This window comes from Phoenix dactylifera, chromosome 3, assembly GCF_051530095.1.
Source record: "Phoenix dactylifera cultivar Ajwa chromosome 3, Ajwa_hap1_PhDact_Kaust_v1.1, whole genome shotgun sequence".
Taxonomy (NCBI): domain Eukaryota; kingdom Viridiplantae; phylum Streptophyta; class Magnoliopsida; order Arecales; family Arecaceae; genus Phoenix; species Phoenix dactylifera.
In genome coordinates, this window is record NC_143192.1 from 410,395 (window position 1) to 466,336 (window position 55,942).

The 55,942-nt window shown below is 38.8% G+C and overlaps 3 protein-coding genes across 8 annotated transcripts; all 3 read left to right on the forward strand.

Annotated features, from left to right (window-relative positions):
• The first annotated feature begins 17,827 nt into the window (after positions 1-17,827).
• LOC103718762 (pentatricopeptide repeat-containing protein At5g15010, mitochondrial-like) lies at positions 17,828-33,505 on the forward strand. 3 transcript variants are annotated; one of them, XM_008807714.6, is made up of 2 exons: positions 17,828-19,529; positions 29,310-29,593. In XM_008807714.6, the coding sequence occupies exon 1, from the start codon at positions 18,047-18,049 to the stop codon at positions 19,490-19,492; it is 1,446 nt and encodes a 481-aa protein (XP_008805936.3). In that variant the 5' UTR covers positions 17,828-18,046; the 3' UTR covers positions 19,493-19,529; positions 29,310-29,593. The 3 variants fall into 3 exon arrangements, with proteins under 3 accessions (XP_008805936.3, XP_089785505.1, XP_088573442.2); XM_089929379.1 differs by lacking the exon at positions 29,310-29,593 and adding an exon at positions 32,970-33,376 and having other exon boundaries at positions 17,899-19,529; XM_088717316.2 differs by lacking the exon at positions 29,310-29,593 and adding an exon at positions 33,367-33,505 and having other exon boundaries at positions 17,915-19,529.
• A 1,006-nt stretch (positions 33,506-34,511) lies between these two features.
• LOC103718761 (syntaxin-22-like) lies at positions 34,512-43,419 on the forward strand. The gene is made up of 7 exons (XM_039123893.3): positions 34,512-35,148; positions 39,601-39,694; positions 41,646-41,785; positions 42,068-42,142; positions 42,624-42,781; positions 42,859-42,959; positions 43,040-43,419. Exons 1-7 carry the CDS (start codon positions 34,961-34,963, stop codon positions 43,103-43,105), a joined length of 822 nt encoding a protein of 273 aa, XP_038979821.2. The 5' UTR covers positions 34,512-34,960; the 3' UTR covers positions 43,106-43,419.
• Positions 43,420-43,744: 325 nt separating this feature from the next.
• LOC103718760 (coiled-coil protein) lies at positions 43,745-51,985 on the forward strand. 4 transcript variants are annotated; one of them, XM_008807710.5, is made up of 6 exons: positions 44,160-44,546; positions 44,992-45,068; positions 45,217-45,285; positions 45,462-45,741; positions 47,817-47,996; positions 51,102-51,985. In XM_008807710.5, the coding sequence occupies exons 2-6, from the start codon at positions 45,058-45,060 to the stop codon at positions 51,687-51,689; spliced, it is 1,128 nt and encodes a 375-aa protein (XP_008805932.3). In that variant the 5' UTR covers positions 44,160-44,546; positions 44,992-45,057; the 3' UTR covers positions 51,690-51,985. The 4 variants fall into 4 exon arrangements, with proteins under 4 accessions (XP_008805934.3, XP_008805932.3, XP_008805933.3 ...); XM_008807711.5 differs by having other exon boundaries at positions 44,353-44,546; positions 51,108-51,985; XM_088717317.2 differs by lacking the exon at positions 44,160-44,546 and adding an exon at positions 44,758-44,873 and having other exon boundaries at positions 51,102-51,930.
• Positions 51,986-55,942: the final 3,957 nt, after the last annotated feature.

Here is a 55,942-nt window from a genome sequence, read left to right on the forward strand (position 1 = left end):
GCTACTAAAATGTTGCCTTCTTGCAAAAAGGGTAGCTGGGGCTATAAGACTAAGGTACGAGCTGAAGGTAAACTAGAATAAACTAAAGCAACTGAAGCTAAAGATAAAATAAAAGAAACTAATAAGTGTTTAATTGGCAAATGGCCTATTTATAGAGTTATATTCTAATATTTACACGGTTCATTCTAATAATCAAGTAATTGCTTACTTTTCTCACTAACATCTATCTTTGTCTGATCCCCACTTTCCTCTACCAATTTCAGCAGTTAGTTTCAGCCATTTTCCACTTTTCATGTTCTAGTAATTGCCCACATTTTATACCACATCATGAGCTAGGTTGATAGTTTGATCTCCATAGAACACCATATTTGGTCGGCCTCAAGCTCGATACTTAGGCCCTATTTGGGGGAGCTGTTGGCAGTAGAGCTGTTGGAAATAGAGCTGTTGGAAGTAGAGCTGTCTGAAGTAGAGCTGTTATAAAAAGCTATTTGCTATTTGGTAACTACATTTATAAAGTGCTGTGGCACTTTAACATATGTTTGGTAAACAAACTGAAAAAGTACTTTTGTGTGACAAAATGACCATAAAGGACATTACTAGTATTATAAAACAGAGCATAATAAAATATAATATGTATTAGTACATAAAAAAATGATATAGTATAATATTAATATAATATAATATAATATTATTATAATATAGTACTATAACACTGTGTACTATAGAATAATAATTTAATATAATATTAAATTATTTAACATAACATATCAATATATTATGGTATAATATAATATAATATTATATTTATAGTATAATCAATAATAAATGTATAAAATATTATAATTATTAGTGTAAATTCATTTTTCTTCCTTCTGATGATCATTTGCAGTTAGCCAGCGACAGTCTCGACGGAAAGAAGCCAAGGCGGACGCACGTTGCCGTGGGCGGACGCCGCCACCCAAAAGGGCACCCCACGATTTCCAATATCATCAAAAATATAAGCATAAATTAATTTTTCATAATATAACATAATATTAAATTATTGAAGATAATATATTAACATATTATGATATAATGTAATATAATATTATATTTATAGTATAATACATAATAAAGGTATAAAATATTATAATTATTAGCATAAATTAATTTCTCATAATATAATATAATATTAAATTATTTAACATAACATATTAATGTATTATGATACAATATTATATTATATTTATAGTATAATACAATAATAAAAATATAAAAAAATTTAATTATTAGCGTAAATTAATTTTTACTCTTTTGATGACCATTTATCTTTCTAACAAATTTTCTAGCTAGATGATAAAATTGGTTAAACAATTACTAATATTTTTATTTATTTATTTATTTATTTTATTTTCTCTATTTTTTCATTTTCTTTTCTTCTTTTCTTTTTCTTTTCTTTTATTTTTCTTTTCTTCTTTTTCTTTTCTTTTCTTTTCCTTCTCTTCTTTCTTCTTCCTCCTTCCCGAAGCTTCTCCCCTTCCTTCTTCCTCCTTTGCCTCACTTCTCCCGCGTGGTCATGGAAGGGGCGATCAAGCTCCCGGCGGCGCGACGACGGGAGGATGGGCGACGAAGCCGAAGAGAGAAGCTTTGAGGAAGAGGGAGAGCGGTCAGGGAAGAGGGAGAGGTGGTCGGGTGAGGGAGAAGAGGCGGAGGGCGTCAGGGGCGGCGAGGAGGGAGAGGGAGCAGCAGAGGAGGATGGAGAAGAGGAAGACAATGTCGGAGGCGGCGGCGGGGGAGAGAGAGCGGCAGAGGAGGAGGGCGTTGGCGACAGCAGTAGGGGAGGGGGAACGGCAGAGGAGGAGGGAGAAAAGGCGGAGGGCGTCGAGGGAGAGGGGGCGGCGGTGAGGGAGACAGAACGGCGGCGGAGGAGGGAGAAGAGGGGGAGGGCGTCGTGGGCGGCGGCGGGGGAGATGGAGAGGAGGGGGATGGGAGGAAGAGGAAGAGGAAGAGGAGGGTGATGGGCGGAAGAGGAAGAGGCGGTGGATGGGCCACTTTGGGAGGAAAAAAGGATTTTTAAATGGGGGTACTTTTGGTAAAATAACAGCTTTCCGACAAAGCTGAAAACAGCTTTTCAGAAATTTTACCAAACACCCTTTTTTGTCTAAAAGTACTTTTGGAGGGCCAGAAAGTACTTTTTGGCCCTCCAAAAGCTCCCCCAAACAGGGCCTTAGCATTTGGACAAGTCCTCTTGACTCAGTTTATGCCCTTGATTCGCACTTCTAATGATTTTTCGGCCTCACTTGGACAATATCCTTTTCACTCATCTTATCAGATGTGATGTGCTAGTTTAATTATTTTGAATCATCTCCTTCAATCCATTTGGACTATCCACATGGCACAATTTGGGTAAATCCATAATCAATGTGCTATCATCTCGAATTTTGAATATCATCACAAAGCTACTATTTGCATGCATACCCTTATCATTTTTTTTTTTTTTGCATATCTACCCATTAAGGGCATCTTAATCATTTCGATTTAAATGTCTAATTCTTAACAACATTAGATGGCATGGGTACAGATAATATATATATATATATATATATATATATATATATATATATATATATATATACTTATAAAAAATATTTTATAAGTATATATATGCAAATATTAATTTTGGAAGGGTATTTATACAAATTTCAATATTTTGAGGTATGCAAAATACCCTTTCTAATATATCCTGTTGGTTCTTTTGTTCCTCCTTGATGTGGTCCAACTTCACCTTTGCTTGAGTCCCCACCTACTGCTCCTACACCTCCTCCTCCATTCCTTGTCTTCTCCCCCCTGTAGCGACCCAACCTCTAGTTGACTCCCTCTTTCTCTCTCTTGTTGCTGCTACTAGAGAGCCCCCACCCTCTTCTCCTCTTCCTCCTTTCCTTCTCTCCTCCCCATCATCTCACCTTCTTATTGACCCCCTCTTCCCCCCTTTTGTTGCTGCTACACGAGACACCCCGGTCCTCCTCTCCCCCACCCTCCCTCCTCTCTCCCCTTAATGCAATGAAGAACCCGTGCTCCTCCTCCTCTCCCTCTCGGCTTAGCTATGGCGGCACTGCCATTGCTTTCCTAAGCTCCTCCCACCCTTGGGTCTAAAGGAATCGACCTGTGCCTTCGGATTGATCAGGTCGGGCCAGATTATGCCCAGGCTTGACCATTACAAAGTTGGGTCGGGCTGAGCTTTGGCCAACCTCAAGGTTCTCGATATCTTATGATCGCATGAGCTTTGCATGGCCCCATGTAGTATATGGGGACTACAGGCCATGCATTTCAAGGAACCTATACGATGCATTGATGGTTGTGATATATGAACTGGACTTTGTCAGTTCAAGCACGAAGTGGAAAGGATCCAAACATAATGAGAATTATATGACACAAGAATTTTGCATGTGTTATTTATATAACCAATCTACTTGGTACTGATAAGAGGAAAAAATAAAATCATCGTATGAGAAAGAAAAGGGGGTACATGGAAATATAGATGCATAGGAAAATTTTCTTATTCTTGGAACTGTTGGATAAACTTCAATAATTAGATAAGGCTAGAGTTCTTGGAGATGTAGGGTAAGTGTTAGAGTTTAAATTTTAAAAAGATTTATTTTTTTCTTATCTTCAAAATTTTAGTTGGTCTAAATGCTTTAAAATATTTTTTTGTCGTACGCCTCTTTCAGAAGAGTTACCACTCTTCCAAACAAATGTTGGTTTTGTTGGAAGTCTCCTTCCTTTAATAATTTGTAATGTTGAGAGGGGTTTTTAGTCCCACATTGCTTGTGTAGAGTTTTTTAGATAGCTTAATAAGCATTCATATCCTACACATGCTAAAGTAACTTTTTGGTGGGAAGTTGTGGAGGGAAAGCCAATATTATATTATCAAAGATTGGCACTTGGCACTTAGCACGTGTAAAATGAAATTTATATTGGCAGTTTGTATCCGTTTTTTTTTTTTTTTGCACAAAATAACTGCACTAGCAGTTATGTTTTGAACAGGCACTATTCCAAAGATTGTGTCACTTCAGAGTTTATTTCAGAGTTATAAATTGCCAATATCCTTCACAGATTGTAATAACTTCTTCTACATAAATTTTTTATTTTCGTTGTTCTGGGGAATCCTAGTTTTGCTGGCTAGAATTCTATTTTGGTTTTGTTGTATCCTGGAGCGAATTTGCTGGATCACCAACAGCAACATAGTGGGGCAAAATTCGCTTAAGGACAGTGTTAATTCACGCTTCAAGACCTGTTTCATATACTAGAGTTCCTTCTGTTTAAACAGGTTTCTGAAAAGATATGATATATTATGTATCTTTAAGAAACCATTGCATCTTCTCGATTGTCGGACGTCTCTTTCAGAAGTGCTGTGACTCTTTAGAAGAAAATATTGATTTCCGAAAATATACAGTGTTTTCGAAATATTACATATCTTTAGAAACAGTCACATTTTATCGATCATCCTGTTAGAGTCTATAAATAGGCTCTGGATCCAACATCCAAAATTAATCCAACATAATCTAATCTCTTGCTCACACTCATTGGTGCTATATTTCTCGAGAGTTTCTTCCACAGACAGAGAATCTTTCCACTCTTCAACTTTCTGTTTTTTATTTTTTATTTTTATTTTTTGTGCATATGAAAGAGTTGTTTGGGTCAAGCCTCCCTAGCAATTGTGCTCATTAGAGAAAGATTGGGTTAAGTAGGGTTGTTGTACCTTAGGGACGAGAACGCTGTAAGCCTATACATAGGGAGCGAATAGCATAAACTTTATCACTATAATATAATATAATATAGCACTTGGATTTAATATAAATATATAGTAACATATATATATATATATATATATATATATATATATATATATATTCATATTCAACATAAATATAAATATATTTACATTCACAAACTTTAGGAAAAATAAAAATATACTATAATAACAAATTAGGATAAACTAATTTAAAAATAGAAATATAGAGTATTGAATACTAATTATGTAAATTTAAGTGCGTGCAATATATGTGGAACATCTTTTCATAGGGATAACTCTGTAAATTTGATTGATTTAGATCCTTGATCTGCTCAGAAACTTGGCTGTCATTAAGTTAGATCTTCGGGTTTTCTAATGAATTGTTTACACGAATGTGAGAGGTCTAATGAGAGACCTAACCATGAACCCTATTGATCGGATGATTCTTGAGTTTGGATTAATGAATTTTAAGTAGTGATCGAATCTCATCGCTTGTCTCATTCTTTATTTCTCCTACTTCGTGCCAATTCTTGAATTTGAATGTGAAAACTATATAACAGATAGGATTTTTTTTATTTTTGGTAGAGAGAATTTTATTTGTGCAAGTACTACTGTTATATCTGGAGTGAACATAATAAGTTGTTTCCATCCCATCAATCCAAATTATATTCTCCTCGCTCTGATACCACTTGTTGCCCAAGGTGACAAGCCAAGAGGGGGGGGGATGAATTGGTTTCTTTTGAATTTTAACTATCTTACTTGTGTTAAATGATGAGTTAGTGAACTTAAACAAATCACAATGCAAACAACAAGAAGTATAGTGGTTCGGTGCTCTCCTTAGCACCTACGTCCACTCCCCAAGCGACCCCTTGGAAATTCACTATAATCCCGCGGATTACAGTTGGATTGTTTTCCGGGCTCACAATCCAAAAACCTTTGTTGGTTTTACGGGCTCACCAACGAACCTATACACTTTGGTTTTCCGGGTTCACCAAAAACCTTTGTTGGTTTTGCGGGCTCACCAACGAACCTTTACACTTTGGTTTTCCGGGTTCACCAAAAACCTTTGTTGGTTTTACGGGTTCACCAACGAACCTTTACAAATTGTTCGACAAACAAAAGGAAAGATTCAAACTCCTAAATGAGCATATGAAACAATATTAACTACAAAGAAGAGTTAGAAAGTATTTATCGCTTTGAAGTGGCTTTGCTCTTCTTTGTCAAGGATGCTTCACTCTTCAAGAGAGGATGGAGCTCTTGATGACTCTTTGAATCTGCTCAATCTCTTTCTTTGATTCTTGAATGAAGCTCTTGATGAAGAAGATTAGGGCACTTTTGTTTTCTTGTGTACTCTTTGATATTCCTTTCAAAAGTTGTTCTATCTGATGAATAGTGCCCCTTTAAATAGCTTCCCACATCCTTTGGTCAAGCCCCAATGGTTAGAATTCAAAAACTAGCCGTTACTGACCTTGGGAAGGACAAAAAGTACATCTGCAGAACTAGCCGTTACTGTTCAGCCCGTGTTTGGGTCGGCTCAACCTGTCCTTGGGTCGACTCAAACATTCCTTGGGTCGACCCTCTCAGAGAACACAGAAACTTGAATTTCAGACTTCCTTCACTTGGGTCGACCCAACCATTCTTTGGGTCGACTCAAAGTTCACTTGGGTCGACTCAACTTCTTCTTGGGTCGACCCTCTCAGTAATTTCAGAGAACCATTTTCTGTCTGTCTTTCTGTCTTGCCTTTGGGTCGACCCTCTCAGGGTTTGGGTCGACTCAAGCTTGGGTCGACTCAACCACTGTTTGGGTCGACCCTCTCAGTAAATCCAGAGAACATATTTCTTTCATGTTTTGAGGTTCTTGAAGTTTGGGTCGACTCATGCTTACCTTGGGTCGACCCAACTCACTGTTCATCTGTGCCAATTTTGCAGAAGTGTGCCAAATGACTTCTTGATGTGCCGGGGTCGACCTAATCATCCTTTGGGTCGACTCAATCCACACTTTGCTGCATCTCAAGGTTAGATTCATTCATATAAACAATGAAATGTATCTATATCAATTTATACAAATATACTGAGAGTAATGAACTTATAAATGAAGTATCGATTTAACTTATAACATACTCTTGTTAAATGCTTGTTAATCATCAAAATAACACTATCATTCTCAATCTCCCCCTTTTTGATGATTACAAAATAAAGAGTATGAGCCTATTGATACTTATCTTAAAATCAGTTTTTGAAAAGGGCTTAACTCGCTGAATTTCAGCTTTTCATATATAAGAGTGAAGTCTCCCCCTATATCATTTAAATGTTGCCAATTTGACTTTTTGAGTTACTCCTCCTTTCATTTATAATTCATTAAAGATGAAACTCTAAAAATTTGAGATAAAACATGAGTTTCAGATTATGTATCGAGGTGTGAAAGGTGCGTGCCAAATTCTGAAATTATGTGTGCCAAATTCTGAAATTTGATATAAATTTTTTGAGTTGATCATTTTCATTGTTGCAAATTGCTCCCCCTTGGATGTATATGCTTTCCTATATGATTTTCTATTTGTTTTACAAATTATTTCTCTTTCTTTCTTTACTTCTCCTCTTATTACTCTTTCTTTACTTCTCCCCCTTTTTGTTACTCTATTTACTCTAAAGATATCTTTACTTCTCCCCTATTACTCTTTCTTTACTTCTCCCCCTTTTTGTTATCATCAAATAGGTACATGGGAAAAGATGCAATAAATACCAAACTTCAAACTTCATTGATCAAAATAGGAACATTTTAGTATATCAAAAGCAAAAGCAAATACAATATTCCTCAATCAAAGTTTAAAGATGCATGATAACTACCAAATACATATGAGAACTCTCCCGGATCGCTTGGCTACGGCTCTCTCGGGTCCCATTTCTCCAAGATCTTGAAGTAATCTACTGTTTGGAGATGATTGGAGAAGATTTGAGAGTGGAAAATAAGGTTTTCGGAAGAGGACAAAGGGTAAACAGTGCCCTAGATAGCTCACGGGTCCCCCTTTTAACAGTGGGATCCCGACGTTGGGTCGACTCAAGAAACTTCTTGGGTCGACTCAACGTTGGGTCGACCCTATTCTGGGTTGGGTTGACCCAAGTGCAGAATTTTTCTTTTCTCTTTCTTTTTGCTTTTAAAAATTTTTCTTGCTTCCAATCCTTATAAATTCTTTCTGGGACAATGATACATGAGTAAGGAATCTATAGATAACAAGTTTGACTCATGTTTCATGGATTTTTAGAAATTGGAGGAATGTATCATAAGACTACTTGCTCCCTTTTATATTTCTTCAATAAAAAGGATCACATATACCTAATTCTCTCCTTAGCGTGCAGAATCTATCTTCACTCAAGGGTTTTGTGAATATGTCGGCTAATTGTTTTTCAGTGCACATATGCTCAATACATATGTTTCCATTTTGCACATGATCCCTAATAAAATCATATCTTATTTCTATGTGTTTGGCTTTAGGAATGAGATATTTAGGATATAAGCCAGAAGTGATCTCTAAATGTAGATTCCAAAGATAGTTTTGAAATCAAGTGTAGATGGAATCTTTTTCAAGTTATTTCAAGGAGTATCAAGAATAATATTTAAAGAAAGCACGAATGAAACTTCAATACCCTTTTTTTTTTAATATATTAAGTATATAGCAACATGAGAGCAATCTAATTAATTTTTAGAGTATAGTATAAGAGCAGATAAAGATCAAAACTTATATACTCGAAAAACATAAGATTATGTTGAATCCTTAATTCTTAATGACTTCAAAGTTCTTTCATGATATAAAAGTATTGGAGCATAGATACCAAAATATGAATTTATGCAATGTAGGATACATAAAATTCAGGGCTTTGAAAGTTCTTTGAAAGCTCTCTTAAAGACTTTCTTTTACTCCTTTAAAGATCATATCATCAAAATCAATTAAAATAAATTGGCTCATGATTGAAACACTAAAGTGCAAGCCAATAAGAGCTCATTAGTAGATTCCAAAGTAAATTTCCAATACTAAGACAAATGGAATCCTTTTCACTTAGTTTTCAAAACAAGTGATTTACCAATTAAGTACAGATGAAAATCCAACTTTCAAAAGATATTCAATGAGGCACAAAGTTTAATACCACTTTACATTTAATATTCTTTCTCTCATCTTTAGTTGTGAATTTACATGATTAAGTTCTATATGATCTCTCCCTCTGAAATTTTCTTTCTCCCCCTTAATTAATCATTCCATTTGAGAGTTTTAGAATTTGTTCAATAAAATTGTCAATCTCGAAAATATATTTTATTTTCATAAGACTCAAGGTTTGAGATAAGACAACCTTTATAGAACTCATATCAAGGTATAAACTTATTATATAATTAAAGCAAGTCTTGCAATATAAGGAGGTTCATCAAAATCAATCCATAAAATTCAAGGTATGCATCAAATTAAAGTAACTTTAGGATAAGATACTGAATATCTAAAGCTCCCCCTTAAAAGATGCATTCTTCTTTAATTATTCTTATCTTTTGTTGAATTTCAGATTTTAATGATAAACGTGAATAAAACTGAAACTTTATGATATCAAGAATGTAGAGTGATCTAGAATTATTCAAAATTTATAGCAATCACTCTTTTTAATCTTTTAAGAACAAGTTATGCTTCCTCTTAATCTTTGAGAAAATGTACTGAAATATTAATCAGAAAATAATTCATTTGAAGCTCAAATTCTTTCAAAAGCATTTACATTTTCTTTCTTTTAAGAATCATTTGAGTGAGCTGAAATATTTCTAAACTTAAGATCATTCACTCTTTTAATAATATATATATATACATATATATTTTGATAGAAGTCTTTAATAATGTAAGAGAGGAAAAAAAAAACATATAGATGATCATTGAAGTATATATATTTATAGAACTCAATTTCTTAATCAAAGTTTTTCAACAATGTATATATGAAGCACAATAAATCTTTTCAATATTAAAATAAAATCACATATTTAAAAATATTTGTTTGCAATCAAGATCATCGAAAGACACATCATTCAGACCAATATTAGTACACTTTGAAGATAAGAAATAATATGTTTCAGATGCGTATCGGGGCAAGCAATCAAGGCATCAGAATTATTCTATTTTTCTTAAGCTGTAGTTTTATCTAGAAATTCATATTGAGTTTAAGCTTTTATACAAAATCAGATTCTGAATTTCATAAAGATTCTCAAGGAGGCTTTCAAAGTTGTAATTTGAGATATGTATCTTCACATTGTAGCTCATCTTAAATCATTACGATTGAAAACACATATTTCAAACATATAAGAGCATATTCAGAATATTTGTATTTATGTTGAGTTTTGGTATGAATTTGAACATTATATACCAAAGTTAAGCAAGTTGAAGGATAAAACAAAATCAATTCATTTTGCCTAAATAGAGATATCCTTCTCTTCTCCTTTTTACAAATTTATTCAACTTTCAGATTTTAAAGATGATTGTGAACGACAATTTTGAAATTTCTTTTCAATAATACCAAATAAAAATTTTATGTAGTATTTCAAACATTCAATCAAATTGTCCAAGCATGGAGCATTACAAAATATTGAGAACCCATAATTCAAGACATCATGCCATATGCAAAAAATATTATGTGTTAAGTCATGTATTAAAATATTAAGAGCAAGCATGTCAATGATCAAAATCAATTCTTTTCAAATAAACTCCTCCTATTTAAATATAATCTTGCACTGATTTCATCCTTAAAGTGTGTTTTCAAGTGATTAAAAATTTGACTTGATTCTTCTTATATACTTTCATTTTTACCTTCTTATGCTCTATACTCTATTTGCTCTCTATCCGGTGGAGTTGGAAGGGGCACGAGGTACTACCACTAGCCTCCCTCTTGTGCCGTCCCTAATATACCCTACACCGAATAGTTGGGTCAAATAGTGCCGGGTACTACCACTAGCCTCCCCATTGGCACCATCCCTATAATGAGCAATGTGGAAATGTTAAACTGTTCTCTTTAGCAACAAGATATTCACTCCAAACTCTCTCTATTTAAATATAATTAATAGGATTTTATCCCTTCCAAAAGAATGTTCACACAAGTCTCACAAATATGCTGAATATATTATGCTTGCGCTGCTTTTACTTAAGATTGGAGTATTTACTTAGCTTTTACTTCTTCTGAGCAATGTTCATTTTCTTTTTCTTTATCTCTCTCTCTTTTTGTCATTTTCAAGTAGTTACATGAAAGAGCAGAATAAAGAATTAATCTAATATGCTGCATATAAATATATATCATGCAAATAGCATTTTCATTATGCCCAATGATTCATAGCTTATCACAAGTTATTTTGAATTAGAAACTTGAGGCATAAACTTGTGTATTTCATGGTTATGCATTATACAGGCAAAAGTGAACTTCAATTTAATCATACCATGAAACAATTATCATTAGCATGAGAATGAAGCATGATATCAAGAAGATTAGCAATTAAATGTTTAATCATGCTACCATATAATTTCAGACTATTAATTTTGCTCAACTAACTCACAAGAGAAGGGTTTAGATTACCAATGCATTTAGCATTCTTCAAGCCAAATATCTTTTAAATTCTTTACATCCTTGGCTGAAGAAAATCTCTCTTTTTTTTTTGTTTGCAAGGGGATGTTTATTGTATCTTTCATCGAGGTGTCCTTCAAGTTGAAATTTCTTGCTCATAAGTCCTGTATCATTAGCTAAATCTTTTTCTTTTCTTGAAGGCAATTCATTAGGTTCTCTAGGATACAAAAACATTCATACAACATATTTCTTAACTAGATGACTCAACATGAGACATGATAATAATTGAATTTGAGTCACTTTACTCAAGAGATTGCCTAAATATAAGCAAGCACAAGTCACTTGAACTAAAGAGATAACTTCATTAAGTAAAATGGTTCAAGGACAAGCATGTGAGGCAATAGAAGAATTCATCAAGGTCAAATCAATTTTTTTTTTTTATTTTCAGAATTAATTTAGCTTAGATTCTATTTGCTTAAGATAATTATCAATAAGATATACAAGTTGAGTTTTAATCAAATTATCTTAAACAGTTGTTTCTATCAAAAATTTTGATTATGATTTAGTTTTCAACACTAATAATCATGTTTCAGGGAGTTGAGCAATCTTCTTTTAGAGCAATTAGGATTTTATTTTGACTTATGAGTGATAGTTTAAAAGAATTAATATTCATGCTTTAAAAGATTTTTACGATCAAGTTAAGCATGACATGTTACAATTAATCAGTAGAATTTGAGATAATTTTAGAGAAAGATATTAATCATGGATACAATGATTATGCTCAATGAAGTTTTAACATGAAGGCATGAAATCAGCATCAATCATTTATACTAGAGAGAAAATTTAGATTTTGAAAACTTGAAGGAGAAAGTTATACATATTCATTCATTGTTTTCTTATCATCATGCAAGCACTAGAAAATTTCATGCTAAGATCGTGTAGATAAGATTTGTCATACATACAAGGCATTTAATAAATATTCAATAGCCTAACTGAATTTATAAAGTTAAGCATATCAAGACATAAAATGACAATTTAAATTACATTCACAAATGATGAAATAAAATTTATTTATAAGTCACGTGCCATGGCACCCAATTAAGAGTTTCACATGAGCTTCAAGGGCTGCTTTGACACATTTGCAAGATAATCTCAGTTTTTCATTTTAGGTACCCAAGCTTGCTTGGGTCTTTGGAAGTTAGTGCATATGGTTCCTTTTGGAATCCAAATCTGTTTAATTGTAATAATTTTATCATTTGATTTGCTTGTATTGAAACAATAGGTAAAGTTTTTATGCCTATTCTTTTCATATTTGAAACAAGTTATCTTATTTGATGGTTTGCTTGGTGAATTAATTACCTTTTTATTTAGGGGTTTATTGTTAAGTAAGGAAGTCCAGTCAAGTTTTGATTTATCAAAATCAGCATGTTGGCTTTCAAACATTGTTTTTAATCTTTCTGAACTTACAGTGAATTTGTTAATAAAAGATTTCAGTTGGTTAACCTTTTTATTTAAGTTTTGATTTTCTTTAATTAAATTCTGATTTTTCTGAATTAATTCTTCTGAATTTAACCTTAAATGTTCATTCTCAAAATTTAATTTGTCTTTCATTTCAACGGTAGAATTTCTGTCTTCTGACATTTTCAGATTTAGCTTTTTATTCTTTAAACTAAGCTTCTTATTTTTTAAATTAGGCTTCTTGTATTCTAAGTATAAATCAGAAAAAGCATCATGAAGTTCATCAAATGTAAAATCAGATTGAGCTTCAGTATGTACTTGATTTTTGAATGAGAAATCACTTTGTGTTCGAGTACATACCTCATCTTCATGTGCTACAAAGCATAGATTTTCAGTTTCAGTTTGATACTCTTCTTCTTCGGAACTAGTTTCAAATCCACTAGAAACGTTAGTGCATTCATATTTAACTTCAAGCATATTCCATATTTCCTTAGCAGTTATGCAAAAAGATATGCTATTAAGTTCACTATCATCCAATGCACAATATAGAATATTCATGGCTTTTGCATTTTGCTGAGCCCTTTCTTTATCATGATTAGTGTTTGTATGTAGCCCATTGACTATGATACTCCATAAATCGTAGTCATGTGCTTGAATGAAAATGCGCATGCGTGCTTTCCAATATGTGTAGTTTATACCATCAAATAGTGGAGGTCTATCAATTAATTGTCCCTCACTCATAGAACATCCCACTTGGGTTGTCATGATCTTTAACTCTTGATTGTGAGATCAATGAGTACTATTAGAGCACCTCGCTCTGATACCACCGTTTTTCCACTTTATCAGCTGCAAGACACCCCTGCAATCAAGATCAAGAAAGAGCTTTAGGTACCCAAGCTATGTTGGGTCCTTTAGGGTTAGTACTTGATGTTCCTTTTGGAACCCACACTTTCTTGAATTTAATCTTTTGATTAATACTTAATTTGTTTTGACTGGACTTTCTATAGTTACATTCATATGCTTTATGTCCTAATTTGTTGCAGCAATGACAAGTAATATTTTCATTTTTAGCTTTTACAAAAATGTTCTTTAAGAATTTTTGTTTCCTATTTATTTTATATCCTAATCCAGCCTTATCATATACAGCTTTTTGACTATCAAGAATCATATTTAATTTGGTAGAGCTAAGTGTAAATTTATCTACCAAGGATTTATATTTTTCAGCATCTTCTTTTAACTTGATGTTTTCAGCAATTAGAGTCTTGGTTTCATTTGTAAGTTTCCTACTTAATGTTTCATAGTTATGAGACAGTTTTAACTTATCTTTGATAAGAGATTGATTTTCTTCTTTTAGAACTTTATTTTTAATGATAAGCTTCTTATGTTCTTCCATGAGTTCTAAGAATGCATTATGTAATTCGTCAACAGTAAAATCACATTCAAGTTCAGAATCTACCTCATCGTCATTGGCCATATGACACATTTGGGCCGTCTCTTGATGATCTTCCTCTTCCGAACTTGACTCCTCACTTTCACTCCATTCAGCCATGAAATTCTTCTTTTTCAGTTTTCTTGCCATCCATTTCAAATCTGGGCAATCTATCTTATAATGCCCGGCGGACCGTGCTCCACCCCGGTGAACTCATGCGGTTCCGACGTGCCCGGGTTTGTTACACTCATAGCAAATAGGAGTTTCTTTTTCTTTTTCTTTGTCCTTACCCTTTTTTTTGCTTGAGCTACCTTTGAGGAAGGGTTTCTTTTTATAAAATCTATTCTTACCTCTCATAAATTTTCTGAATTTTCTTCCAAGCACAGCCATCCCTTCTTCATCAAATTCATCATCATTATCTGAATCTTCTGATTCAGTTTGTTGTTTAGAGGTGGTAGTCTTTAGGGCAATGGGCTTTCTTCTCTTGACCTCTTCTTCCGAATTTTCCCTCATTGTCAACTCATGGGTCATGAGTGATCCTAGAAGTTCCTCTAATTGCAGTGTGTTGAGGTCCTTAGCTTCCTGAATTGCGGTTACCTTGGCCTCCCAAATTCTTGGTAGAGACCTGAGAATTTTTCGCACCAATTCAGAGTTAGTGTAAGACTTTCCTAAACTTTTAAGCCCATTTATAATTTGAGTAAAACGAGTAAACATATTAGTTATGGACTCAGTAGACTCCATTTTAAACAATTCATACTTGTGTACTAATATGTTTATTTTTGACTCCTTGACTTGATTGGTCCCTTCATGAGTGACCTCAAGTTTGTCCCAAATTTCTTTAGCAGAGATGCAAGTAGATATTCTATTAAATTCATTTATATCTAAAGAGCAATAAAGTACATTTATAGCTTTTGCATTTAATTGTGCCAATCTTATATCACTTTCATTCCAATCCATTTCTGGTTTGGGTATGATAGTGCCCTCTATATTAAGTGTGGGTGTGTGAGGCCCTCTAGTAATGATGTACTATAATTCATAATCTAAAGCTTGAATGAATATCTAAGCTTGATGGCTATTAAGCTGGATATGGAGAGAGCTTACGACAGGATCAGATGGAGATTTCTTCAGCAGGTACTCGAGGCGTACGGCTTCCACAGACAGTGGATCGGTTGGATCATGGGGTGTGTCCGGGGGCCAAGGTTTTCTATCTTGGTCAACGGCACCCCTTCCCCTTTCTTCGAGTCCACCATGGGGCTGCGCCAGGGATGCCCTCTATCGCCTTATTTGTTTATTCTCTGTGCTGACATTTTGTCTCGTGATTTGCAGAGGGTGTGTGCCCGTAGAGAGCTCGAGGCCTATGTCCCTGCCCCGGGGGCTAGTCCTCTTTCCCACTTACTTTTCGCTGATGATTGCCTTCTTTTGGCCAGGGCGCGGGTTTCTGATGCACGGGTCCTTCGGAGGGTAGTGGCGGACTATTGCGCGGCGTCAGGTCAGAGAGTTAACTTCCACAAGTCAGCAGTCCACTTCAGCCCGAGCACGGAGAGCAGGGTCAGACAGGAGATCCGAGGGATTCTACAGATACCTCAGCAGGAGGAGACATTGACTTACCTGGGAGTTCCTATCACAAGCCGCAGACTGCGGGTGGCAGAGTGCTCCTACCTAGTGCAGCGGGTGGAGAGCAGGTTGGAGGGATGGAGAGCGGCCTCCCTATCTATGATGGGGAGACTGACCTTGATCAGATCAGTGTTGGGGTCCATGCCAGTATACCTCATGGCCAACACCGTGGTTCCGAAGATGACCTTGCTGAGGGTCGAGCGACTGCTGTGGTGTTTTCTGTGGGGGTCATACGGCGGAGGCCACGGGGTGCACTTGGTGGCCTGGGAGCATGTCTGCCGGCCTACCAGTGAGGGCGGCCTCGGGGTGGAGTCCCTACTGGAGCAGCGCGAGCTTTTCATTGCTCGGCATGCAGCCCGGTTCTTGTTACAGCCACACGGGCTGTGGAGTCAAGTGATGGCGGCCAGATATGGCCGTGGGGGCTCAGAGGTGGCACGGAGAGCGCGACGAGTTTCCTTCATGTGGCGGGAGATTGGGAGGTATCTGCCGACGGTGTTAGCAAATACCAGGTGGCTGATTGGCGATGGGCGGAGTATTGATGTGACTGCGGACCCATGGGTGGATACTGTTCCACTGAGGTGCTGGCCGACCATGATCGATGCTGAGGCAGCGGAGGGGTTGCGGGTCTCCGATCTTCTTGCCCCAGGAGAGTCTGCATGGGATGACGCTAGGCTATGTCAGCTGTTTGGAGGATGTCTAGCCGAGAGGATCCGGTCCCTCCCAGTGCCAGGCTGCGAGGGGCCTGATGTCAGGGTTTGGGGCACCTCTTGCCGGTCCAGTGTCAGTCTGGGAGACCTTGCCGATGTTATCCTGCAGGAGCATGAGCCGGGGCAGGACTATGCTTGGATCTGGAGGTCTGGGCTTCACCCGAGGGCGGCACTATTCTTATGGAAGGTGGCATGGGACCGCCTTCCGACGAGAGCAGTGCTGAGCAGGCGAGGTTGGGGGATCCCTGCGGAGTGCGGGACATGTAGTGTTGAGGAGTCGACCGACCACGTGCTCTTCCAGTGTACGTGGGCGAGGTCGGCATGGCTGTGGGCAGGGTTCCCGCAGGAGGTTTGGTGTGGGAGGCCTCAGTTTGTACAGATGATGCAGCAGTGGCTGGCCCGGCCTCGGACATGTCAGGAGGCTATTCGAGCGACCTGCACAGCACATCAGATCTGGCTGGCGAGGAACGCCCGCACCTTCGGTGAGCGCAGGGTATCACCGAGGTTCGCTGCGGAGTTCGCGCGAGTCCAGGCATTGGAGATCAGACCTTCTTCAGATAGACCTCTGATAGCTCGGGACACCTGGGGTTCCGTCTCTGCTCCGGCAGCTCCTCAGCAGGTGTTTTTCACCTGGGAACCCCCACCCCCGAGCTTCCTCAAGGTCAATTTCGACGGATCGGTCATGGATGGAGGCGCGCGAGGAGGTGCGGGTTTTGTGATACGGGATCCGCACTCCAGAGTGGTGGCAGCAGGAGGCTGTCAGCTTTTCGGTACATCGGTTCCCGGGGCAGAGCTACGAGCCGCCTGGGCGGGTCTTCGATATGCGAGGCAGGTACTGCAGGCTGGCGCGATTGTCTTGGAGGGCGACTCAGCCACAGTTATCAGTTGGATCCAGGAGGAGCTGAGGGGTGGGGGCTCAGACCATCCCTTGGTTCGGGATATAGGGACGATGTGTGGGGTTGGGGTGGCTATCCAGGCCAAACATGTATTCAGAGAAGCCAATGGGGCAGCCGACTGGGTGGCTGTCTTCGCGGCTCATCATTCAGGGTACACCTTTTGGGTGGGGGAGGGGGAGCTGCCACTGGCTCTCCGTGAGTTAGTCTTTTTTGACTTTATTGGGTGTATTCGTACACGTACGGTATGAAAACCCATTTTTAGCAAAAAAAAAAAAAAAAAAAAAAAAAAAAGAAAAAAACAATAACATGGTTAGGCGGAAAAAAAAAAAACAAAAATCTGTGGCTTCGGTAAGATATTCCGCAGCGGTCCTTGGTTTCTCTCATTCTCACGTGTATCGGAAATGCGATGGTATCCGTCGGCTTAAAACGACCCTCCGTGCTCCGGTGTTCCTTAATGCGATTGGAGCGGGTTCCACTTCTAGGCCTGGTGGTCGTCTTTTTTTCTTTTTTTGGTTTGAGCGGTAGCCTGCGTCTTCTTACTAATTCTCCTCCGACTCTCCCTTCCTTCCTCCCTTCCCGGCCGCGGGAACCCTAGACTGGAATGATCGCGGCGAACTCCGCTGGCCCTAGGAACACTTCCTCCGCCGCCGCGGCGTCGGCGAAGGCGATGCTGCCCCCCGTGGATACCCCACCGGCGGAGGATATCGTGGACTCCCGAGTTCACACCTTCTGCGCGATCCTCTCCCGCGTGTCCCTGGGCGAGGTGGAGGCCGTCCTCACGGCCTCCGGCATCGCCCCCCTCCCCGAGCTCGTGGAGGCCGTCCTCCGCCGTTCCTACTCCAACGCCGGCGCCGCCATCAAGTTCTTCCGGTGGTCCGGCCTCTCCCTCCGCCACTCTTCCTACGCTTGGAACCTCATGGTCGACATCCTTGGCAAGAACGGCCTTTTCGACGCCATGTGGGACGCCATCCGCTCCATGAAGCAGGAGGGCGCCCTCTCCCTCGCCACCTTCGCGTCCGCCTTCTCCGCCTATTGCTCCGCAGGCCGCATCAAGGAGGCCGTCATGACCTTCGATGTCATGGACCGCTATGCCGTCCCCCCCGACATCGTTGCCGTCAATTCCGTCATCTCCGCCATCTGCCGCCAAGACGGCCGCACCGCCGACGCCGCCGACTTCCTCGACCGCGTCAAGTCTCGCATAGCCCCCGACGCCGACTCCTTCGCCATCCTCCTCGAGGGCTGGGAGAAGGAGGGCAACGTCGCCCGCGCCAAGAGCACTTTCGGCGAGATGGTCGTCCGCGTCGGCTGGAACACCGGTAACATGTCGGCCTACGACGCATTCCTCGCCACCCTCGTCCGCGGCGCACAGGCCGAGGAGGCCGTCAAGTTCCTCAAGGTCATGAAGGCCAAAAACTGCCTCCCCAGCCTCAAGTTTTTCGCCAACGCCCTTGACATCCTCATCAAACAGAATAACCACGCCAGCGCCCTCGCCCTCTGGGACATCATGGTCGGTGACAGCGGCCTTGTTCCCAACCTCTCCATGTACAACGCCATGATCGCCCTCCTCGCTAACAATGGCGACATCAACTCCGCCTACCGGTTGCTTGACGATATGCCCTTCCTTGGTGTCTTCCCCGATTCTCTCACCTACAACACTATCTTTGAGTCTTTGATCAGGAATAAGATGGCCCATGAGGCCGAGAGGTTCCTCGCCGAGATGAGGAAGAACGAGCAGCTGCCGTCGCTGACCAACTGCGCTGCCGCCATCAAGATGTTCTTTGACAAGTACGACCCGTCTGCTGCAATCGAGGTGTGGAACTGCATGGTGGAGGAATGCATGCAACTGGACGAGGAGTGTGCCGATGAGCTGCTCGTCGGGCTAAGGGACTTGGGCAGGTTGAGTGAGGTGAGAAGGCATGCTGAGGATATGATTGACAGGGGGATTGTGCTGCGCTCGTCCACAATGGAGGGACTGAAGAGTGCCTTCTACAAGGCAGGAAAGGAGGATGCCTATGATCGCATTTCAAGGAGGATGAAGCAGCAGTAGGGCTGTGACAGTTGAATCGAAGCATGGTGGATGGTCGGTATGTCTGCTTCTCTGCTTTTGGATTTTATGTTAATATTGTATTAAGATGTTATAGATATGAACGCAATTGGGGATGCAAGAAGAACAACTTTCTTTATGGATCCAACATATGCTTGTATTGCAATCCCTATTTTAATTGAAATGAACCTATATACAGTTCATTTTTGAATGAGCCTCAAACTTCTTGTCATTGCACCTGCTCTTTATCAGGTTCAATTATGCAGCCAGACATATGAGCAATGGGGGCAATAAGTACTTGGCTGTTATTTATCAATCTTTCCGTTCTTAGGAAGCATCAAGAGTCTGTATTCATAGTCCTTGATGCTTCTTAATAAGTTTAATATGGAGATGATTTCAGTTTGCAGATTCCCTATTCTTCATGATTATTTTGACAAATGCTGTACTGGATATTTATTTATGCTCTTCATAGATGTTTTATGGTGTTTTAATTACTTCCTTATGCTGTTTCTCTCTGCACCCCCTTAAAGGAGGGAATTAAGGTCCTGCTAAGTTGTAGGGGGTACATGAGTCTAATATGAGCATGTTCAATGAGCTTGATCTTAGCTCATTTAATTTCGAGCCACCTCAAGCTCAGCTCGCCTCAGCTCAATTATTTATTTTCTGGATTTTTGCCTTAATTCCTCCATGTCTTCATCTCTCACCTTTCTTCTCTCTAGTCTTGCAACCAGATGTTGGCTTTGAAGCTCTTCCAAGTGGAGGACCAGCTGAAGTAGCAAGGTTGTAGCGGAAGGAGGATGCCAAGGTTTTAGATACTGGTGGGATGGTGGGGCGTCCCACCATCTTGAATGTGGGGCACTGTCCTGAGTGTTGAGAAAGAACATCCACCATCTGAATATCGAGATGCCGGCCATCCCATTTCATGGAAATTCTATGGGAAAACCGGGCATCCCCCTTCCCACGGTCTTTAAAACCTTGGACGATGGCAAGTTGAATGTCTAGATGATGGAAATCTTATCAAGCCACTAAATTGGTGGCACCTTGATACATACATTATTCTGATTTCCTAATTTAGGTTTAGTTGTGGTAGAAGTTCAGTTATAGGGAGAGTCTAAATCCATTTTGGATTGGCCATCATATGTTTCTTATTTCATTTCTCCTTTTCTAGTAAGTTGAAGAGTCATGGATTGCCAAACTATTTCATGAGTACTGTTTTTCCATTTTGCATTCCTTATTCTTGTAGGATGAGTAATTATGAATATATAAATATGCAATGATGGTATAGGACACATGCTTTGTGCATGTGAGAAGTTCCCTATTCCATCCAGCACAAGAGGATTGGTGTAAATCTTGCAATTGGTGCAGTACATGTGGTTATTTGAATGCTAAGTGGGAAGCTGGCAGTATGTGGGCTTCTATAACTCCTTATGTGCACTAACTTGCACCCCAAATCATTTCCCATAAATGTGTAGTTCCCTAGGGGCTGTCTATATAAGTAATCAATTTAATGAAATCAGCTTAAAAGTTTTTGTAGGTTTTTGTCCCCTTGAAGTATTGGAATATCCCTTCTTCAACATTTTTTCCCTTTTTTCTTTTTTACTGGTAGAGATATAGGATGCTACCACTCTACCATATTGAGTGTTTGTTGTCCTTGGGGCTTCGATCCAATATAGAGAGAACAAAGATGCAATTGAAGTTAGGGCCTAGAGGCAAAAGAGATATGTTGAAATTCTTGGTGAGAGTGTGGATATTTGGGTAGAAGATTTAGGTTGAAGGTGGTAGAGTGAAGGGATATAGATGCTGCCGCAGTTATCATTGTTGGAGAGATATAGGGAGAAGAATGGGACAGTTAGAGATTCATTTGGCTGTCCAATTGATCATATCCATTAAATATCAAATGTTGTAGGTGTTAGTTCGACATCTAGTTAGGCATTTGTTTTACTCATAGGCAGATTGGAAATTGAAAACGTAAGGCATTGAGGTCAATGTTTCACTATTTTCTTTTTTTTTCTTTTTTTGTTAAAAGGTATGTTTGTGACATTTTTTGAAATGGAAATCCTTTCTATCAAAAGGTATGGGGAAAGTCGAGGGGTATCTTGTGATGGAAAAAAGCTTGCCATTGCCAAATTTTGATTTAAAGTTGCCATTAGTAACCATTCCATCAAGTGTTTTAAATGGTGGTTTCATTATGCAGGTGGTCAGGGGACCACATAGCACATATGCAGTATGCGGATTGCATATGCGGGTGCGTATGTGATACTATGCTTTAGCTATCTAAAAATAAGTATAATATATTAAATGCAATAATGACAATAATGGTAGTAATTGTTTGGATGGAGAAACAACAATATCAATAACAATGATTACTATTAATTAGTGCTTATTGCTTAGTACTTAATACCTTATAGTAATAATTATAACATAATTATTAATATCTAGATCAGGCTCGGTGGAAACCTACATCAAACCTAACTGTTAACTTGAACTCGCTTTCCCTGCATGGGGCCACACAAGAGTAGCTGTAAATTTTGGCTCTAGAATGCTAAGCGAGCTCCCATATGCAATAGAACAATACTAAGTAGGCCATATATGTGGCAACATAATGTTATGTGGACCACCTTTTTGGTCTATATGCAGTCTAACTGCATGTATGCAATGTGGTGTGGTTAAGGGACTGCATATGCAGTAGTATGCACCACATTCTAAAACACTGGTTCCATCATTCGCAGTTGCCTCCAAGGTCCATAGGACATCACTTTTATAGGTGCACTCTCACAAGTTCTTGAGAACTTAATATTATAGTTGGTAATGCAAGATAACCTTTTCGTAGCCTGTTTACTCAATTTGGCCCCACATTGGGGAGGAGTGGGTAAATTCTTGTCTCTCCTTTCTCCTTTGGTTGGATACTTGTTCCAGTCCAGGAATTTAGAACTTGATTATCTTTTCTCTTGCCTTAGGGGCAGTTAGTAAACATTTTGTTCAGCATATTAAAGGTTTTTTTACAGGAACTCGCTGTTTGATAAATATAAGTGATAGAGAGTCAATATTTTGGCCATCCTAGCAATGCTAGCTCTGTCTATAATTCATTGGAAGTTTACATGCATACAATATTGCCTAGAGTTAAATGCCCATCTAAATCTACGGTTGCTTCGCCTCTTTGATGCTTGTAATTTTGCATATGAACTTATGATGTATGTAATGCATAAGGGGGAGAATGGCTTTATCTAGAGACATTGGCTTTTTGCTTGGGAGTCTTTACAGTATGTGTTTGGATGTCCTTAGGCACTATATGTTCGTTTATATTAGCCTTAATGTTGAAGAGACAAACTTCTTAAGAAGTAGAAGGCTGATATGATTGGCTGTTTTTTTAAAGCAATAGGCCATGGGCATTTGCTGATGCATTCAGTGGTTAAATCTAAGAGAAAGGAGTAAAGGTGAAGGAGGGGTTGCCTTGAAGAACACCTTGACCTGCCTCAAAATGATTTTAGGGAGAGCTATTAACTAGAGTGGAAATGCTGGTGTAACAGTGATAATTTAAAGACTGTGTTGCACTGTTTTGTGAGGAGAAAATGTTTTTAAGTCATTGGCTGATGCTGGAAATTTGTGCTGTGGTTATATCAAAACTTCACAAATGTTTCTGTATCTCTATCCTTTGGCAGGCGTTATAGTTGACTTAGTTTGGTCAGCATTAATTTCTTTCTTTCTCAATATGAGGGGCCTACTTGCTAGTTTGGGCCTTGGGTTGCTCCTTTTGAGCTTTTGGGTGCATTTCTTAGTGCTGATTGGACATGTTTTCATTTAGTTTGATTCTAGTTTCACTTATGATGTGGGGAATGCCAATACCTACTTGTTCCATACTTGTTATATGTTGAATTAGGTGGTCTAACAAGTATAAAGTAATGGAATCATGGAAACACCGGACTTGAAGAGGAATACATGGTCAAGACTTAAGAGTAAATGGAGTTTAAGAGATTCAAGGGTTATAAATGCTTCACTTAAATCGTAGGCCAATGTGTCTTCATATTGGCCAACCCATCTTTCTTTCCTTTTCTTCTCCTTTTCTTGGCATGCCCATCTCTTCTATGGGCTATCCCTCTCTCTCTCTCCCCCCCCTCTATCTCTCCTCCCCCTTCTCTCTCTCTCTCTCTCTCTCTCTCTCTCTTCTCTCGTGCGTGCACTTCATTTAGTACCTATTTTGTTCTCTTTTTGTTTCTCTCACACATTTCCCACATCTCTTTCTTGCTTCTGTATTTTGGGCTTGTATTTTCTTAGGAAGCCTTAAAGCCTAAAGTCTCAAGGGCTGAAAAATGGCCCCATTTGCTAAGGTCTTTATTATGTGAGGCATTCCCCTTTTTTCTCCTTTCATCTTTTTGTTACTCTTTGGTTTTTGGTGACTGGATCCGTAGGTTGAGGCATTCAAATGATTGGTTCATTCTTTTGAAGGCATGGAATTTCACATTTGTTGCCTCCCTAGTAGCATATTCATCACATGACGAGTTTATTTCATTATATTTCTTTCTCATCTTTGGTTGATCCGTGCTGTCATCTCTTTTCATAATCTTTAATTGACCAATCATCCAACTCTCTTTTTTCAACTTGCATTTTCATTTTATGTTTCTTCATAAGTCTTCATAATATCGTGATACTTATGGTGTAACCAAGGATGTTTTATGATAGTTTCTTGACTTCCCTTAAAATATTTATATTACCTTGTTTTAGTGCTTTACTATTCAATTTTATTTAGATTTCTGCATGGTGATTATCATTTATTACTCTTTTTTTGAACATGATTTTTTTTTTATTGATGTGATCTTTCAAGTTAAATTGATAAGATTCCATATAAGATGCTGGATTTGACATAAATATAAGATAAACTATTAGATGAGCGTTGTTATCTTGCTGAACTGAAATTAAGAATTTTATTGCTATAGGTTTCTCAAAATTTGACATGCAAAGCTGTGAAAGCCGTAGGTTGTATCTATAGGTGCCTTTGTAATATCAGTTTGTTAAACAAGTTTTCGAGAGGGTGAGCCTTGACACAATAATAATGTTGTTCAATTATGCCCTAGAGGTCATGGGTTTGAAACATAGAAATAGCCTCTCCCCACGTGGGGGTAAGGCTATATATATATTAGCCTCCGCAGACCCTACAATGGCGGGAGCCTCATGTACTAGGCCACCCTTTTTTTAAACAAATTTTCGTGGCATCAATTGTTTATTGCTTAGTTATTGCACATCTTATGCTGCATGTGTTTTAAAATCTAGTTTTATGATTAGATTGACTTGAACTTCGTATCTAAACATACTTTAAAATTTGAGATTTTTAGCAGATTTCTCAAGCACTAGGGTAGTAAATGGGCAAAGCAAAACTTGTTACTTGACCCATTCAACCTGGTCAAATTCAAATAATCCCAATTTTTCAGACATACATGTTGGGCCTAGGACTAAAAGTTGGACTATATGAAAAAAATTGCTCTATTGGGTTGTTATTTTTCTTCCTAACTTGATTTGGTCTGGCATGTATCAGCTTAGCTTGACTTGGTTTCAAGGTTTGAAATCTTGTGGTGCTCCCCATACCTACTCATTATTCCCTAAACTGGTCAATACAATGCTTAATATAGGGTCAAGGTGGTACAATTTGATCAATACTTCAAATCTTGATGATATACCCATGAAAAATTCCTTATCCACCGTCTTTTTGTCCTCTCCCCTTTTTATCATTTAGCATCCTAATCATGCCCTCTTTTTTCCTCCAATATGGGCACCACTCTAGTCAGCTTATGTTTCCTCATATTAGATTATTTTCTCATATTCCTCCCGTTTTGTTGCCACTCTTTGCTTACATCCCATCTGGTTGGCGTTCCCTCTTCTTCCCTTCCATATGGGAGTGATATCCTTGCCTCCATTTCTGGTCCCCATCTTCTCATCTTCTTGTCTTCTTTCCTTTCCCTTCCGTTTTCTCCACTATGTATTGCCTTCTTCCCTTTGACCTCCTCTTCCCCTTTTTAGATCTCCTTATCCTCTTCCCCCTTAGCTGTGACCTCATTTCCCCTTCCCCTCCTATCCCATCTTCGATTTCATGGGGACCTAGAGGTAGACCTTGTTTGACCTTGACTCACATGGACCCGAGCATATGGATCAACTTTAGGTCATGCTGGAATCACCCACTGTAGTTGGCTTGGTGGTTTTAATTAGACCTTCTTGTCATGTGGGCTGGGTTGTGTTTGGGCTTGGCTCAACCCAAGGTATCCATCATTTTGTCAGGCTCGAGCCTGACACAACCCAGCCTTCAAGCCTACTTCCTAGGCTGGAGCCTGCTACTTATTAGGCTTCATGCTTCCAGGTCGGACTTTGGAATCAAAACAAAAACCCCACTTCCTCTTCCCCATCCACATCAAGATGTCTCCTTTAAAAATCAGAAGTACCTTAACGGAGATTGTGGGGATTTTGTGGGTCTAGTCCTTGTTAATGATGGCATAGTCAGCGAGTACAATGATGTCGCGCTGCACTACATGGCGCTGCTTAGGATCTCGTTGGAGGATAAGATGGCCAGGATAGATCTCACATGCCATGGGGGCTTCGTGTACGCGTACCACAACAAGGACCTGGCAGTGGCAAGGATGCCGGCGGATTCATGCTTAAAGAAAACAAACAAGAAAAGATGGGATTAGGGTAAGGGTTAGATTAGGGATGTAATATTTAAAACTCTAAGGGTACTTAAGGGGTACCATATTTATATAATTATATAATATATTTATTAAATTAAATAATCGGGCGCAGGTTGGGTCGATGCAAACCTGAGCCCAACCCGTTTAAAGGATGAGCTCAAATTTGTCGCTCGGTTCGCCTGCCGAGCTGAAAAATCAGATCCAGACCCGTCCAAAATGCGCCGAATATTTGATCTTTGCTTATGTCCAATTCGACCTTACTTTATTAGAAAATGGTTAAATTGAAGTTCAAATTTAAGGCTTGGTTTTGAATGAGTTAGGTTTGGGTCATTTTAAACTTGTTCTGGCCCATTTGCAGCTGTAACCATGGTCATTTGCAGCTCCACACCATATATATATATATATATATATATTATATTTGGTGAGAAAAATATAAATTATTTTATTACGAATGCAAGTCTTTGGTGTATAAGATTCTCAACAAATAATATATTGTACTCCAGCGTGATGCTTGATCTATTGTTGAATTTATTTATTTATTTTTCACTTTGTTGGTATTTTCTTTAAGTATTTCTTATATATAATTATGTTTTGACCACTTTTAAAGAGGGCCTAGATCTAAGTCTTTGCATTTATAGAGTAAGATGCTTGATAACCCTAACATGATGTTTGGTTTATTCTTTAACATTTCTTGAGTTTTTACTGTACTTTCCTGATTATATTTTAAATTGTTCTTTACACTTTAACTTAGTTTCAGATTGAAACTGAAGTAGGAACAAGAACTGTTGAAAAGTTTTGCTTTTGCTTCAGAGGGTTTATGAACCCTTTAGGTTGCTGCTGAATCTCAATGACTAGGAACTAGAGTCTTCCTATTTTTGTTGTTTTCCTTCCTTCTTTTTTAAAAATTGACCTCTGTCAAATCATTAAAGCTCTTCCTATCTGAGAAAAATGCCAATTATATTGAAGTTAAATATTGCATCATCTTCAATTTCTTTGGTGGCAAAAAGATATAATTTTGATTATAGTAAAGATGCATGTTTTTCAAATAGCTCGTTTCTACACTGAATTTTACGAATATGGTATCACCATAATATGCTGCAAGCTATGATCATATGTACTGCCTCACACTTTAATATTTCAAATAGAATACTAGGATGATTTGTAAGAATGCTGTGTGTTTTTCTCCTTATTTCATCATTGCTCGGCGGCCATGTTTTTTTCTAGAGGCCCAACTTAACAAATTCACTTGCAATATGGTTAGTAGTGCACATGTTATTGATCACTGAAGTGCAATGTCCTATATAACAAATGGCAATGGTAAAATGTCATCTCACTTCCAATCTACACTTAATTTGTTTCCTTTGTCTGGTTCTCTCTAAAAGCCTTCTTGTTTATTAGCATGTTCAACCTCTTGCTGTCATGTTTATCCTCTTGCTGTCATGGTCATCCTCTTGCTGTCATGAATACTAGCTTTCTTGTAGGATCTCTAGCTACACTTTCCTTCCTGCCCACATTCTAGAACATTCCAACTATTAGCTCTTCTTCTTCTGTTCCATCTCACTTAGGTTACTCGTAAGTAGGTTGCACGACTGTCTTTGTAGTTTAGATTGAGAAAATAATGTCAGTAGAAGACACTTGTGAATAGCAGGGCATTGCTCATATTCCCGTTTGCCTGCAGTCTTACGTGTTAAGAGTATTTAACCAATAAACTAAAACCATGATCACTATCCACTACATTTTAGGGTCCTTCATTATACTTAACATCCAAAACTTGATTTTTTACACCCATCCCCTATTTACTAACATAGTATTTTGTTTTTTACATGTCATTGCCATTATTTGCATAATATAAACTTTATGAACTTCTAATCAATATTGTTTGATAGTTATCCATAAATGAATGCCCAACCCGTTCCAAGCTGCAACCTCTCTTCATCTACCTCTTTCGCCATGCTTTCTCTACCTTACTCAACGTATGGGTTGCTTTCAATTTGCTTCTGCTGGAGCAGACTACACCCACCTGACAAATGATGAATGAACTTTTCAGTAGTAACAAAATGATCTAACAATATATTGGGACCAATCTTGCTGTAAAAACCTGCCATCTTAATCTGCATCTATTGCAGCCAAAATATGCTGAATCGGCCCGTACCGAACCGGTACTGGCGCCGATCGGTCAGGTTTGGCCGCAAAAAACGTATAAGGCCGAGCCGGATGGAATCAGACCAGGACTCGGTACAATGGTCTAGGCTGGTTTGCCAAGGTGATGGGCCTAAGACGGCCTAGGGCATCATGGACTAGGGGAGAGTCCTAACTCCTAACATTTGGCCTTTTTGCACCAAATGGCTGCCTTAGGACTTGAAGCCATGCTACTCAAGTTTTCAATTTGTGATAAATTTATATGGATGTATAATGGTGTTAAGTTGCAACAGATTTTAAGTGTTTTTTAGACGCTACAAGTGTTCTAGTAAACTCAAATGTATAGTAAATATTTTAAATATTCATACTAAGCCCTATATCCATACCTTATTGATACATCCTTATGGTGATCACATTGCATGCTTTTGGAGTCAACACAAAACCTATACCATGTGTCCGTTAGGGGGTGTATCGAGCCCTTATATATTTATACCAATACAGTAATAGGTTAGTGTCGTATGCCGTCTACCCCCTGATATTATTTGGTAATTAACCCCTATCAGTATGCGTCAGTTGTAATAGTGCATATCAAAGCGATATTCATCTTGATTGGTGCACAATATAGAGATAATTGCAACCTATTGCCAATAACTTGCCAGCCCTATGCATATGCGAATACAGTGAGATATAGATGGGCACTTTAACCCTTACTTTCTACATCAAATAATTCAATTATGTGAACTCCAATAGTTGCTTTGCAACAAGTCTACATCCTCTTCCATGTTCTCTATTGTTCTATCCATTTCTAGGTAATATTTATCAGCAAAACTAGCCTTTTCTTATCAAAAAATTATATTGCTCTGGTTCCATGTCAGGAATGGGATTCTATAAAGCATTCTTGTCCTTGTCATCTACCTTATACATTTTTAAGTCTATTTCAAGTTTCAAATTTGCTTTCAGCTAAAAGAGAACCATTAAGTAGCTTAGTAACCCCTCCATTATTCATGTTTCAGGATAAAGATGATAGGATAATCGGCGAAGGTTGTGAGATGAGAAGCATGCATCAATTACAGTTTGATGCTGTTGGTGCTGTTGCTTTATTCACTAGAAGTTGAATCTCTCGAATTAGGAAAGCATCATAGGCTTTTCTTTTCTTCTAAATGGAACTCCATAGTAGTTTCTTTCATTGTTAGGTTATTCTACTTTCAGGAATCTTCACAAGTTTCAAATATTCAATGTTTCAATACTATGTTACTTCTTTGGATAATTACTTATGCATGAGTTTGGTTATACTTGATGAAGGATTGTTTTAAATGTTTTGATAGATTTCAAAACTTTCCTTCTAAATGGATCAATACACAAATATAATATTCAACTATAAGAATGCGGAGAAATAAACTTGTTTTGTACTTTAAAGCTTTTGTAAGCAGCTAGAAACCCTTCAAAACATCTGCTGCAATTTTATGTAAGATTGGAAGGAGTGGTTTAGTGAAAATTTTTCATAACTCATATTGAAGAAGATGCTTTTCTGCAGACATGCTAAAGTTGTGGATTATTGTGTTCTTGATATTATTTCTCCATAAAGTGTTTTTGCTAATACATTCTCATTTTCTCTTGTTTGGATTTGCTACTGTATGATCTTGGTTTTGAAGGTAAGATGGTTCATGCTTCACTAAATGCATCTAACTTGAATGTTTAGGGACCTAGAAAGGATATATGGCTTGTCATTCCCCAACCTTGCTGAGTTCTGGCATTAACTTGTTCAAACCTATTCCTTCTATTTCCTTGTATGGACAGCACCTTTATACCCACCATTATTCTTTCCATATAGCATCATATGTTCCCACTTTTCCAATTTGATTTTTCGCCTAGTTCTCAATCTGCTAGAGTAAATCATAGTAATATACAGAAGAGCATAAGGAGTTCCAACAATGATATTCTACAGGCCATGAAGATCTTGATCTTCTCATTTCTCAAGGGAATAGTTGCGGTACTTCACATCCCATCTCAAATATGTTTGTTGCCAAATTGTAGTTTGGCACTTCATATTCTTCTGTCTCGATTTCCAGAACCTTTTTGAAATATTCTCATAGACTATTTGGTTGCTTGCTATTTGATAAGAGCCAAATGCTCTTCACTTGAGTAACACATGGGACTTGGTATCTTCATGAAAATGGAAGCAGCTAGAAAATGGAGGTGGGTATCCACTATTGAATACTTTCTAGATGGTTCTGTTGGAAGATTGAAAGCTATATTGGCATTAGAGTCTTGGGCACAAACATATGGTGTGTCGACTACTTTAAAACTTTTCTGCCCAAAAATATTGTGTAGACTACTTTAAGACCATGATATTTTGTGTGGGCCTGATCAGGGCTGACAACAGATCAGATATCAGCATATCCATATTTATATTTGTTTTTAGCTTACGAATATAAAATAGACAGGGATATTAATTGGATACTGAAATTTATATTTTGTTTTAAGCGAGAATATAAATCAGATTATTTGCAGTACAGATATAAATGTGGATATAAATCAATAGTTGAACTTTATGAATTTTCAAATTAAATATATCACTTTATGGAAGGTAAATTGAGTTAAAGACGTGTTAATATTGTTACTTGGTTTCCTTCAAAATTTATGAGAGCTATAAATAGATTGCAAAAATAACTGGATATTCAGATATGTGTTGGATAGTTGTCTATCCATATACGTGTTTTTTTTTTCATGGATATGGATACGGATACAAATATAGTTGGATGCTGAAATTTGTATCCATATGTGGGATAGATTCAGATCGAGAAACAAATTCGAATTGATATTATCTAGTCAATTTTCACCCCTAGCCAGTACTGGTCCATGTCAGGCATCACATACTATGCCTTGCTAGTACTGGCACTTGCATGGGCGAACATGACATCTGTTTAATATTCTTAATATTTTTTAAATTAAGAAAGGGACTTTAAAGTCTTTTCCTTAATTCTTTGTTGAAACAGTGTATGAGGAAAGTGCCAGCATGGCAAGGCAACTGCTGTGCTTGCTGTTGGCTGGCATATCTTGTGCCACCAGCACCTAAATCCTCTTTTAAGACATTTTCTCTACTCTACAACTTTAAGTCACCTTTGCTTTGGTTGAATGTTTTTTTCTTAGATGGAGACTTCCTGAAGTTTTATGAAGCAACCTTTGCACTTCATCTTTCAAGTGAAAGAAAATTTCCGAGGCAAAGAAATCTACTTATGGACTTGAAAACAAATATTCAATGCATAATTTGAAAAAAAATCATAAATAGTAATGAATGCAAGTTTACAATAAGCCACGCAAACCATTATATGGCGTAATGCTAACGACATGTTATGGTCATTGTGGATGATATGATAGTGTTGGCAAAGCTCCAGAACTAAAATCATTTCTGTGAAGTATTTTTAGGGCAGAAGAAGCACTACACCAAGGAATCAACAATACGAAAACTTTGTTATATATTTCCCTTTTCCTTATTGGTATCGGGTTTGGAAACTGACTATCTTTGCTAGCAATCATGTAGCAGAGTCGAAGGAAAGAATTAATATACAAGCAACAAATGTTTAAAAACTCAGTCTCTGTTTCGGTTGGCTTGACAGGCTTGCCAAGTGTTGGTTCTTGGCAATTTTTGGTGGCTCTAGTATTTTTCAGCTTGAATTTCAGAGTTTCAGCTAGGAAAAATGGAAAACAGAAATGAGAGAAAAATGATAACACAAATAATGTATGTCGTATAATTTTAGAGCATGTTATATTTGTTTCAAAACTTTGTTTTTTTTTTTCTGATTTTGGTATTTCCCAATTGATAGTCTGAGACTATGAAAATGAAATCTAGTAAGAAGTAGTGAAGATATTAAAATATAATATTGTATCGCATTAAAGGTGAAGATGATGAAAGATGTTGGCTCAGTGAATTCTTGGTAAAGGTGAGGGAGAGTATATAGGTACATTGATGTCAGACATATTATGATTTGTTTTGAAATTGGTAAGTGATTAGATACCTACAGGAAGAGAATAAAAGGAATGGTGCATGAATCTGGAATACTTGGATTTGTGAGTTGTTGGACCTCATTTATGATTTAGCCTATATTTGATTCAAGTTCCTAGGTGATTCAACCTTGTTCTAGTTGATATTCATCCCGTACTGATGGTAAGCATGATAACATGATGTGGTCTCTCTCAGGGTCTGCTGCAAGATGATATACCAACTTTGTCTCGCTTATCTATAATGAAGGCTTGTCTTATCCAAATAAAATTATATGATTTTTTGACAAGAAAACCATCAAACCGTAATGCTTAATATCCTTGCAGAAAATCTTTTATTTTATCCTTTTTACATTCTAAATTGATATAGTTATTCTGCAAAAAAATTGTTCTATTTGTTGAAAGATTCAGCACTTTTAAGTATCCATCACTGTTTATCAGATTGGTTTTGTTTAGGGAGACCATATCTTCAACATGCATAAACAGCTCCATTTTTCAGAGTAGATGATTTATGGTTTTATGGGGCTTTCTTTGTTCCTTTTTGGTGGGATATGGGGCTGGAATTGGTGGTGAACAATGTTTGATTATCAAGACAAGGAAATTTAGTTAAAACCTGATCTTGGCCAACTGATTTGCAGTCTTCATTTGTGTCTGCTGTTTGTCTGGCTTGACAGAATCACTCCGTTTTCAGTCGGCGAATCACACTGCTTGCACCGGACTCGAATTTGCAGCTGCAACTGTACAACAGGTTTCACTATAATTTGCATAAGTTTTGTATGCCCGAGAATTTAGAAGGAAAAAAGGAATATGTAGGCAAACAGAACAGTGATTAAAGAAGACTCAATAGAAACTTCCTTTTATGCTTGTTGTGGTTTGCATTAATGGTGCAGCTATCCAGTTTAGTGTTAAGCGTGTCTTCGGCTATTCAGGGGCCGCTTATCCAAGGCATTTGAACTAACATGGATTAGAGAAACGCCAGTTGATTTCCTTTTTTCCTGTTATGTACTATTGGCATTTGGCAATTCTGACTCAGTTGTATGATCCATTGTTCTCTTTTATGAAATAAAAAAGCTTTAGGATCTGGTCTGGAAGAGGAAGGAAACTGTATTTGCCGTTAGCGTTCTTCTTTGTAGATGGAGGATATCGATCATGTGCTCAACAAGAAGATTCAGTTTCCACGCATTGTTGAAGTCCGACATTTATTACTACTGTCGACAACTGGAGTTTCTCTCTGTACCAGAAGTCCCACATCCTGCAAAGGGTATTGCTGAATTTTCTGCTTCATGAATCTGTTACAATCTTATAGGAATAATATGATTATTTGGACAGAATAAAGTGTTATCTCTTAACCATTTTTTCTCCTTTCTCCTTGTTTGCAAGTAGGCGATCAAGTTAGTTGGCTCTTGTATTGGTTGCAAGGGCTCTATTAGCTCGTCAGGTTGCAGTTTATGAAATGTGCAATGAAAAAAAGACCAGTTATCGTTATGCGAGGAGCACACGTCTGCAAAAATGTGTCGTACCATATTAACAGACATGAGAATTTTAGCACCAGAGAAGAGGAGTAACAAAGGATGCAAAATTCTGGATGCGGTTCTTTTCAGCAATACAATTAATTCTTTTTTGCCTTTTTTAAGGTTAGGCTGTGCGATTTCTTTATGAGAATTGAGGGGATCCCGATTTGTCTTTCAGGACCTTGACCCATTCCATCCAGATCTTGTATCAGTAGAACTGCAGATAGCTGAAGATCACTTTAGTTTTGACGTCGGCATGATTGTGTTGACATCCTCTGCTCTATCAGGCAAGTCGGTCCTGCAATCGTTTCTTATATATATATATATATATATCGACAAAACGTGTCGCATTTCAAAAAATAAACAAAACCAATCCAAATCCTTTTTCTGTCGTTATACTGTTGATTTCTCGCCGGGACTCCCTTGATAGGTTCATTTTTCCGACCTTGATTAAATTAAACTAGTCGATACAACCAAATCCTAAGCGAGTTTTGTTGCAATTTCTTATGGTTGGACGCGTGGCGTCGCAGGTGTCGCTGATCGGACGTGCCCTCCTCGACACGGTGCCGCCGAGAGTTCAAAGAACAGAAAAAAAAGAAGAAGAAAGCGACGCACACCGCCGCAGCCGGCACGGCCACCGCCTTCCATGCGAAGTTCCGGTCGTTGACGGCGTAAGAATTTATACATGCAGGAGAGTCCTCCATCGTCCGAATCATGTAAACCACGACAACCGTCCGTTCAGTACGGACCCACGGGACACACCGAATGGATTGGATTACTTGTCATATTGTGATTTGCTATTCTCTGTTTGCCCCAACAGCTGATCGTGACCGCTACCGGGTCCCATAGGACCATCCCGGACCGTCGGATCGGTGGACCCCGTTGAGAAGATTCCCTCTTCTTTTCTCTCCCTCCCTCCCCCCCTCCCCGCTGCGTGACCTCCTCCTCTTCGCTTCTTGCCTTTTGCTCCGCCTGTTTGTTGTCGTCCTTTCCAGCGAAGAAATACGCGGAAAAATCTTGTTTCAAATTCTCCCAGAATTCGATTGCCCCCATAAAATTTCCCTCTCGTCTTCTTCCCACGATTTCTAGGGATAGGGTTGGGTTAGGGTTAGGGTTTCTGTCGATCGCTTTCGCCTTCGGAGAAGGATTGGAGGATGAGCTTCGAGGATCTGGAAGCGGGGCGGCCGCTGTCAAGGCGGAGGGATCTGGTCAACGGGAGGCAGGACCCGACGCAGGCCGTGGCCGCCGGCGTCTTCCAGATCAACACCGCCGTCTCCACCTTCCAGCGCCTTGTGAACACCCTCGGGACCCCCAAGGACACCCCGGAGCTCCGCGAGAAGCTGTGAGGATCATCATCACTTTCTCCATTATCCCTTTTGCTTCTGATCGCTTTTCTTTCTATTGTTTCTATGGCTTGCGTTCGAATCCTGCTTATCTATAGTTGCTTATTCGATTGTCTGCTTTCTTGAATCAAGTTTTCTGGTATCTGAAGCTCTGTATTGGTTTTTATTTTTTAAAAAGATCTCGATGTTAGCGATCTTTTGCTTCTGTGATAGAAACTCTTGGATATTCATCAGGAAAATTATGGATTGCAATGTGTTTGCACCAAGGATGTAGCTTGCATTATTAAAAGGTAGATTATTTTTTCTCTCTTGCGAAAAAAATGTAGATTAATTTGTGCCATGGGTTTATGCTCTAATAATATCTTTATTTTCTTGGTGCGAGACTATTGTTTTTCTTGCTTGCTTATATGAGAGTTCTAGCGGGGTGTCTTTCCATCTATTTCAAGGAATGGTTGCAGTAATGGGCTCGGTCATTCATCTATTCTTGGTTTGATGAAATTGAAAGTTTGTCTCTAAGACCTAGTGAGCGATGGGACATTAGATGCTTCTTGTGTCATCACTAGTTAAAAATCTCAAGAAGCATCAGTCACATTAATTCTTGAATCTTATGTTGGATCCATGACCATGGGTTCTTTTTCTTCTTATATTAGGTATAATTGATCTAACATCATTGTCCTTCTGACAGTAGGAAAGGATTTCAATTAACATGTTTCATCTGAGCACATCTAATATTCTACTTGTTGTAAGATTTCACCATCCACATCATTTCTTATTAATTTTGGCTCAATGCAGAATCATTTGCACCTTCCCCTTTCTACACAGTTGCTCACTCTAAAAGGCATTGTGACTCGGCTTGCTTGTCGGGAAAGATTCCTTTCAAAACCGCAAGCCTATTGTTTGTAGTACCTGTATCAAACATCTATGTTTGAGAAATGAATAGAGAAAGATGGCTCGCTCTTTTGCAGAGGAGATCTTTATGGAGTCTTGCAGAAGAAGAGCCTTACCAACTATATGGAGTGACATTCGTAACTTTAGATGTTGTTCACGCGGTGATCTTCTATCTTTCCAAGAGTACTACCCTGTAGTCTATGTCTGGGAAGACAGGTGCGGTAGAGAGGTCCCCCACTTCGATTCCCGTCTCGTTAGCATCTCCGATCCGAGAGTTGGGATGACTCCGTTAGGTCTTTTTGGTCCGAAGCCGGACGGTAATGGACCTACAACCCTTGCTTGTGGACCAGCTGTTTTGAACGACCGCATTCGATGCGTCGACACTCGGAGTCTGACGAAACGAGCGTTCAAACAAATCAAAATTGTCCTCCCCAGGGCCATGCATAGAGATCAGTGATCGACATAACCTGGCACTACTAGTCGAATAAAAAAAAACTTCCAGCCAACAACCACTCATTTGGTCAGGTCTTAATTAATATTCTATATTTTATTATTGTTCTCTTTGTAACAGGTATTGTAATTTTAAGGAAAAATGAATGTGATGCAGTGTTATGGGATGCTTGCCTTTCCAGACCATGTGGTAAACTTCATGAGAAGAAAGCATTACACGGTGTTTGTAGATATTTATACTACAAAATTATATTTGAATAAGCAATAAAATAACTATTAAAAACAAGCTTATCTCACATATTAATTATTAATGTTGAATCTATGAATCCTTATTTATCATTTCATTCGTTCCTAATATGATATGCCTTCTGTAGCTATTCAAATCTGTTTGCAAAATCTCTATGTTATTTGAGGGCACTATTTGACCAAAATCCGCGCTTTTAAGGAAGCCCTTTTAGACTCATGGCACATGAGAATGCTATCTCGATTTATTCTATGATGAATTGTGCGTGCTCCTAAGGAAGCCTCTTTGGATTCATTACACATGCGAATGCTGTATTGGTTTATTCTATAATAAAGTGCTCATAATTTGATGATCTAATTTATTTCTAAAATCATCTTTTATAACTTTACCAGCGACTCAAAATTTTCATCTACATGATTCTCATCTTTTTTGCCCAGGCTCTCTTTATTAACCGAACTCAAACATTAGGTTGGTAACATAAAACCCTCATAGATTCATATGTTGATATCATATTGTTACTGAACTCAAATAATTAGAAACTCCATTTCTTTGACCTATAATATTAATGTGTTACAAAGGCTATTGTTAAACAACATGAATCATCAAAATAAATGTTATAATTATTTTAAATATTAATTCTATTTTTCAAGATATAACAACCTCTGCTAGTCATAAGACATATATGACAACTATGATATATATTCATGTTGCAGTGGAGGTGTTTTGATACCATTACAATGAGTCTACAATTGTGTTATGGTCATAATTCAAACCATATATTTAACCTGATGCAGGTTTGACTGGATAAGGGCCCAGGTGCAGGCTGTTTAATTAAAATATTTATAATTTCATCTTAATTATAATTTTTCAAGATATAACAACTAGTCATGAGACAGATATAACAGCTGTTATATAGTCATGTTGCAATGGAGGTGTTTCAGTACTATTATAATGATTATATAATGGTGTTGTGGTCATAATTCCAAACAATATATTTAGCCTGGTGCAGGTATGAGTGGATAAGGGCCCAGGTTCATATCTGGGCCATGGTAAATAACGTTTTTGCTTGATAGTTAAAACTAACATTTGAAACTCTTCTCAGCTTTAACATGTGAACAGATTGCTTGCATCTACTCTGTGGCTATATAACGACAAATATAGTTTTGCTGTTTTGCCTGTAACTTAGCTTTGGTCCTGACTTGATTCAGTCCGTCAGGCTTGTTTGTTGAATGTTTGAATGGTCATCTATTGTGCGTCGATTTCTAAAATTTTAATTGGGTTAAAAGCAATAATTTAATAAGAGAAATAAAATTGACATATAGTGCAATCTAAAGTCTATTTTAGTTTTGCTCTTATTCTTTTTAAGAGCATACAGGGTCATTATTGGCTGTTTTTTCATTCCAAATGGACTATTTGGAGTTCTGGAGTTGTTCAGAGTTGTCGAGTATTTCTATCTGTTTCTTGGGGATTTTGAAGCCTAGCATTTGAGGCAAGTGTCCAGCATTTTGCAAGAATTCTGAAGTTAACCTGTATACTTTCTCAGGTGTTATATTGAAGAAACATTGGGAAATGTGAGTTACTGGATCTTTTGTCTAATTGCCTTTGATCTTGATAGATTATGTAGAATCATGAGAGGGAGCATGTACCATTGTACTGCTTGGCAGGCTGGCTGCTTCACTCTTGAGACTGTGACCCTTTAAGGGAACTTATTGTCTAATCTTTTGTCTAATTGCCTTTGCTTCCCCCGTCTTTTCTGTTTGGCTCTTTGGACCTGTTTATGTACCTTTATGGTTTTAATGATTTTTTTTTTCAAAATTTCCTTCAAGAAAAGTATATCTAGAGATGGCCTATGTTACCTGGACCCTTTGATTTAGCCTAATGTACCACACCCAACACTTAAACATGGATATTGGTATGACACTTGGACACAGCTTTATAAGAAGAAATTCTTCTGTAGTAAAATGATCTAACATTTAGACACACACCTGCCCCTGACACACTAACCTGAGTCCTTGTAACATAGGAGGTGGCTTAACGCTTTGAGTCATGGTTTTGTCTGCAATTAAACTTTTGAGGAGAGTTGTGAAGAGACAATTTTAAGGCATTTCATTTTCTTGAAACCCCTACCACTCACCAGTTTCACTTGATGTTCATTTTTATCTAGTTATTTCTCAACCTCCATCGCCAATCACCCTTTTGCAGAAACTATGGAAAGACAAATACGTGCAGATTTTGTGTAGACCTCAATATTTCTCCAATTTCAGCGTTAGATATGATATTAAGGAATCTTGATTCTGCATAACCTCACACATTCTTTTTAAAGATCAAATTTATAGAGTATGTAATCCTTATATGCTAAACTTTTACATCGATTTCTATTCACACAATCTGCTGCTATTTGTTTCCATCATTGCTAATGTTCCACAACGATGTGAAGTAGTTGCATTCTGGTTTATTCACCAGCTTTTATATGAAAATTATGAGAACAATTTTTGGGGAGTGAGCACAGGAGACCTAGTCTTTTTTTTTTCTTGAACTGGTAATGGGTATTATGATATTCATATTATAGTTCTTCGATGCTACCTGTTTGGTATCTGGTTTTTTTCATTATCTTCTATTTTCATCAAACTCCTTTCAGGTGATACAATTTCACATGTGTTTATGCTTCACCTTTGTTCTGGCTTCATTTTACTGTAACATGTATTGTAAGGAGTATCTTAGATGTTTTGACAACACCTTTTTTCGGGACTTCATGCTTTATTTTCCTTACATATTTGCTGCCTTCGTAACACCTCCTTTTGTTTTGATCTAGATGTTTTAAAAGTCATATTCTTGATGAACCTATTTTGATTAATTTATTTGCTGGCAGGCACAAGACAAGGTTACATATTGGACAACTTGTGAAGGACACATCAGCAAAACTTAAACAAGCTAGCGAGACAGATCATCGCACTGAAGTTAGCGTGAGTGTTTATAACAAGTTTTCATTAAATTGTTTGACTCATTCATCTGATTTTGGGATGTAAATTTCAATGTTTTAGCTGTTTCGATGCTCCTTGGCTTTGGATGATTGTATCTTGAACATTCTACCTCAATTAATAGGTTCTGGATGAGGAATTTGGCTTTAACCTGACTCTGGTTTTCATGTTTTGTGGTGGAGCTATGTTTAAGTGGGTCACGCCTAAGTCTCGACTCAACTGGTTGTGCTGTAGTTTTGATGGGCATTGGATTTTAGACAAACTCGAAATGCACCAACTTTTGTACTCTTATACTGTCTTGGTTGGCCTAAAATTGTGATACATCTTTATCTTCCTGATTTATGTACCACTTCTCTGAATCTTTAAATCGGATCAAGGAAAATGAATCTTGAAGAGTTCACTGAAGTATGAAACTACATTCAAAAAAAAAATGAGAATAGTATTTAGTTTTAAGCAACAAAATGAATGTGTAATTGTAAAATTCTCAGTGATCTGGGTTTGCTAATTATTCTGCTTCATATGTATGTAGATAGTTCTTTGTTAGTGTCTTGTGAAGTCTTTTAAGATTATCTTATTGTCCTTGAGGAATAAGGAATCACCATCAAAGTGATTCTTTTTTAAATAAGAGTAAAAGATGTTAATAAATGGGTTGGAAATAAGGTTGCTCGCTTATCGTATCAATCAGAGGAAACCGTTGAACTTGTGTCATGAACATGACCATGCATACGTAGTGTGACTTGTGGCTCATGATATTCAATCTTTTACGAAGAACAATCTTTACAACAATAGTAGTTCTTTTTAATAGTGATGCGACAAAAGAGGAGAAAAGTAGAGGTACAATAGGACATTCTGAAGGAATAAACGATATGATAAACAACAAAAAATATATAATCTTTACTCTTCCATTTGTATTTCCAACCTATGGTATAATCTTTACACCTCAATAAACAATATGATATAATTATCATACCTTTTTTCCTTGAACAAGTACTTTGTGTCCCACCTGATTCTTGAGCAAGGCCCTGGTCTCATCTTATTCAGTATTTATGTACTTGGGGAATTATGACATATCCTTCAGAAATATAGCCTCTCAAGTTGTTCAGGCTGTGTTTGGTTCACGAATAAGGAAAATCTTAAGCCGTTTTATTTCTCCGTATTCTTCTGCATTTGACTTTATTCTGTTTTCACATGAATAAGTTTGTAATTTGGTTTGGTTGGAGACTGAAGAATAGCTGCAAGTGTTGTTTGGTTGGATAACTTGAAATTAATAAATAAATACTAAATTTTTGGCAATTTGGTAAGAATGAAAACTCTCGAGAGTTGAGTAAAGTTGTTCGACCCCTCACCCACCCAACTGAATAGATTTATCGCTGACCAAAATGAGCTTACTTTGGTTAAACGAAATGTGATTTTGGTATTTGACTTTTGGGGTTTATCCATGAGCCAGAGACAGCCTTAGTAATTAATTGCTGGAATTGATCTCTTGAGTTGTTCAAACTATTTGAGAGGTATACCATAGTTGTACTTTTTATTGGTAATTTATGAGCTTGTGCTTGTCAAATAATGTAGTTGGTCATGATTGCAATTACTTTTGGGGTTTATCCATGAACCAAAGACAGCCTTAGTATTTAATTGCTGTAATTGATCTCTTGGGTTGTTAAACCTTTTTGAGAGCTATATCATGGCTGTGCTCTTGATTGGTAATTCATGAACTTGTCCTTGTCAAATGATGTAGTGGTCATGATTGTTGTTTCTGGTGCATAGTGTTTAAATTACTATGGCATGGTGGCAGCTATTTTGAGACTTCCAGCTATATAGAGGTGACATATTGTATATATGCTTCATTCTAATAAGGCCTCTAAGACTATTGGTCTACACATCATGCTGATTTTCCCTCTTAATTCCGTGATTCTTAGACATGAATTTCTAAATGCAGGCAAGCAAAAAGATAGCCGATGCAAAGCTTGCAAAAGATTTCCAAGCAGTTCTGAAAGAGTTTCAGAAAGCTCAAAGGCTTGCAGCTGAGAGGGAAACTGCTTATGCCCCTTTTGTTCCTCAAGCAGTTCTTCCTTCGAGGTACTGATTTACTCACTCAGCTCTTATTAGGTCTCAAGAAGTCGTGAATAATGATTGTCAGTCATGTGTGTGTGTCTTTTTTTTTTTTTTTGGTTGTGCGAAGCTATTTAACATAAATTTGATGTATTGTCATGAATTTTCACTGGTAAATAGTAGTTTTCATAGTAATTGGTGTATTTTCAATGCTGAATTTCTGCATATTATAGTATCAATACATGATACATTGTGATCTTTGTGCCCTGCTGATCATCTGATTGCTGTAGCCTGGTTATTTTTGTGCAGCTATACTGCTAGAGAGATAGATGTTAGTGCTGATAAAACATCTGAACAGCGTGCTCTGCTTGTGGAATCTAGAAGGTGAGAGGTCTTTGTATTTTAATCCTTTGATGCATAATGATTATATAGTTGAGTCCGTTTGTGAAATTGCCATGCTTGGCACAAAAGACTGTAGTACTGATATTTAAACACTTCTAGATGCTGTGCCAGATATTATTTGGCACCGATCTCTTGCACATGCGACTTTTGAATTTCTTGCATTGTTTTATAGATTCATCTAGTTGACCTTGATATGACATTTTCCCATCATTTTGTGGAATCCAGCTGCCTGAGTGCAAAATTCTGTATTGTCGCTCTTTTTCTTGACATCATCAATGTTTACGAGCTCAACTTTCCCTTTTGTGAATTTTTGATTATCGTTCGCTTGATAGTTTTGAGATTGCTGCCATCTATTCTTGGATAGAAATTATCCCCCATTGGCTTCTTCCCTGACATGCGTCTCTGACAATTCTCAGCTGATGTTGGAAGTTTGTGTTTTAATTTTAATTTTGTGGCGTTGTAGACAAGAGGTATTGCTACTGGACAATGAAATTGTCTTTAATGAAGCCATCATTGAGGAGAGAGAGCAAGGCATGCAGGAGATTCAGCAGCAGATCGGCGAGGTGAATGAAATTTTCAAAGACCTTGCTGTGTTGGTTCATGACCAAGGAGCTATGATCGGTAAGTTTACATCCTAGCACTGCCATTTGAAGTAACTTACATTCAGTCGACTAATGTTGCTCTATCACCTGCTGCAGATGATATCGACTCCAATGTTGAGAACTCCCTAGCAGCAACTGCACAGGCAAAGACTCAACTTGGGAAAGCATCCAAAACACAAAAGTCCAATTCATCTCTGGTATGTTTAATCCATCGAATATATCTCATTTTGATATAATTTCGACCCTTTTCTTGACCAGGTGCTGTTGATTTGTGCAGACATGCTTGCTTTTGGTGATATTTGGGGTTGTGCTACTCATTGTGATCATAGTCCTTGCAGCATAATCATTGGAAGGGGTAGTCGCATCTGATCAACGGTTCCAACAGAAATTCTGAGAGATTTGTGTATACTCTCAGGTGGTTTGGTAGTCTTGGCCTACTGGGGGTGATAATATGCGGACATCTCGTTGATGTTAAATAGTATATATATAATGCAGTGATTTTTGGTGATGTAAAATTGTTTCAGTTGGTTTGTCTTGCGGTTCCTTTCATATCATTTTGCGAGTCCGAAGTGTGGAGGCCTGGACGTGTCTGGGCAAGGAACTAACAGCTGACTTTAATGATTGATATGTATCAATAAAATTGGTATTCTTTGATTATGTCTCTCTTTTTAACTGAAAGGAATTTCCAAGTCCGGCACTCTTCATGAAGCATCCATCGTATTACTTGTTAGCTAGACTTCCTACACCAAGCGTAACCCCCCATTCGTCAATGTTGTGCTTAGAAATTATCCTATTTACTGACATTATGCCGGGCTAAATCGGTGGGTCATCCCTCAAACCAATCAGCAGGTTATATCTCAGCTGTCTAAATATCTTTCGGTGAAATTTTCTTGTTACTTGATCATTTCTGTTTGTTGTAGTAGAGGGCAAGTTGAACAATAACAATCATCTATGGCCCGTTTGGTATTGTTTTGGTTTTCAGCTTGTGTTTTCGAAGCAGATGATGAAACTCGCGTTTTTAAAATTCTGTTTGTAAAGTCATTAGAACTCCTGGCAGAAGAGATTTATTGCTTCCATAGAAGAGTAAAGATAAAAGCATGGAATGCCGGAAGGTTTGCTCGACTTCAATCTTCATGCTGAGTGGAGAAACAAAAAACACAAAACACCTACAATACTTGAAACAGACCTTATGAAGGAGTCATGCTGGTTTGGGGCGTAGCCGACCCCACAAGCGGTTTCACTTGGACCGTCTTTTCTTCTCTGCCGAGGTAATTGGAGTATGGATGAGAAGTCTCTTCGGATCTCCGTGATAACGGGCGTTCCATGAGGTCACCCGTGAAGTGTTTGGATCGCAGAGGTTGATCTTCTTAAGTACTCGGAGAGAACAATCAGATAGCAGGGTGGAAAAGCATGTGCTGAGCTCGAGAATCCGTTCCTAACGAGATGGCGGCGATAACGGAAACTCTCGGGTGATGCGCCCGGTCCTCATTCATCAGACTGGTGGGTAGACGGACGGCTGAGATGGGTGCTTCCCGTTGGAAGATGAGATGAGGACAAGATCTCCACGCCGAAGGGAGTCGGGGACTCGTCGCTCTTAAGAGGAGGCCGGCCACTTCTCGGCTCTCGGCATCCCTCGTTGCGCACGTGTCCGCATGGCTCTCTCTCCGTTCCGCAACGTGTCCTCTCTCTCTCTCTCCCCCTCCCCGTGCCCACCGATAGCTATACGCAGAAAGGAGCAGGTCATCGATGGACTTTCCTCACCGGCTCCATTTTCTCATCCTCAGGTCTTCTTCTCGCTTGCTTCCCCTTCTGCCCCCATTCCTCTCTTTCATTATAAATGTACATGTTCTTGTTGATCTTACTTTTAATTTTTTTTTTCTTCCCTTCCGTTCCGGTGTCTGGGTTAGTGGAATTTGTTAGCTAGGCTTACTATTTTTTATTTCGTCGCTGTGGCATCGAGGAATAGAGTCCCCCCTTGGAGCTCAGAAAGGAAGAGCTTCCGCATCTCTCCTCCCCCTGGTGGCTGCTCGATCTTGTTGGAAGCTCGTCACGTCCTTGGCGACCAGCAATCCTATTCCCTGTTTGATAAATAGAGCAGCCGCCGTTAATTTGTATACCATCTCCTGTTAGGGCGAAGGGATTTACGAATGAGTCTGGTGTAATACTTATTTTTCGGCCTGTTATATATATGTTCTATTTTCTCATTGGCATGTCTGTGCTACCTGACAGCTGTGGACTACATCCATGTGACTGACGAGAGGATATCTAAACATCGACGATGGCAGTCTACGCTTCATGGTCGATGGGTGAGTAACTTTTGAGCCGACTCTTATCAACAATCTGTCTTCTGGGGCTGTCTGGAAGTCTGGTTTTGTTCGGGCATTTGCAGCCTTTTTTGGTGCTCTTATCATGCGATTATATAAAGTAATAGTGCATTGTCCTGCAATATTGTAGGCCATTGCTTCTCTGGACTTTTACATGGCCATTAGTTGGTCTTGGTAGCCTTATCAACTTAGTTGCAAGGTATGCTGCCTCCTCTGCCATAGGCATCTGAACAAAAAGCTGCAGCTCCTGCAACTGCGGGCCTGCGGCTGCAGATGGACCATGCAGAACAAGTGCAAATTGGACTGCACCTTAATTTCTACAACTTTAATTGCATATCTGACTTCCAACTGGTTTCCTGTGCATCTTGGTTGCAGCTCCAGGGACTGGAGAGGAACATGCATGCTGGACCTGACTGGAACATGTCTTGATCTAATCACGAACATGATATTTTTTGTGACGAAGCCTCTCTCATTGATCCAAGTTGTCTTACTGCTTTGTGCAAGGAGCGTCTGTTTTGTTGCCCTTGCATGGTGGCGGCTGGTGAATTTGATCGTCAACTTCCATGCTAATTCGTGCTGGCAGATCATGGTTTGCTCGGCTGCTTTCTTGACCCTTCCCGTCCGGATATTGACGGCTCTAGAAAGGGAGAGGAAGGTCAGTCTTTGTTTGGCGCATTTTCTAATTTTATTCTTGGAACTACTATAGCTCATTTTTCTCGAGGAGTTATGAATGTGCTAGTTGATGAGTTGGTAGTTGGTGTCCTGATATTCCAGTATCTTCCATGTGTTATTGGTTTGACAGTTGACCCTGATGAAGTGGTTGACAGTAGTGCTGCTTCATCTTCTACTGCTGTAATGTTTTTAAGAAGGGCTGCAAGTAGGATGGGTTTGACTAGGTTTCGGCATGATGTGTTTTATGAACCCATGAGGTTTCTCAGGCTGAGTCAAGTCAGATAGAGTCCAAACATAAACCATAAAAAGTATGTATACATGAAGTCACTTAATTTGTTGTGTCCTAAATCTGGGGTGCAAGCAAACAACAAGCATAGTAACTTTTAGGCATTATTAACAACTCATCCAGTGCAAGATTAGTTATAGGAAATATCTATACATCATCATTAACAGCACATATTAATAACCAACAATTAAAAATTTATTAACTACATCACGTTTGTTTCTTAAACACGAGGAGGGTCAGGGTGCCTTACATTTGCACTAGTTTCAGGTAGGTCTTGTTGTGGACCAGAATTAGTAGTGATGGCGAAATGAATTGGGTTAAGTGGTGACTATTTCATGAGTACATTCATCACTAAATTGGTAATGAAATATGGGATGTTGCCTATATTCCATTAGAAATATATCTATTGTCTTCGACTATTTACAACTTTGAGTCAATGAGGAGCCTAATCTTTCGTATAAGCAGAGTTAGTAGTGATGGCCAAATGAATTGCGTTAGTTGCTGCAAAGCCTGGTTTGAGTGTGATGGATTGGTCAAATAATTTTATGTAGAGGAAGGAGTAAGTCGTAATAGCCTCTGAAATGATCATTATGTATTGTTTGGTCAATCTTAAAAAAATCATGCAACTGCCTTTTTCCCTGACGTATATTCCAGCAACCTACAGCGCCTTATATCTATACTGATAGAAATCATGTTATTGTAATGGTATTCCATGCTATAAACCAGTCACCTTATACCACTTCACCAATAAAAGTTTTTCCATGAAAAATGGGACACACAAAAAATTCTGAGCATGTTTAATAAAAATTGACCACATGGTTTGGATTTTTTTAGATCCAGTAGAGGTAAGGTTCACCTTGGTGATTTCATCCAGAAAACAATTGCAAAAACCATTTGATCAAACCAAAATCTAGAGGAAAAATAAATTGGTTCTGTCAAATTTATGTGCTACTAATCAGCAAAGCCAGAAATAAGTTTCTATTTAACCACTCTGAAATCTATGCTTTTTAAGATTCAGGTTTCACAGAAACTTTGTAGAACTAGCAATCAAACTGAGTTTGCTGTAAGCAGGCAATGAGGAAGCGGGTGATCTGGAAGTTGGTTCAGCACTACAGGTAGAATACTGTAGATTAAACAAATATAACTGAGCGCTCTCAACAAAGAAATGTCTTTGAGTAGTCAATCTATGATGCCTGCTTTAAAAAAAATGGATTTTATTAATATGATTTTAAAAGTTTTCTGGTTCTAGTTTCAATCTAGGGAATGAAGCAACTTGCAGGTTTCCAACACCCCCCCCCCCCCCCCCCCCCCCCACCTTTTTTTTTGTTCATTATCTGATCTACACCATTAAACAATTATGTTTTGCCAGATCATGGTACTTGCTGCTACAGTATATCTCTTTGCTTTTTATCTGCTTGTTATTTATACTGTATTAGAAGTCTTTTCTATCATCATTTGTAACTGTCAATTTTCTTTTTTAATGATTTATTTGTGGTTACTAGATTTTTTTTTTTTGATAAGGCGGACAGATCATCCATGAAGTCGGGAAATAAAATATCGTTCAGTGCAATAGGAATGGCTAGGATACTGGGTGGTTACTAGATTCATGAACTAGTTTATTTACTCTGTCAGCATATATTGCCATAAAAATTCGGATCAACTTATCTGCTTGTTCATTTTGATATTATTTAGAAAAAAATCACGACATTTCTCAAAATAGATTTTTTCCCCTTTTAACTTGCGGATGAGGATTAAATGTTGATCATGTACAGCTAGAGAGGCTCCTTAGTGAGATGCAAATTCAGTTGGAGAGCTTTATCTGGGAAAACAAGGAACTTGAAGAACGACTGCAAATGGCTGTCAAAGACCGAAGGGTCATAGGGACAATGCTTCAGGAGATCGAAGAAGAGAATGAAAAGGCTCTTGCTAGAATTGATCTACTAGAGAATGAGGTGAGATTCAGTCCTTTTCAAATCCCCAGTTACAGTATGATGCAAACTCTATATGAAAGGAAAATCAGTTAGTCATTTAATTCTTGAGTTTTTCATAGTGAAGAAACTAAAGTAAATAATCTGTCACATTGTGGAAACAAGATTTCGATTTTGGCTTTCTTTGCTTGAATTTGAGCATGGACGGGCCATTTCAAAATCAATATGTTTAATTTCTGTCATTACTTAAATTTTTAACCATGCCAGTTTAGTGTACTGAGAGCGCAATTTTTTTTTTTTTTTCTTTTGTTAGTTTTGCTTCTCATTTATCTTGAATCACTCAATGATATGCATCCAAAAATGAAGTTTTCCTCATGAGACAGTATCCCTCCCCGGAAAAGTCAGGTATTCTAATATTCAGGTCTGCTTACAAATATTGCATGGCCTAATTGACAGGATGTTGATAAGATTCTTCTTTGTTTTTTTATCAAATTTTCTTTTTTATACTTTCAGATGAGAGATTCTCTCTCTCTATTGTGCATGCGCGCATGTCCTGTTTATTCTTTGGGTAAGTTACTTCCCAGTCAAGAGATAATTTTTTTACATGTAAGGGAGAGCGTGCTTCACTAAAAAAAGTGAAGGATTTTGGTTCAGATCAGCTTAAATGTATTGAACAACCTATTCTATGATTTTGTAGGTTTTTTTCCTACTTTATTTTTTTCATCAACTTCACTGTTCCAGATAAGATTTACTTTTGCTACTGGCTCATCATTTGTATGAGTTACTATGTCATCTGAAGAAAGTTTTTCATGTGTGAGAGAGTGCCCTTCATGCAAGTCTGATAACTTTACTCAAGTTGGCTCATGTCTAGCACAGCCTACTCCACATGCACAATTTTTCTTTTTTTTTTTATGGTATCTAATGTGTTTTTATTCCATGTTTCCTACTTATATGTTCTTGCTGTAGCCTATAAACCCTGACTTGCTGTTCTTTTCATGTTTAGTTTCCTCTTCTTCTCCTGCTGTTTTCTTCCTCTTTGACTGCCTCGTTTGACATGTGGCTTTATTGAATATACTTGTCTTGTTTGCCGTTTTAGAGATGTAACTAGCTGTTAGCTTTATGTCAATATGCTTGTCACCTTTTGCAACTGTTAGATTTCTTTTGATGAAAAAACCTATAGTATCAAAATGCCACAGCATATCTTGAACTCATATGGAAAGTCTGCTGTGAGAAATAAAATTCTAACAGAGTAGATAGTGAATAACATCCCTTAATCAACAAACAACATTAGTCACATTTTACATTACCATGCTCACCTATTTCAAAAATATGTGACCAATGTATGAATAGAAAACTATTAGACAAAGTTACATCTCTTGAACATCGGATAATACAATTTAGATTTTAGACTTTAAAGAACTATGTAAGCAGAAGAGGAAGAAGAGAGGCTAGAGGAAGTGAATGAGGTGAGGTTGATAGGCAACAAAAACATGGAAAGAAAAGCCATCAAGTATGACATGAAAAAGCAAAGAATTTTGCATGTAGAAACCAGTTGTGCAAGACGGAATCAGGTTTGGGCCAAAGTACCTAACTCCTCTTATAGAGGGTGACCTCTTTCATGTGAAAAAACTTTATTTTGACCAAGGTTTTAAATACCGGTGCCAAATACCTATTCTGTTCTTTCATCGGAATGGTACGGTACTGGCATGATGCCTTGAACCTAAAATGTCGAAAGAAGGTTGAGCTATGATGATTCTCCATTCACATAGGATGGAACAAATGACACTAAAAAAGCTCAATCTCACTTTGAGAGTCAAGCAACATGATCCATCATGGCGAAGCATGTCAATGTCTAATTCATGAAAGAAGGGGGCAGCCCTTGGTATCGATAAACTGAAAACTTCAAAAAAATTGAAAACCATGACCTGTCAGTATAGTACCACCGGTTCACATGGATAGGTACAGACGGCACATACCAGAACAACTGATTTCGGCATCCCAACCTGTATTGGTGCTGGTTTCGCATCCGAATGGTGCAATATCAGTTGCACCACTCTGTTCCAGTGGTTTGTGACACCGTGATTTTGACTGCGAAGTAACTCATTTGAAGGACAAGCTGGTAGGAAAAGTAATCTCATTTAGAAGGGCAAAATTGATAGAAAAATTGAGGGAGGGAGGAAGAGAAAAGAACCACTCTGTGCAACTGTGGATATATGAGTCTGCCATCTAACTCTTGGAAACTATTTGTTTTGACCGCGTACTAAGTTGGCCAAAGATATGCCAGTGGAAAAGTGAAGTTTACTGAGAAAAGTTGGACCAGGAAAAACATTTAGGAAAAAAAGAGAAAAAAAAGAAACCATATGACTTATGACAAGTAGGGATGGATTTTCAATTCAAAGATGACTTATTGTGTACCAAAAAAAGAAAAAAAGATGACTTATGACATGCTGAGTAAGGTTTGATGGCATGTGGTGACCAATCATATGCTGAAAATCAGCTGTCTTAGCTTTTGGAGTGCTGCAGGTTTCCAAGTCTGGGGACTACAAGAAATTGGGAGTTGGAGAAATGGAAGTGGAAGTGGTAGATGATGGGATTTGGACAAGAAATTTAGATGGAGGGAGGTTGATGGTACATTTTGGGGAAGAGGAAAAAGATGAATCCTTTTTTGGAATATTACCCTTCCCAAAGTTCTTATTTTCACACTAGAATAGATGTTTAGCAAAGGTGCAATCATAACTTTTTGAACAAGATCTTAGCCATAAGAGAGGGTTGAAAAGACCAGCAGCAGCAGCAGCAAAAAAAAAAACGTTAGGAAAAAAAACAGAGGGAAAAATGGATAAATAAAAGTTGTTGTTTCAAACAATTTTCTTCCCTGATGTTGGCCTTGGTTTTCTTATATGGAGTTCGAACAGGCATATATAGTATAGTTGCGTTAGAGGAATTCAGGAAGATGGTGAAATCCCAAATACCATGGGATTTCCACCTTAGCTCTTAGGGATTGAATATACTGATACCTCGCCATGCAAACTGTTAGGGAAGGATTAGTAAAGTGTCATGCGGCAGTCCCAAGGTTTCCTAACGGATCACCCACCACCGGTCATACTTCACTAACTCCCTACATTTTGACAGCTGCAGGATCTTAAAGAAGAGAATATGCGCCTGAAGGAATCTCAGGGGAAGGCCTTATGCAGTCGCAAAAGTCACGATGACATGCCCCTTGGCACTCACCATGGTATTCCCTCATGGAGGAGTCCCAGCTGCGGCGAGAGCGGGATGAATCCTCGGCTGCATGGGGACTCGCGGTGCGCCGGTGACAAAGGCAAGATTACTCGTGGCACTCACCAACTTGTTTCGAGCGGCATGATAACGATGGATGAGTCGCTGGAGAGACAAAGGGTCGTGGCACTTCACCGGAGTCTGTTCGGCGCCATGCTATCGCTTCTGGTGGGCATGATCATCTGGGAAGCCGAAGACCCATGCCTGCCCCTGGTAGCAGCACTGTTTACAGTGGTAGGGATGTCCCTGAACAGCGTGGTCCAGTTCTTCTCCACTATAAAGAACAAGCCAGCTTCTGATGCTGTTGCTTTGCTGAGCTTAAACTGGTTCATACTTGGTGCTCTCACCTACCCAACTTTGCCCAGGGTTGCTCGAATGCTCGCACCCCAGGCCGTCAACTTTGCAGACCAGGTGGTCTGCTGGCTTGGCTACTCCACCTAGCCTGATGGTGAGCTGATGGCTTAATTGCAGCCGTGGGGCAGGAGACCTGTTTTGGAATTCCTTCCAGATTTTGAGCTGTAAATTAGCAAGTTTATCTTTTTACAAGTTTTAGCTTACAGATTTTGGAATACCTGTTTTGGAATTCCTTACGGATGTCCGAGGTTTGGCTGGGGCTTTCTGGCCGTTCGTGTAGCTTCTGACTAGCTGTATTGTTTGCAATCTTTTCTCGCTTTTTGCCACACATTTCATTGTGAAAAATGGATGGCCAAAGCTTGCATAAAGGATGATTTTTATTACCCTGCGGAGTTGCATCTTGGCAGGTAAAGAGCAAGTGTAGGGGAGGGGAATGAGGTTACCTTGAGAGGGGACAGAAGGGTCTTGACAAATACGAGTCATGGAGAGAAGTGGGGGAAAGGGATAAGTTAAAAGGGGCATTACTAAAGGTTTATGTAAGATGGGAAAAAGAATAAGCCGATCAGGTCGAGCACCTAAGATGCAAAAGATTTAAATTAGGGTTGCAAGTTCTCTCTCTCTATATATATAGCTTCTGCATGCCAAGAGAAGACGAAGATTGAATTCAGAGTCCTCTGTATCTTCTTTGCTCCCGTTGTATTTGGTGGCAAGGCACTTTTGCCAAATAATGACTAGTATTGTTAGGGTATAATTCTGCATGTTTGCGACGAAGGCAAATATACTCCTAGAGATCTCATTGCTGGCTGCTTGATGGTCGAGTCGCCTTAAAACAAACTTTATGGCAGCATAATTCTGCTCATTTGATGGGGCTGTTATGCACACAGCAATGCATGAGCCTGCAGTTTAGATGGAATTGACCTCATCCCTTGCAGCGCATGTCTGCGTGAATCTTGATGCCCCACACGTGCATGTCCTTAGTGTCCCTCTTTAAGGGTTCCACCAACCATTAGCGAGTCGAGTTATGATTAGGGCTGGAAGTGGGCTCGGGCCGGCCCGAAGCCCATCGGGTCGGGCCGCTTGCGGGCCGGGCTATGGGCTAGACCCAATGAATTTCGGGCCGGGCTCGGGCTGCAAACTTAAGCCCAATTTTATTTCGGGCCGGGCTCGGGTTTTCCATTGGCCCGGCCCGGGCCCGGACCAAGCCTGAGCCCAATGCCAGCCCGAACCGAAATAAAATCACGGCCCAAATGGGCTGGCCCAAACGGTTTGTTAGGATCTTTTTGGGCCTTTTTTTCCTTCTTGGCCTATCTTTTGCTACTCTTATCTGCCTTAATAGCAGCCTTGCGTTTCCCAATCTTCCTGAAATAAAGAAACTTCAAATATATTTCTAGAACAACATAGCATGCTGAAAACCTCTCTTCTGCAAAGGGATCTTGGCTACAGTAAAATCCTTAATGTTGAACGTGCAGAAGAAGGACCTTCCGTCATAACATATATTTGTTTCACTCATAGGAAATACTCATATAATTACAAAATGACCACTTGTGTGCCCCAGCCTTGCTGCAAATGTGCCTAGAACCTCGTGTGTGCATCTGCACTTAAACTCAGTGTTTCCATGCTCCATAGGCTCAATCAGTTTACTCAGCAAATAAGATGGATCATAAGCCATCATCACAAACAGAAAGTATTGTAAGCTACAACAGCAGATAGGATGAAGTTAGCAATTTCATCGCAAAGGTTGACTGGATGCAGCATTAAAAAAGCTCAAGTAACCTGTCATCAGCTAGCTTCAGTACTCCCTTAGTTTCCTTCTTTGTTGCCCCTTTTCCCTTTCCTCCCTTCATTTTCAGGTGGAGTTCCTGTTACAACGAGGTTCAACAAAACAATGAAACCTTGCAACCACAAGAAGTTGCTAGTTAGAAATGGAAATGACAGCAGCTGTAGACTAATAATAAGAAGAAACATTAACTGTCTAAGAGCAATATAAGCTATGGCAAGAACCAGGGGATGCACCATATAACTTGATGCATGTATTAACCATTCAATAAGCTATCTAACCAACGCGACAGGGAAAAAATGTATTGGACTGAAAAAAAAAAGTTGCTGAGATTATAAAGGATATGAAATACAAGGGCATGACATTTTCGAAGTAAACTCATCAAAGCAAAGAACTTCCAGATACTAAATCAGAGAGAATTTTAGTAAATGCACTCAGATAAACCTTAAGGGGTCCCTTATTACTGAACTAAAAGTCTTGTGAGAAAAATAAATGACACAAGGTTCAAAAAGCCCTTCAAAGGTCAAATGAAAGAAAAGCCCAAACGGGCTGGCCCAAATGGGCTCGGGCCTCGTTCCTGTAAAATTGTTCGGGCCTCGGCCCGGCCCGAAGCCTGGAAAAAAATTTCGGGCCGGGCTTGGGTAGGGGTGTGGCCCGGCCCGACCCGACCCACTTCCAGCCCTAGTTATGATGATGCGACCGCAAATAAGGTAGGTTGGAAATTTCACAAGTAACACGCATGCATGCGATATGGGTAAGCTGTTTCAGCTTTTATTCGTACTTTAATTTGCTCATGCACCTGCTCTCGGGCCTCAAAACCACACCAGCTATTTCAATGTCAAAATAAAGCTGTTTATTAAAAAGAGTTCATAGCCTCAGCGAAATGTCAAATATTCAAGTAATTATATTACTTCGATCAAAATTTTAAGGATACTTCTTCTCTCCAGTAAAAAGAAAAAACTTAGATCTTGGTTGGGGAAGGTATGAAACTAGCTAGCGAGGTAACCTGTTGGTCGTCCGTATGTATGAAAACATAAGTTTTTCAGATCTTCGAAATAGCCTAAATCAAATTTCGTATCATGTCACATCCAAAATTTGCTATCTCGGTATCAGATCTCGTACTGATGCCATACTAGTATACCGAGTGTCGGTATCGCGTATCGGTATGCGATCTGTATTGGGTATTAATGTACCATGGCTATAACTACATGACGTGTTGTTTAGAGAGGCCCCCGTAACGCTAGAATCCGCGTGAGAAAGCGAGGAGCAACCTGCTCCTCCATCCCCCGGCCGTCCACGAGCCGTGACCCCACGAAGGGACAAGGCCCTTTCATCTGTTAAAGAGACCCGTCTTTTCTCAGAGGTAAAAACCTGGGTGAAGAGGAAACCTTTAGCCTGGCATAGATCTGCTCTTCAATTAGATTGATTTGATATTGTCAGAAACATGTCACTCATCTTAAATATCGCCACAAATACATTAATTGATGGGGTATATGAAGACATGCTCATCTTACTCTTGACTCCTCTGAAATAATGGGAGGCTTGCTTGCAAGGGAGCCATTCTGCCAAAAAATAACAGATGCGCATTGCTCCTCGTATCCACTAGCATTAGAGCCAAGTGATCGAGCCTTCTTCGCCTCAAGCTTCATCCGGTTGCAGCAAACGGAAACTGGATTAAATCTGGGTTAAATCTGGTTCATTGGGTAAAAGGAAGTGTCGGCCGGGTACAGGTTCATGTGAAATGTCCTTTTTTTTCCCCTCAGCAAACGAAGTGTGCAAAATAGTAGATAAACTAGACTTAAAGAGGGTGGGCCTTGGCCTAATGATAATTTCTTCTTCTTCTCTTTCCTCCATATTCATCTGTCCCAATCCCAGTGATGCACCTAATGCTCCTGAACATCCAAAAAAAAAGATGCAGTACTGTCCTAGCTAATAGACCAGAAGGACAACAAATAAGAGTTATTATAAATAATAAAACTGAGCGTCCAGTTGCAATGTGCATCGCTCCAGAAGAATCAATGCCTCATTAAATCAATCAGCAATTCAAAAGAATCCTTTAATATGGTCCCATCGATCATCTAGTTTCAAGGTATTTCGTGAGGATGAGCACATATAGGTCATCCATATATACCACTTCAGCGGTGCAATCTTTTGCAGCATGATTCTCTAATTGAAGAAAAGTCTGAAGCTAGCTAGGGTGTGCAGGTGCAGGAGCATGCACATGATTTCATCAGTGCGAGCAGTCTTATTCCCCCTAGCTAGCTTCCTCGGACACACCCTCATGCTCTAAGTGGCATCAAGACATGCATGAACCCACTTCAATGCAAATTTGCCGGACGTGCCCCGCCATGCTCTTCAGAGATGGCAGGTCAGGTGCAATTGAAAGACGATGCATGGATCACAATTGAGTGCAGTATGAATTTGGCAATAAAGGAGAAAGACTGCATGCAGCTGCAAATAATTTCTCATGACCCTTCCACCCCTTAGCTCCAATCCAATGCTGTAAATGCTCCTCTGGATGCTATGGGTCTAGACTCTAGAGTCTTGTTCATGACTAAATAAC

Excerpts from the sequence above, each read along its gene's own strand:
- LOC103718761 (XM_039123893.3), top strand. The coding sequence starts at position 34,961 with ATGAGCTTCGAGGATCTGGAAGCGGGGCGGCCGCTGTCAAGGCGGAGG. Across the intron at positions 41,786-42,067 it reads CAAGCAGTTCTTCCTTCGAG|CTATACTGCTAGAGAGATAG; the intron begins GTACTGATTTAC and ends ATTTTTGTGCAG. Across the intron at positions 42,782-42,858 it reads TGACCAAGGAGCTATGATCG|ATGATATCGACTCCAATGTT; the intron begins GTAAGTTTACAT and ends CACCTGCTGCAG.
- LOC103718760 (XM_008807710.5), top strand. Across the intron at positions 45,286-45,461 it reads CTTATCAACTTAGTTGCAAG|CTCCAGGGACTGGAGAGGAA; the intron begins GTATGCTGCCTC and ends TCTTGGTTGCAG. Across the intron at positions 45,742-47,816 it reads CTCTAGAAAGGGAGAGGAAG|CTAGAGAGGCTCCTTAGTGA; the intron begins GTCAGTCTTTGT and ends GATCATGTACAG.
- LOC103718762 (XM_008807714.6), top strand. The coding sequence starts at position 18,047 with ATGATCGCGGCGAACTCCGCTGGCCCTAGGAACACTTCCTCCGCCGCC.